This window comes from Malania oleifera, chromosome 6 (assembly GCF_029873635.1).
Source record: "Malania oleifera isolate guangnan ecotype guangnan chromosome 6, ASM2987363v1, whole genome shotgun sequence".
In the NCBI taxonomy this organism is placed as follows: Eukaryota; Viridiplantae; Streptophyta; class Magnoliopsida; order Santalales; family Ximeniaceae; genus Malania; species Malania oleifera.
The window spans coordinates 19218515-19288216 of NC_080422.1; the positions used below are offsets into that span (position 1 = coordinate 19218515).

Here is a 69702-nt window from a genome sequence, read left to right on the forward strand (position 1 = left end):
ATTCTAAAAAACTGCTCGCAGCCCAAGAATCTTTCGTCGATGAACACAGGGCTTCGTCGACGAGACCAAGAAGACACTTCGTCGAAGAACACAGAGCTTCATCAACAAACCCAGAAATATGAAAACACCTGCTCTCAGTAATTACTCATCGACGAACTTCAAAGCCTTCGTCGACGAGCCTCTGCCGTCTCCTCGTCGACGAACACAGGGCTTCGTCGACGAGTCTATGCTGCTGTGTTGTGCTGTCCAAGTATAAGAGCCATAAATAACAAACACACACATGGGAGATTCAATACAATGAAATGGTTGGAAAGGGAAGGTTGGCTTGTTACCAATGCTAGCTAAGGCCCCAACCCTATAAATAGGGGGCCTTCACAGAGAGTAAAGGACATAACAACGAAAAGAAGCAGAGAGATCAAAGAAAAAAAAAAGACAGCATACTGGTGAGGATTGGGGTAAAAGACCCTAGTTGAGAAAAAAAAGGGTAACACCGTACCCTTCTCGGAGAAAGGTTCAGAGGCGCAGAGACCATTGCTTGAAGGCTGCTAAGACCTAGTCAAAAAACCTATAACCCAAAAGGTTCCCACAATCGAAGGAGGCAGAGGCTAAGACTAAAGCATGTCCTAGACACTGGAGAAGGAGCAACAGAAAGGGCAGAAAGTAGGAATAGAAAACCCAAAGGAGTGGAAGACCTAAGGTTAGTTGGATTACATGTTTGCTTTACTTCCATGATCTTGCTATATTGTAGGCGTTCAGTCAAAAAAGAATGGAGTATCTCCCATGCAGACGAGCACACAAGCCTACTACCTAACTTAAACCCACAAGTCCACAGTCTTAACCCATAAGCCCACTTTTTAACCTAAACCCACAAGCCCACTAACCAAACCCACAAGCCTATTATCTAAATCCAAGCCCTAGACCCATTTTCTTTAAAACCCAGAGGCCTGGGCCCAAACGATTTTAAAACCCTAGGCCCATTTTTTAAGACCTAGAGGTCTGGGCCCAAACAATTTTAAAACCCTAGCCCATTTTTTAAAACCCAAAGACTTGGGCCCAAACAATTTTTTTTTTAAAAACCCAAGCCCATTTTTTAAAAACCAGAGGCTTGAGCCCACACAATTTTAAAACCCCCAAGCCCAATTTTTTTTATAAAAAAAAAAAAAAGGGGCCCTGGGCCCAATTTTTAAAAACTAACTTATTTTTTTTAACCCAAAGGGCTCTGGGTCCAATTTTAAAATCAACCCCTTTTTTTAAACCCAAAGGGGCATAGGTTCAATTTTCGAATTGGGCCCCATTTTTTTAAAAAAAAAACACCAAAGGGCCCAAGGCCCAAATTTTTTTTTTTTTTAAATAACAATAAACCTCAATCCAACCTAGTGGGTTAACTCACTTTAAGTCAACCCAAATCTTTACTCATTTGAGTTGACTCACCCGAGTCAACTAGTGACCCCCCCCCCCCCCAAAACAACTCATTGAGTTTGGTGAGTCAACTCACTAACAAAAAAGATCTTAAAGCAAAGCTAAACCAAAACACAAATCAAATGGATTTGTTTGGCCCAAATAGAAATGAAAAATAAAACAAAGGGGGGTGTTGACTTATCTTTAGCCTCGCTGCAAAGAACACACAACAGGGGTTAACAAACATCATAAGAGAGAGAGAGAGAGAGAGAGAGAGAGAGAGAGAGAACAGTAGATATGAGAGTAGCTTAGAGAGAATAGTAAATCAGAGAGTAGAGAAGAGAGAGAATGGTAAAAGAGTATATCAGGGGAGAGATCGAGAAAAAGAAGATATGGGCCAAAGAAACTAAGAAGAAAAAAGAGATTGAGAGAGAGAGGGAAAAGAAACGAATCGGAGAATAGAGAAGGAGAAGAGGAACAAACAGAGAGAGAAGAACTCGAAGAGAAGAGAGAGAAACAAATCGGGAAAAAATGAAAAAAAAAAAAAAAAGAGGAGAACGGGAGCTTTTATACCTAAAGCAAGGTGGGAAACGTGTCACCACCTGAGTGGTGACACGTGGCTCAATATGGGCCAAGTCCCATTTGAAAGACGTGGAGAAATCTGGACCGTTTGATCTGTGTTTTCTTTGAATGACCAAATTTATGTCATGTCAGCAAGACTAGGCATCTTCTCTAGGTCAGTTGTAGGCTCCAAAAAAATAAAATAAATAAATAAATAAGTGGGGCACGTGTCACCTTCGTAGGGTGACACGTGGCACAATCTTGTCCAAGTCTTTATAGGCGGCGTGGCTGAATTTAAACCGTTCAATTTGTGTTTCTATGAATGTTCCAAATCATGCCATGTCAACAATCCGTGCCATTCCCCCAAGGCCACTCTATGTTTGCCATGCGTCAGGATGACGTCACGCTAAGGTCACATCTGAAAGAATATAAAAAGAATAAAACCTTCTGCCACGTGTCACCATTAGTGGGTGACACATGGACCCCACTCTCTAAATAGGGCTAGATCGATTCAGACTGGTTTGTTTTTGAGCCATTTTATTTATTTATTTATTTATTTTAATTAGTTTTCTAAATTTGAAAAATAAAAAAAAAGTTTGGAAAAATGAGGAAATTTTGGGTGAAAATTAGAAAAATATTCAGAAGGAAAGAAAAATAAAATAAAAAAATGTTTTTGGGTTGTTTTAAGCCAATATAATTGGGGAAATTTATTTTTGGGTTGTTTTGAAAAAGTTCAAAATTTTCAGAAAAATTCTACAAAAATTTTGAAAAATATGGAGATGATTTTAAGGATTCTTTCACCTCTAAATCGACATTTTCTCCAATTTTTGCCCATGTGTGTCCTTGTGATTTAAAAAAAGGGTAATGAGATATCTTAGACCTCACCTGTAGTAGCTCTGAGGGGGGTTTATCTAATAAGATCCCCTCATTGGAGGTCTTATTAGACATTCCTAAATCACACTGAGATTTTTAATCTCCTGTTAATTTTGTTCTTTTATTTATTTATTTATTCAATTATTTGTTTGTTCATTTTTAAAAGAAGTTAATTAAAAGTTATTAAATTCAATTAGGGGATAATTCATAATTAATTAGGTACCATTCACCGAATGGGTGTGTAGGGGTGCAAATAGCTTCCCCTCGCAAAACTGTACTCCCGATCCCAACTATGGTATAAGCTAACTGAGACTACTGGTTCCTTGGCTTAGAGTTAGTCTAGTGACCAATTAAATAAGTAGTAATTAGGTGTTCTAACCGCACCAAGGAAAATAGGTTAGTGATGAATCCAAATTCAAAATTTTCAAAAATCATATTTTATTCCCTCACCTTCCGGGGCCTTACTCCGGGATGTTGCAATAAGTCTCCTCACGATGTCTTCTTTTAGCGACCAATGAACACTAAAAACATATGGACATATTATGGATTGTCCATTAGCTTAATCCCTATCTCCTTTTGTTCATTCTCTAATAGGTCTATCTTATAAAATTATAAAATAATTTGCAATATTTCTTTTAAATTATAGCCTCTTGAAATTAGATTGGGAGCGATTAGTATTGTCTACTCTAGTTGTAGAAATAGAGATTTAAAACACTTCAATTAACTTCTAAAAATGATTTCTTCGAATGGCTACTGACCTTAAAGCCTACCATGCTATCCCTAATTAAAAGAGGGGAAGAAATTTGTAGTCATTGCAATAATCTTCCTCATGCTTCAACTCCTCAAGATCATCAACTAGGGATTCAACCGCAACCCATTAGAACAATAAAAAAAAAAAAAAATCATTACCAAATACAACTAGAAGCAGTCAAATTAGACCATGAAACCTCAAGGTTAACAATCTTCCCATTTTTCATAATGATAAACTCCTTTTGAATAATAGGGTCAAAAGACTACCCCTGAAAATATGCATATCTCATTTTACACTAATTTTAAAATTTTCAAGATATTCTCAAAACCATATCATTATTAGCCAATACTATCATCAACATTATCCATCAACCATTCATCAATAGAACAATATTCATTTACAATTTAAGATTTCATGGACATATTTATCATTTCCATTTGATTCAACAAGCACCAAACATTTCACAATTCATAATATAATACATACATGTAAACATTTCATTAATTCCACAACTTTAAACCTACAAATAAACATCCAATGTATTCAACAACCTACATAGCCACATACACACATACCTATTTTTCTCATTTCTAACCCTTCATCAACATTAGAAACCAAAAAGTGGGGAAGAGAAAGAGAAAATACATGAGCACAAATCCAACACGATGTCTAGTAATACAAATCAAGCATCAAAATAAAAACATAAAATAAGCTTAAGTACAATGACACAAATTCAAGAATGTCCAGGTGACACAAGATAAGAATAGATAATAGTCACATCTAAAAAGACAACGGAGGCTGATGGTAGTGCATCAAAAATTGCATCATATGCTTAAACTGATTCTATTCATTGGATTGCATATTTTCCAAACTCTTATGTACAATAGCAAATTCCACACCACCTTTATGCAGAAATATAATAGCCCCTGATTCATAGACTTAACATGTCCCCTAAGATGCTAGTGCTCAACAACTACATGGTCCAAATGCTCACCCATTTGACTATTTTCAACAATAAATTCTTCCATTACATGACTTAGCCGAACAAGACAACTCATACGTCTCCCTCCTCATTATCATAACCATCATCATCTAATCCTTCAAGCACTACATCTAGGTCCTCGAGCTAACGATGGGGCATTGGACGATCAAGGTGTATCCTTGCACGAGTGGAGCAATCTTGTCCAAATGGAATTGATTTCAAATAAATGAACTTATGCATCTGAAAAATGTCAGAAGATATAAGTTAGAAGCATATCATAAGACAAGCAATGGGATTGCTCAAAATAGGATTCATAAGACTATATTATGTAGTGAAGGATGATGTGCACTATGTTTAACTAATCTGATGGATAAAGGAATGAAAATTTTTGGTATGGCATCCAATAAGAGAGTTGAATAGCCTTTTCACGAAATAACGCTGTGGGCTATAATGAGTGCATTGATACAATATTGGGCGGGTAGCAGTGCAATCTTATTTATGTGATAAAAATAAATGAAAACCATGTTATTGGAGAGGAGATGACTAATAAATCATTAGGCAGAAGATTGATAATACAAGGTGTTGAAGTTTGGAATACCAAGTAAAGTCAAATCAAATGACGATCTATATCAATGGCACGATTTTGAACCCTACAAGAGATGGATTGATTGTCTTTATTAATTATTAAGTTCTTGTGAAATTCTCTAATTATAATCATGCTAACATGTGTCTGAAAGATGTAGAAAAGGTTCCTAACCTATGTTTTTAAACATGTTAGCAATATCGAGAGTCATGAGTTAGGGAAGATTAATTGCCTTACTAGTAGCAATAGAGCACAAATCGAAAAAGACAAGATGTTGGGCTTTTGAATCATTATAAGGAGGAGATAAAGATGGAGATGTGTTATGCCTATGTTCCTTGCAAACACCCTTTATGACACCCATTATGTGGAGCATCACTAATGAAAGCCATTTCTTTGCAAAATCTTCAATAAAAATGAAGAAGAGAAGGAGATAAAGATTTCTAATTGTAAAAATTGAAGGAAAAATCAAAGTTTTAGAGGCACATGGAAAGTTTTTTTTTTTCCTAAGGTTTGGGATAGGAAAAAAGCAAAGTAAAATGAGGGAAAAAGGTTTTCATTTTTAGGTGTTTACTATCACCCTTGATGTTGATGGGTCCATACCCTAATTAAGGCAATATGGAGCAAATATTCAGGTATTCTCCTATGGTTTTTCCTCCATTAATCACCTGCGTATTGTCCTCCAAAAAATGAGGAGAAAAATTCAAGCATGATTGTGGTAGTTTTTCTCGAGTGATTAATCCTCCTCTATGTAAAAATAGGTGTGTGTTGTGAATGTAAATTATAACAGCGAAGAACTAGTTGAGGGAAGTGAGCTAGTGTAGGTAGAGAGAGTTGTGAGAGTTTTGGGTGAGAATTTTGTCTCCTACTCCTCCTCGGTATTTTCTAAAATACATACTGTAACTATCTCTCCCGTGGACATAGGTTGGAATTGGCTGAACCATGTATATTTTGGCATTGTTTTGTGTGTGTTTTTATTTCTGATTTCTATCTAGGTTTCCCGATAAGTGGTATTAGAGCAGTGTTGGGAGGTTTCTAACAAGTTTTTTTTTGTAATAACCTAGGAAAAATTACACAAGGACAAGGGGGGCTCGTTGACAAAGCCACACCTCGTCAACGAGAAGATACCGAGAAGAGTTTTTAGGCAGTCTGAAATTCATTGATAAGGAAGGAAGGTTCGTCGACGAAATTCCCTAAGGACTCGTCAACGAGATGACGTGTCTCATCGAGGAATTCGACTCTATAAATAGCTGAAACACGGATTTTTGACAGATTTTTGGCGCAAGAAACCCTCCTCTCTCTCTCTCTCTCTCTCTAAACGTCTCCCTCCCCTTCTCTCTTCGATCTCGACCCCGTTTCTCGCCAAATCGACGATCTGAGACCACCATGACGCTCCTGGGAAAGTTCTTTACAAGTCTGCCAGAGCGGATCGTTGGTGGGAGTGGTTTGAATTTCATCCCAATCTTAGAGTAAGACATTTTATTCAGAATTTGCTTTCCCTATAGTTAAAAGAAATATAGTATACAAAGAAATAATGATATTTTATTCTGAAAAATGTTGTTTTCAGGATATTGAGTGAGGAACCCTACATATATAGGGTCAGAGTACAGTAGAGACTTTTTAGAAATAAGGTAAGGGAAATATGCTATGCTAGGAGATTTTATTTACATTATCAGAGATTTTATGTATATGCATGTATATCAGTTATTATGCAGTTTTTATAGAATAAGAGTATTAAAGAACGTGTGGCTTGAGTAGATATTATCTGATATAGAATCTTATACAGTTTTTCTTTTCTAGAGTATCATGTTATATAGTATATACGAACATATGTGCATATACAGTTTTATTCATATCGGTATATTCAGATATTTATATAGATAGATATATATATACATATACACAAATATTTATTCAGATCAGTATATATAGTATTTACAGAATGTCATGTTTTTCCTAATGCCATAACACTCAGTTTATATAGACAGTTTATACAGACAGAATATACAATTATAGCATCAAGATGCTACAGATATGTTGTTTAGATATTACAGTATTTACAGTACAAAATTATAGTGTTATGGTTATTTTGGAAACATGATAAAAACAACAAAAATACTTATGGTATATGTATATTTATATAGTATCTGATCCCTGATGAAATATTACATATAGATACAATTTACAGAGCACGGTACTGTTGCTATATACAAAATACAGTGCAACCACATATCTCAGATAGTGTGTGAGTACTGTCAAACCATGCTTAGGGAGATTGACGCTCCCCAATTTGGGGGCCGATTTGATGAGGTAGCAGTCCAGTTCCGTGCTTAGGAGAGGATGCAGTTTGGCCGGAACTGAGATAGTGTAGAGTATAGTGACTTACCTAGAGAGCCGACCAGCGTTAAGTCCCGCCAATGGGCCGCACAACCCTGTCATGAGGGGCCAAATCATGACATACAGATTTCCAGGGAATAAACATAGTTATATATATAAGTATATAGTTTTACAACATTTGATGTATATAGTATGATAATAGCAGTATGAAGAATAGAAAGATTAGATGATACAGTTATATTTTAAGTTATGATAAACGTAAAATATATTTTTATCGATTTGCCAGCTTTACAGTTTCAATATTATTATTAGTGACATGCAACTTGGTCGCCACACACTAGTAATAGCATATTTCCACTTATTGAGCGTCGCTTCACCCTATTACTTTAACATTTTTTAGGTGAGCCAGTTAAGCGAGTAGATTAGACTCGCAGATAGAGTGGTTTCTTGGTAGCCCTATTGATAGGGTAAGTTTGTATAGGGTGTTGTATTTTGGGGGTAGATAGTACTGGAGAGATATGTATTGTGTATCTATGTTCTGGACATACTGAATTCTGGTATTGTATGTATATATGTGATTCTGTGATTTATGTTTTTCCGCTGCATAGGGGTGCCCATTACTTACAAAAATACTTCAGTGCCTATCCAAGGCTTGAGAGTCTATAGTAAGGGATATTTAAGTAATATATCTTTAAAAAATGAATGAAGAAATTTTGGGTCGTTACATTTTTTGTGTTGCCTAAAACCTCAATTCGGTCATACCATCATGTGGTTTGTAGCGAGACGGTCACAAAAGTGAAAACGACGTCAAAAACTGACTCTAAATGAAGCCACATGAGCCACCGAAATATTCAATATCTTCCTTTATTTTTAGATTAAACATAGCCTGCAATTTTGTTTTGCTGAAGGTTGAAGAAGGTGCCATGTCATAACCAAGTCCCACTGACATGGCATCATCGGAACCCATTGACATGTCATCGTTGGGTCCCACTGCCATGTCATCACCAGGACCTACTGACACATCATCATCGGGCCCCTTTGCCATGTCATCAACGCCACGTCAGCATAGACAACGTTCATAATGGTCGAGGAATATTCTATCAGTCGGGGAATATTCCGTTATTGAGTCAACTTACTCTAGAACGGGTTTTTGGGTAGAGTCGGCCTATTTCAGGTATGTTTTTTATCAGATCAGACTTGTTCCTAAGGTTTTGGGCCGTTTTGGACTTAACCGTGCAGTCGGGTTTGTGTGATTTCACTATGATTATATTGTTTGAGCAAGTAAGAACCAAAAATTCAAGTCCATTCCATGGAGGATTCAGTATCTGGAGCCATGGTCAAATTGACGACATCAAATTATACTCTATGGAAACCGAGGATGGAGGATTTCTTGAATTGCAAGGATCTGGAAGATCCATTGAAAGATGAAGGTAAGAGACCCTAGTCAATTTCTAAACAAAATTGGGATAAAATGAATAAGAAAAATGTTTGCTATATTAGACAATGGATATACCACAGTGTATTCCATCATGTTGCCTAGGAGACCGAAGCCTATGCCCTCTAAAAAAAGTTGGAGGATATGTATCAGGCTAAGACGACTAGAAATAAAGCCCTCCTTATGAGACAACTAACAAGCATGAAGCTAAAAAGTAGAACCTCTGTAGTCGAGGACACTAGTGAGTTTCAAAACATGGTGAACCAGCTCGTCAATGTAGAGTTGAAGCTTGATGATGAAGTTCAAGCCTTAGTACTACTTAGTTCTCTGCTAGAAAATTGAGAGATGCTGGTAGTATCCCTAGGAAATTTAGCTCCTAGAGGCAAACTTGTCATGTCATTGGTCAAGGATGCTTTACTCAGTGAAGAAGCCAGACGAAAGGAAGCAGACATAGATTAAACACATGCCCTCATCACCGAAAATAGAGGAAGACCTCAAGAAAATGCGAGAGGTAGGAGTAAAGGTAGGAGTAGAGGCAAAAGTTGAGAACGGTCTTAGACACGTGAAGGCAAAAATCAACAAAGTAAATATATTTATTTTTATTGTGGCATTGCGAGACATTTTAAAAGGAATTGTCGCAAATTTCAAAGAGATCAAGGTCAAAGCAGCAACCAACCAAAGAAGGAAGGGCTGAATCTCTGATCACTCATATGGGGGACGTATAACCTCTCTGAGTTGATGAAGCGATGTGTCTTCATATAGCAAGTCAAGATATTAAGTGGATGGTAAACACAACAGCTTCATACCATGCCACTCCCCATGGTAATTTCTTCACTTCAAATAAAGCGGGAGACTTTGGTACTATGAGGATGAGAAATACCAGTTTTTTGAAGATCGTGGGTATTAGAGATATTCAAATCAAGACAAATGTTGGCTGCACAATGACTTTAAAGGATGGTCGGCACATCCCTGACCTTCGACTCAATCTTATTTCCAGAGCAGCCCTCGATCGATAGAAAAGGGAGTCATGGTTGTCGCCTACAAGACCCATGTGAAAGTAATGACAAACAACCTTAATGCAATTGAGGATGGGGCATCACCAAATCTGTGGCACAAGAGACTCGAACACATAAGAAAGAAAGGGTTGTTCACATTGGCAAATAAGGCACTCATCAATGTGTCTAAAGGTACACCATTAAACCCTTGTGATCATTATTTATTTGGAAAACAACATAGAGTCTCATTTAATTCCTCTACAAAGAGAAAATCAGAGTTGTTGAGTTTGGTACATTCTGATGTTTGTGGTCCCATAGAAGTACAAACTTTAGATGGTAACAAATATTTTTTTCACATTTATTGATGATGCTTAGCGATATATTTTTTGAGAACAAAAAACCAGGTACTTGACAATTTCTAGATGTTTTATGCCATGACGATTAGAGAAATATGAAAAAAGTCAAAGTGTCTCCAATCAAACAATGGAGGCGAGTACATTTCCAGAGAGTTCAAAGCATATTGTGTTTTTTGTGGTATCTGACATGAGAAGATGGTCTCACAAACCCCACAACAAAATGGTGTAGCCGAGAGGATGAACCAGACCATTATGGAAAGAGTCAGAAGTATGCTCAGTTTGGCTAATCTGCCTAAGACATTCTAGGGTAAAACAGTTCGTGCCGCCTACTACCTCATTAACAGATCACCTTCTATTCCATTGCAGCCTATAATTCTAGAGAAAGTGTGATCTGGCAAGTAACCTTCTTACTCTCATCTAAGAGTGTTTGGGTGCAAAGCATTTGCACATGTATCCAAGGAGCAAATACAAAAACTTGACGTGAAGTCAACTCCATGCATCTATGAAGAGTTTGGATATAGGTTATGGGATCCTGTAGCAAAGAAGATCATAAGAAGTAGAGATGTCATTTTTCAAGAAAATCATATGTATGAAGATTTTGGAAAGTCCACATAGTCTACTAGTTCCAATTTCAGTGCTCAAAATTTCATTATTGTTCCTGCACCCATACAGTTGCCCACATACAATGAAGATTTGCAAGATGAAATTCTAGAAATAGAATCGGAAGTAGATACCAAGTGTGTTGAGCAGGGGGAGCAATAATCTCCTTCGCCAAAAGTTATAGAACCAAAAGTAGCTCTTGAGCAAGGGGAGCAACAATCCCCTCTCCTAGAAGCTACAAAACCAAAAGTAGCTCCACCAATTGAAAAGCCTCAGTCAAGATGATCATAGAGAAATCACACGTTGATTCCGTCGAAGAGATATCCAGAGTTTGAATATATTATCCTTACTGATGAGGGAGAGCTAGAGAGTTTTTAAGAAGTTTAGAATCATCCAGAAAAGGTAAATGGTTGCAGGTTATGCAGGAAGAGATGAGTTCTTTACAAAAGAACCAGACATATAAATTGGTAAGACTTCCTAAAGGAAAGAAAGCACCGAGAAACAAATGGGTGTACAAGTTGAAGAAAGATGGCAGTGGAAAGATCATCAAACATAAAGCTCGGTTGGTCGTCAAAGGTTTTCAGTAGAAGAAGGGTATCAAATTTGACGAGATTTTCTCACCGATGGTACAGATGACTTTAATATGAGTGATACTTGGATTGACAGCAAGTATGAACTTGGAGCTTGAATAGTTGGATGTTAAAATAGCCTTTCCCCATGGAGATTTACAGGAAGAAATCTACATGGAATAACCTAAATGTTTTGAAGTTTCAGGGAATGAGCATATGGTTTGCAAGTTGGAAAAGAGTCTATATGGCCTCAAGCAAGCGCTAAGACAATGGTATAAAAAGTTTGACTCATTCATGGTGGGTCATGGTTACAAGAGAGCTGTAGTGGATCAATGCGTCTACATTTAAAAATTCTCTGATGGTAACTTCATTATATTGATGCTTTATGTTGATGACATGTTGATTGTTGGACAGGATGCAGGTATGATTACCAAACTAAATCAAGAACTTTCCAATTTCTTTGACATGAAGGACCTGGGCCCAATTCAGATGATATTGAGCATGCAAATTGTTCGTGACAGGAAAACCAAGAAATTGTGGTTGTCACAGAAAAATTATGTTGAACGGGTGCATGAAAAGTTTAACATGAAGAATGCAAAGTTAGTCACTACTCCATTGACAAATCACTTCAAGTTGAGTAAAAGATCATGTATCTCTTCGAGGGAAGAAATGGAAGTAGTTCCAAACTTGTCAACAATTGGTAGTCTAATGCATGCAATGGTTTGCACAAGGTCAGATATTTCCCACGCAATACGTGTTGTGAGCAGGTTTCTTTTAAATCCAGGAAAAGACCATTGGAAAGAAGGTAAGTAGATTTTTAGGTACTTGAAGAATAACTAAAAAATATTCTTGTGTTTTAGGGAAGCTTAAGTAGTTTTAGAAGGATATACAGATTTCAATATGACAAGTGATCTTGATAGTAGGAAATATACATTAGGATTTCTTTTCACTTTGCAGGAGGAGTAGTCTCATGGCAATCCAAGTTGTAGAAGTATGTTGTTTTATCTACAACAGAGGCAAAGTACATTGCCGCAACGAAAGCTGGTAAAGAAATGTTATGGATGAAGCGGTTTATCTAATAACTAGGTGTCAAATTGAAATAGTACAAAGAACATTGTGATAGCTAGAGTGCTTTGGACTTGATCAAGAATTCAATGTACCATTCTCGAAGGAAGCATTTAGACATTCGCTATTATTGGATATGCGAAGTGATGGAACAACAACTATTAAAGCTGGTGAAGATTCACACAAACAAGAACCCTGCAGACATGTTGACAAAAGTAGTGTCTCGTGAGAAGTTTTTGAGCTATACAAAGACATAGCCAAGATGGATACCAATTGAAGAATGGTTGCATGCATTCTCCTTTGATGGGTATGGATGGGGAGAATTGATGGGTCCATACCCTAATTAAGGCAAGAATTATGGAGTAGACATTTAGGTCTTCTCCTATGGTTTTTCCTCTATTAATCACCTGTGGATTGTTCTCCAAAAAATCAGGAGTGAAATTCAAGCATGATTGTGGCCATTTTTCTCAAGTGATTAATCCTTCTCTGTGTATAAATAGGTGTGTGTTGTGAATGTAAATTATAACAGTGAAGAACGAGTTGAGGGAAGTAAGCTAGTGTAGGTAGAGAGAGTTGAGAAAGTTTTGAGTGAGAATTTTTTCTCCTCCTCCTCTGTATTTTTAAAAAATACATAATGTAACTATCTCTCCTATGGACGTAGGCTGGAATTGGCTGAACTACGTATATTTTGGCGTTATTGTGTGTGTTTTTATCTTTGATTTCTATCCAGGTTTCCCAACCGATGCATGACTAGATGATTGCTCAAGGGGGGTCGCTCGACTACCCCACATTTTATTAAGAAAGCTAATTTAAAGGTCCTAGCTCAGTTAACACCTCTTCCTAAAGCTGAAAGTGAAAAAATAAATAACAATAAGGGAGAAGGAAGGGCTTTGAAGAAAACACATAAGTACATAAAAAACAATATATAAGAATGACTTACACCAAAATAAATCATTCAATCAAGAATGCATAACTTGCACCAAAATAAATCACTCAATCAATAATGCACAAGCCAAGCTCTCTTCTAATTATGCAAAATTTATCCTCATTAAAGGGTATGGTGAAAATTTTAATGAGTTAATTTTCAATTGGTGCAAATCCAAGTTTAACATCCCTTTTTTGTACATTAAGTCTTATAAAGTAATGTATTATTTAATGTGTTTGGTTATTGGATGTTGAATAATATTTTTGGTCAAATTGACCGCTACTGTTATCACACATAATTAGAATATAGTCAAACTTTAAATCAAAGTCAAATAGTGTTTACTTGATCTAAAATGTTACAATACTATCGGCTGCTATGTATTTTACTTATCTTGTAAAAAGTGCAACGAGCTTTTGTTTATACTAAACCGTGCTATAAGTGAGTATCTTATGGAGTGACAAATCTCTTTAGTACTTTTATGGCCTACTTTGTAGCCGACAAAATCATCATTTGAATAACTTATGTCACAAGGTGTTGGAGGGCCATTGTTTGTTGGGGTGAATCTCTGAACCACCTTGATGTGGATTGTAAATTCGAAATGAAATTTTTAATAGGGTTCAGATATGGGTCAAAATCATATGTCAGTGGAGTCGCTACGAACTTATTTAATCTTAGAAAGTGAGGTTAGAACATCTATTAATTGCTACTAGATTATTGGCCAACTAGCTACTTTTAGGGCCCAAAGAATAAATAGTTAAGAGTTTTCACATTAGAACCAAGTTCAAAAGTACAGTTGTGTAAGGCGAAGTTACTAGTACCTCCTATACACTCATTCCACAAATAAGTCTATAAATAAGGAGTTCCATTTCAGTTGTAAGGCGCACCAAGTTGGGGGTTTAATTTCCTTAGGAAAGCCTGAACTCCGAGCTCCACCCAACTCTCTCTCTTCTCCCTCTTCTCTCTCTAATCTTTCGTCCTTAGGTTTCTGTCATGTAAAGAAATTATTCAAGAATAATCCAAAGTAAGCTTTTAAGCTTTTGTTTTATCAAGTTGTATGTTCATAAATATGCTCTGCAGTTGTGTCTTTGAAATCCTAGGAAACGCCCAAAATCTTTTTGAGAATTTTTCATGACTTTTATGCATTTTTACATAACTTTAAATATTTTTGGGAAAAATGATGAATAAAACAAAGAAAGAGTAAAAACTCTACACCAACCAAGTAAACTCCAAACACTATTGCAACATAAATTAGTATATCTGATCTCTCCATTATATTATTTATTATTTTTTTTCCATAAAAATATGCTAATAACAACAAGACAATTAAAATTCTTGTGATAGTAGTAGTAGTAGTAATGTTGTTGTTGATGATGACGATGATAATAATAATAATTATGAAACATTACTAAATAAATATTTAAAACGAAACTATATATATTTTTTTCAATTACGCATCTTTTGTGATTTTTAATGTATTCTTAATAATTTTTAAGTCATTTTTAAACAAAATATGCTAAAATAAAAGTATGTTTGGTATTATTGTTGTTTTCTATTTTTTTTTATTTTTAATTTTTGCATGACGAAGAAACAGACTATAAAAACATTTTTATTTATGTTGCTAATTTTTTGTTTGTTATCATTTTCAGTTGTTTGTGAAAAAAATTGAAAACCAAATTTATGGTTTTAAGTTGTTTTGATAGCCTATTGTTAAAAAAAAAATTAAACCAAAAATAGTTCTTTTGGATTAAATTATTCATTTTATGCGCTTTTAAATTAAAATTTAAATAAAATGATCATATTAATTTAAATATAATTAAGATAAAAATATACATAAATTTCAAAAAATAATAATAAATACAATTACAATATAATTTTACTATTTTTCAATTGTCATGCGTAACAAAATTTTTATAGTAAAGTAAATTTTAAAAGTGTAACAATACAATAAAATAATTCTTATTATAGTATTTTTTAAATGTGTCTTAATTCAAATTTTGCTATTTTAATTATATTCTTGTAATATTATTTGATTTAAAGACAAGAATAAGCATTTTTTTTAATTAAGTTTTAAGTTTGTTTTAAATATTAACCAAATAGGTTGCTGGTTTTTGATTTTTAGTTTTTATTTTTATTTTTTAGCTTTTATTTCTGTGATTTTTAATAGTGGTACGAAACAACCCCTAAATAAATAAGAAAAAAAGAAAGAAAAGGAGAACTAATCAGTCCAACGTGAACCAAACACAAGTTGATTCACTTGTACTTAAAATAGCATGTGTCACACGTGAACATCCCCCCTTACACATGCCCACCTTCTCTATATGGAAACCCTAAGTTGTTGTAACAACCTACAACACTGCCATATGCTCCTTTCAACCCCGACCACTACCACCACTCCAGTAGTTTAATTTTTTTCTGTCTTTGAGGTCACCGGTTGACATTGTTTCCTTGCCAGAATTGTCTACAATGTTGCTATTATGTTTTTATACTATTTGCCAGCATGGGTGTCGACCATTGTTTCTAACCACCCTAAACATCTTTCTTATTGCCCCATGGTGCCGAGTAAATGTTGTCGGGTGAACATCGCCAACTTATCTTGATAGAATTTGCAAACTAATTAGAAATGAATACTCTGCTCTCACCCTTTTTCTCACAACCCTTTCTCTTTCACTCTTAATTTAGTTATTCATCCTATCTTTTTTCTTTAGCCTTTTGCATGTTTTTTTTTTTAAGATAAGGAATTATAGCAGCACATGCGGTACATAAAAAACCAAGAAAAGAAGGAAGCAAACTTATGTATACAAAACAAACTAATGAGCAAGTACATGGATAGAAACATTATATTATAGCTATATGGTTATTTGTCATGAAATCATGTAAAAACACATAACCATGTATCAAACACTCCTAGTTCCATACAAGAAAATCTATAAACATCAAGAAGTGATAAAAAAAAACATACCATGCAAAGCTTCCTTTGGCAAGTTAACTAAAAATGCCACAATAAATCCAAGAAAACTGGGCAAACCAATGAAGAAATTAATGTGATTCTTTCTCCTCCAACATGAATGACTTCCTCTCTCAGTGTACAATTCTCTTTTGCTCTCCCTTGTAGTAAGTCTCCTCAATCTCCTTTCTTGAACGTATGCATTTGTGAGCCCTAGCTTCCTTTTCATAAGCTTTTTTAAGCTAGGGTGTTGACCTAATCCAACATATCCAAAAAATGCCCTTAAGGATAATGAAATATCCTTTTTTTGTTCTACAATGGTGCTTAGACACAAAATCACTATATTTATAATATTAAATCCCTAACCAAGTTAGGGGTATCACTTTACTTTAACAAAAAAAGAAAAAAAGGAATTTAAACCCTTAAAAAATATAGTTGAAGCCCACAACTTTACTGGAATTGAATTGGATTGTCAATGGTCTAAAGGAAGATAGAGAAATCGCAATTAATTATTTTTTAGCCATTTATTGTCCATTATTTTCCATTGAATCAAATCAACCTCAGACAAAATTGGGTATCAATAACTTAAAAATTCAAAAGACATACCTTTTCGACACTAAAGTCCTAAGTTTTGAGTGTCAACAAGATATGTAAAAATATGTTTTACAACAACCTAGTGTGATTTTGTAGGATTAGCTTGAAATTTAGCACATATGCAAATCATAAACATGATATCCAATCTATTTGGGGTCAAATATAGAATTCTACCGATCATACCTTTATATAACTTAACATATGTGCTTCTACCTTACTTATTCTTGTCAAGCTTGATTGAGGTACTCATGGGAGTATCTATCTCTTTTCTTTTATCCATGCCAAACCTCTTGAGTAGCTTCTTTCTGTACTTCATTTAGCTTCTTTAAGTTCTACAAATTCATTATGCATCACTTTGTGACTGGTTATATCAAGCAATTAACCACTTGTTTCACTTTTTATGTCTATGGTCATTCCTTTATGTTCTATATCTATTTTGTTTTCTTTTTATAGCAATGGTGAGGTCGCTCTTATAAAAAACACAAGTTGATAGAATGTTAGTTTCTTAAGCCATTCTAGCCCTAGCATCCAATCCTAGATGCCCAACTTGGTGGGGAGGCTTTTGGTGAGGGTGAGGTGGTAGAGAGCTATGTGCTTTGCAAATCAACTAGCCCATCTTTCTCAGGGCGACCCACAACACTCTTGCACAAGGAAATATTTGGGTACGTAAGAAGCATTTTAAGCCCATCCAATTATTGTTGGGCAAGGAGGACTCACTTAAACCTGCTTCACCTCCCACTAGCGTGGAGATTATGGGGTCACCACCAATTCCCTTTGGTTAGGGATTATCTCCTACTTCCAGCAGCCTCGTTTACAAAGTTGGCGAACAAGTTGGTCACTTAACCTCATAGTCAAATCCACAATAAATATTAGCATTAAGGGAATCTTTTCATATTTAAGAAGTCCAAACTAGCACTAATTTAGGTCAAACCTATAAAATTAGCCATTTGGGCTATTTGAAATCTTAGAATTGACTTGAGATGGTATAAATATTCATGTTATTAATCTTGTAGGAAGCTCTTAGACGCATAATAACTGTCTTGATGTTACTAACAAAAAAAGGGAAAAAATCCCAATGTTAATATAGTTGGCCTATGCACCTCTCTCTCTCTCTCTCTATGTATCTCTATCTTTTCCCTTTGCCTTCCAGTTATGAATCCATTCACCTCTCTCTCTCTCTCTCGACAATTTATATGATTCTATTAGTTTGGAAAAATATTACTCGATATGGATTCATAGTGTCATTAGTGTGTACATAGACTTTAAGCGAGCATACTCTACCGACTCTCTACATCTACCTATAACTTGCATAGACCCTACTCTACTTCCTCATCATATAAACCATGCTTTGTGTGGGTTTCACCATTGTAATCCTTGATTTTAATGAGTCCGTGACATATGATATTATTATTCGTACAAGTTTAAAAGAATTACTTACAAGGAACAATTCCTCCATCTAAGATTTGGCACCTACCAATCATAACATATTATATCAATATTCGAACCTATTAAAGTGTGGTAAAATTTACATCACGTGTTTAATTGCTATGCGTCGTCTTATAATTGATTAGTTCCAAATCCAGAAGGGTAATTCGGTGCAGGGATTTTTTTGGGTAATAGACAAATGAGCTAAAACGGCGTCGGTTTAGATGTTTTACGGGCATTTTAATCGTCGGTTCTGCCACCGTCTGAGATAATCGATAGGACCGAAAGAGAGGGCATCTGAAAACTTGAGCCCGAAGGAACAAGTCTCCGGAACCCCGCTCTCTCTCTCTCTCTCTCTCTCTCTCTACATCGGAGTAGATGGCGACCGTCGCGATCGACACCAAGCAGGCGTCAGAGGCTACCGCGGCGGAGGAGGTGTGCTCGGCCAAAGGCATGAAGCAGCAAGGCGAAGGCCTCAGGCAGTACTATCTCCAACACATCCACGATGAGCAGCTGCAGCTCCGCCACAAGACACACAACCTCCAACGCCTCGAAGCTCAGCGCAACGATCTCAATTCTCGAGGTGACCCGTAAACCCTAACTGAACCCCCTTATGTAGATGTCATTTGCTTGCGCATTATTATCTGAGAGTTTACAATTTTAGTTGATTTACGGGTTTTCTGAACGATAGGGTCTGATCTAGTTTCGTTGGTTTTATGAGAAACTTTTATTTATTCCGGGGAAAGAAAAGATATCCGAATTATGATTCTACCCTAGACGGCTTTGGATCAATATTTTGTAAACTTATTGACCGTTCTTTTCTTTCTTTTGCCAAAAACGCATCCTGTCCTTAAGTTTGGTCTAGTTTCACTGTGGCCCCTGGACTTTCAATTGTTTCAATGCCTCCTAAACTTTTCAATCCGTTTCAGTTTCCACCTGCAATGTTAATCTTTATTAAGAGAACATATAAATACCAAGTTTATTCTCAATTTCTGATATAAAAGAATTTCTCCCTGTATTTGTTTATGATTATTTATGAAAAATTGCAATACAAATTTGACTAGTTACCCTTTGATTATGGGCGCTTATTTACTTAACTAATAATCAAATTTTCCAATAAATTGAAAGATATGTGGAAATACAGCCAGTCTGCTACACAAATCGAGAACAATGTCTTATTACATGTTCGATAAATTGAATTAAAGATGAAGGGGATACTGAAACAAATTAAAAAGTTGGAGGTTGATATCAAAACAAATTTGAAAATCCTTGGAGGAATTTAAAACAATTAAAAGTATAGGGAATAATTGGAACTTGACTAAAACTTTCAAGATGGAAATGCGTTTTGCCCCTTTATATTGTAATGGAATGATATGATTTTGTGGTCTTTTTAATTATTATTTTCAATAAAGATGGCCTTACCTATGCTAAATAGTTCACATTAGACTTGTAGAACAGAGGTTCTTATGTTCCTAAACAATCAAAAAAAAATTAAGGGTGTAATTTAATTTTCCTTTCTTTCCCTACATTTTGTTAATTATCAAAGTGTGATTTAGCCTTTTTGCCATTTCTCGTGGTTAAATTTTATGATAGAAAGATGCTCCTGTCCTTCTCAGAAGCAAGCTTATTTTATCTTTACATTTTCATTTAAGGGAAGATTTCTAGAAGACGTATAGGCATAATTGTTTGATGCTGTTTTAGTAGAATACCTGTAAGCTATGTTTGATTGGGGTGTTATCTGTAATAGACACAGCCTGTTATTTTTATTTATTATTTTGTTTGCAAATAAACTGTTCCTACTAGATACTGCATCACTAGAGAAATTTTCCACGAATTTGGGCTGGTATTTTATATCCTTTTTCTATAATAATGTTTGAATAAGTGGCACTTAATTGAGTCAAAGACCTTTCTCTCTCAACAAACACATACACACCATACACACTGTCTGCCTGCCTGCCTTTCTCTCTCTCTCTCTCTCTCTCTCTCTCTCTCATATATACACTGCAATTTTTGATGAGAAAGTGCCTTATATAATGATCATTTGAATCATTTGGGTTTGCAGCTGGTGGGTTTTAGGGGAAGGTTTGCCTGTTTAGTACTTTATTGTTGTATGAATGTATGCATGCAGTAATTTTCACATAGAAGGGGTCGAATTTTTTTCTACATCAAAAGCAGCACCTTTTTATTTTGGTTTGGATGTTTCGTGTCCAATTTTGGATTGGACTTAATACTTAATTATTTATCCAGATGGAGTGGTGGAGTCTAATTGTTGTATTTTGTGTGACAACTTGAATTTCAATTGTTGGATTACTTCATGATGCCAGTTTTAACAATGTACAGTCAGGATGCTAAAAGAAGAGTTACAGCTCCTTCAGGAGCCTGGATCATATGTTGGCGAAGTCGTCAAAGTCATGGGGAAATCAAAGGTCTTAGTGAAGGTTAGTGATTCTTGGTGAATTTATTATGGTTTTTTCTGTCAATCAATTGCTTCTCCTTACATGAAGTTATATAATTTTCAGTATTGTAGCATACTCGCATTTTATCTATTATTTGCTGTTTTCTTATTTTAGTCCACCAATTACCGCATCTCTAGAGTCATTTTCTTTCTCATTCATTTCAGTTTATTTTTGTTGATATTTTGCATTTGACATTTTACACTAGTTTGTAATAATTTTTATTAAATCCTATGCTTCAATTTTGAGGCCTTACATTGATGAATTGCATGGTTTTTGTTACTTTGTTATTTATTTCTTTTTTATACCTTCATTTTGATCTAGCATGATTCGTGTGGTTTAGTTGTGATCTCATAAATTTACAATGCAACAGACATTCTATTTTTCTGGATGCAAACAAGATAGGGCAGCAAGTACTTAATTAAAAAAAACAAGTTAAAAATCTAATTCCACAAAGTGAGTGTCGTTGGAATTTATCTAGGATAGCAACCCCTTGAAAAGTGAGGATGATATTATCTTGGTTAAGGATGAAGACATTAAAAAAAGATGATGAAGTTACTTTAGTAAGTAGTTTAATGAAAATCAAACAAAGGGCTTAAACTTAGATTGTCAAATGAGGAAAAGACTAAAAATATGAGATTTATTTGTAAAATTAGAGTTAACGAAGTTAAGTTTGCACTAAAAAAGATGAAAAATGGGAAAGCTATGGGACCAGATAACATCCCAATTGAAGTTTGGAAATGCTTAGATGATAACGGAATTATATGGTCAACTAAGTTATTTAATACAATTATAAAAACTAAAAAAATGATAGATGAATGGAGGAAAATCACTTGAATACCTATATACAAAAATAAAGGAGATATTCAAAATTCTAATAACTATCGTGGAATTAAACTTATGAGTCGTACGATGAAACTGTGAGAAAGGGTAATTGAACAAAGATTAAGGTTAGAAACGAATGTCTCAGGAAATCAATTTGGTTTTATGCCTGGGAGATCTACCACAGAAGCTATATATCTTTTAAGAAGATTAATGGAAAATGTTAGGGAAAAGAAGAGGGACTTTCATATGATATTTATTGACCTTGAGAATACACATGATAGGATATCTAAGGAAGTTTTATGGTGGGTTTTAGAAAAAAAGGGTGTATGTTAGGTATATTGATGTCATTAAGGATATGTACGATGGAGTAATGATTAGTGTAAGGACTATAGATGGAGAAACTAGAGAATTTCCAATCACCATAGGTGTACATCAAGGATTTGCTTTGAGTCCTTATCTTTTTGCTTTAGTGATGGACCAATTGACTAAGAGTATTCAAAAGGAGGTTCCATGGTATATGTTGTTTGTAGATGATATTGTATTAATTAATGAAATTAGGGACGGAGTAGAGGGTGAGTTAGAATTATGGAGAGAAGTTGTGAAATCTAGAGGTTTTAGGATAAGTAGAAATAAGACAGAATATATGGAATGTAATTTTAGTAATGATAGGAGGAATATTGGAGACAAAGTTAAACTTGATGATGAAGAAATAAATAGCACTTGTATATTTCGATACCTTGGATCTATTATGCAAGTTGAAGGAGAAATTGAAGATGATGTGATGCATAGAGTTAAAGCAGGTTTGGTAAAATGGAGAAGTGCTTCAAGTGTGCTTTGTGATCGTAGAATACCCTCAAAATTGAATAGGAAGTTTTATAGGACAACTATAAGACCAGCTATGCTATATGGATTAGAATGTTGGACGATGAAGAAACATAATATCCAAAAAGTAAAAGTTGTTGAAATGAGAATGCTTAGATGGATGAGTGGTATAATATTGAAAGAAAAATTAAGGAATGAACATATTCGCAGTAAGTTAGGTGTAGCTCTTATAGAAGATATGAAAAGGGAGGGATGACTCAGATGGTATGGACACTTGTAACGTAGGCCACATAGTCTAGTGAGGAAAAGTGAGTTTGTTATTATGGGGGGCAGAAGAAGGAGTAAGGATAGACCTAAAATAACTTGGGAGGAGATAGTGGGTAAGGATTTACTATCCTTGAATCTGTCAAAAGAAATAGTCCATGATTGCATAAATCGGCGGAAAAAGATTCATATAGCTGACCCCACCTAGTGGGACTTAAGGCTTGGTTTTGTTGTTGTTCTTTGCATGGTAGGGTGGAAATAAAAAGAGTTCACATTTTTTTTTTTTTAAAATTGTACGCTTCCCATGAGTGCTTATCTACAAAAGAAAAAATTGGGGTAGTGCTTTTTCACTGGATCCTGTTGAACTCAGTTTTCTGGCTCGATATATGTCACATGAACCTGTTGCTTGTCAAGCACTTGCTTACTGATTTTTTCTTGTTAATGGAAAAATTATGAGCTTATTACAATTTTCTGCAAGGTCAGTATATTTAAACCTTGTATCTTTTTGCTGCTGAAGGGTTCATCGATGACTTTCATCATTGCATTTGAGATCTTTTAACAAGGGTTTTGTTTGCATTTGATTGATGTGAAAGATTGTTTTCATTAAATTTATGTCTGTCTTGATGCATTAGCATATTTAAGATGCTTATATTGTAGCTATAGCTTGAGAAATTATGATTTTTATTTTAGTTTGGAAAAATTCTGGTTTTTTTTTTTTTCTTTTTGTATTTCCAAGCATTTTGGTGTTATTTTTTAATTATTTGTTTAGTTGTAATATTGGGGGTATAAGTACTCTCTGTGTTGTATTAAATAGTTATAATATTTTTGAATTCCAGAACTATTTGTTTCTTCCCTCTATTTCGTGCTTCTTCTTCTCATCTTTCTTCTCTATGTTTCTCTCCCTTAATCCTCTCTCTCTCTCTCTCTCTCTCTCTCTCTTTTCTGTTTCTTTATTTGTCCTACATAGTAACAAAATCTTTCCCCATTTATGGATCTTCGAAATCTGTGAAGCACAAATTCTTCTTCTCAAGTGTTGAAATTTTTCTGTCTTTATTCATATAGTATGGAACCTCATGGTGAAGTTGTTATGGTGCACAATTACTTTTTTTGTGTCGTTCATGCTTTACATTCTTTATTTTTGTTTGGTGTAGGTTCATCCAGAAGGGAAATATGTTGTAGATATTGATAAGAATATTGATATTACAAAGATCACACCATCTACAAGAGTTGCTTTACGTAATGATAGCTATGTGCTACACTTGATCTTGCCTAGTAAAGTCGATCCTCTTGTGAACCTTATGAAAGTTGAGAAAGTTCCTGACTCTACATATGATATGATTGGTGGTCTTGACCAGCAAATCAAAGAGATAAAGGAGGTTTGTTCCCTGTGGCCCTGACCAATTAATTTTTTCTGTCATGTCATTGTTATTGTAATTGCTTCCTTTTTTTGTTCTTATGGTTGGGCGTACAAGGGAGCCATATGTAGAATTGATTAGATAACTCTGTTGATCTTTTCAGGTTATTGAGCTTCCTATCAAGCATCCTGAGTTGTTTGAGAGTCTTGGAATAGCTCAACCAAAGGTGATTTTACTTGTTTCAGTCATCGCAATTTCCTACTTGTCTGCTTTATGCTCATTTATTACTTTTCTCTATATATTTAAATAGGGAGTTCTGCTGTATGGGCCGCCTGGTACAGGGAAGACACTGCTTGCTAGGGCAGTGGCTCATCATACTGACTGTACCTTTATCAGGGTTTCTGGTTCTGAATTGGTTCAGAAATATATTGGTGAAGGCTCTCGAATGGTTAGAGAACTTTTTGTCATGGCCAGGTTTGTTTTTGTTCTTTGATAACTTTGAGGAATTTGTCTAGCTCTTTGTAGGTTATGGATTCCAGTTACTTGTTTTCTATAATTTATAATTTATCTTGAGTGTTTGGTTTAAGAAAAAGTGTGGTCTTCATGAAGCATGTGTTTTGAACTCAATTTCGATGTTTTTCTAACAGAGAGCATGCTCCATCAATCATCTTTATGGACGAAATTGATAGTATTGGATCTGCCCGGATGGAATCTGGCACAGGCAATGGTGATAGTGAAGTGCAGCGGACTATGTTGGAGCTTCTCAATCAGCTGGATGGATTTGAAGCATCCAACAAGATAAAAGTATTTTTGTGTTGTTATTATTGTTATTATGTGTTGAGTTCTTCCGCTGTTTTGAAACCTACAGACTTATATTCATGACACTGTTATAACAGTAAGATTTGTACAGGTTTTAATGGCTACGAATCGAATTGATATTCTGGACCAGGCACTCCTTAGACCTGGGCGGATTGACAGGAAGATTGAGTTCCCAAATCCCAATGAAGAGGTATGTTACTCAGCAACTCAGCATGAATCATTTATAGGTTTTGTTTTCATTTATTTTTTATTTTTTATTTTTTGCCCTTTTGTATTATGTATTCAAGAATTGATGTCAGTTAGATTGCAAATCATCTTGTCTACATATTTACAATCACCATGTGATCTGATGTAACTTTCTGTTAGTTAACATCATTGAGATAGTGCAGATGTATGCTGATCTGTATGTATAATCTTTGGCAGTCTCGCTTGGATATCTTAAAGATTCACTCGAGGAAAATGAATTTGATGCGTGGGATTGATTTGAAGAAAATTGCAGAGAAGATGAATGGTGCATCTGGTGCAGAGCTAAAGGTGTGTCCCAGATTATTTATGTTTATTCCCCATAATGTATTTCTCATCACACTCCTAGTTGTTTTTTCAGACATCATGCCTCAAGACGCATTATATTTCCTTTGTTCTTTTTGGAACTCACAGGCTGTCTTGGCTCTTATTTATTGTTCCAAATTGCTCTTCTTTTTCAGCAACTTATGACACAAGTCCTAGTTCGTGGCCCTGTATTATGACCATCATGTTTACTTCTGATTGGCTCTGGATCCATGAGAGAGACTTTTTTCCCCTCCCCAGAGGAGTGTTGGGATATGGTAAAGGAGAATATAATGGGGACCTGTGATGAGTTTCATAGGGTTGACAAATTGGGGGGGGAAAAGTGTTAATTCTTCCTTTACCACCTTACTGCAGAAGAAGAGTAGGCCACGAGGGTGTTGCATTTTTGGCCTATTAGCTTAGTAACTAGTGTGTGTAAGATCATAGCTAACGTTCTTGCTGATAGTTGAGTTCTGTAATTAGTGACGGTATTTCTTTTGCCTATAGTGATTTTTTAAGGGTAGGAAGATTGTTGATGCTATCGTAGTTGCTAATGAGGTGGTGGAGGGTGCTCTCGTAGCAAGAAAGAAGGGAATTGTGTTTAAATGGAGTTCAAGAAGGCATTGGATTGGATTAGTTGGGACTTGGTGGTTTTTGGATAAGGTCTTAAGGACGAAAGAAGGGTTTGGATATAGGTGGTTGAAAATGGATGAGAGGTGTTTATGTGATGTATATTTTGCAATAATTTTCAATAGGGAGCCAAAAGGTTAGTTTAAGTCTTCTTAGGGAGTGAGACAAGGGGATCCATATTAAAATGGCAAGTGTGAGGGTGAGGGGGTTGTGAGCGGTATTAAGGTGGGAAGGAGGTGTTTTTTCCCATTCTTACATTATTATTTTCTTTGATGATGATGTTGGCTCTTTCTTAAATATTCTTACCATTTTGCAGATCTTTGAGAAGGGCCCTAGTAGTAGCTTGGGGAAGAGTGCAGTTGGAGCCGTTAATCTTGGTTTTTGTAGGGGTTTGGAGTTGACCTCCTTAGTTGGGTGGGGTGTCTTAGGCCATTGATTTATTTAGGAGTCTCTTCAGGAGGGAAGTCTCGTTCTTTAGCTATCTAGGGTTCTGTGGTTAATAAAGTTGCTAAGGGTTTGGATGGGTAAAGAGATGCCTTATTTTCTTTATGTGGACATATTACCCTAATTCAGGCTAGTTTGTCCACCATTTCTGTTTCCTTTTGGTCTTCGTTTAAGATTCTCGGCTGAGTGATCATGAGGGATTTTCTTTGGTTAGGTAGGTGTAGGAGAGAGGAGGGATCAGTTTGGGGGGGGGGGGGGGGGTTTGTTTGGATCATGGTAATTTGGTGTCTTAAAAAAAACTGCTCCCTGGTTAAATGGTTTTGGCAGTTTCCCTTAAGAGGTAAACTCCCTTTGGGACAGATTACAAGAAGTATGTTTTCTAGGTGAATGAGTGGATATGCTAATATGGGTCTTCGATGTTCTTCTTGGAGTCCTTGGAGGTTCATTTTGCAGGTTCACCCCTGCTTTGTACCTTCTACAAAATTTAAAATTGGTAATGAAAATTGATTTGCTTTTAGGTGGATTTTTTTTTTATTGTGGGGGGGTTCTGCTTTGCGGTGTTCCTTTTCTTGATTGTACTATCTTTATTTTGTCCATAATGGTGCTATTTTTCTTCCTTTCTATTTCTAGATGGTGACTTCTTTTCTTGGAATTTTAAATTTATAAGGGATTTGAATGATCGGGGATTGGGTGGGGTGGAGATTCCTTCTTCGCTCGATGTGTTGGAGGGTTGTCATATCTCTTATAGGAGTGATGATGGGATGTGTTTGAATTCTTTAGGTGGTTATTTGTTTGAGTCTGTTTTTCTTACCTTGTCAAGTTTAATGTCTTCCCCCTCTTATTGTGCACCTGGAGGCTGAAATCCCTTCTAAGATAAAGTTGTTTGTATGGCTGGTGGTCCTTAATAGATCTAACACAAACAATCTGATGCAGAGTAAGATGTCTTCTGAGGCTGTCTTTAGAGGTCTGCTTTCTGTGTGCTAGTAGGTTGGAGAATGTTCCCCATTTGTTTTTACACACTGGAATAGATTAGTTGGAGAACTTGGTGACATTTGGATGCATCTGAAGTCGGTGGAGGAGTGTTTTGAGTTTCTCTTTTGTAGATTTTAGGAAGGGTGAGGATGTTGAGAGGTTGTGGTCTGTGGAGATGTGCTCTTTTCGCTGATCTGTGGGGATTTGGTTGGAATAAATACTCCTATATTTTTGGGCAAGAGTGTCTCCATCTTTACTCTGGAATAAGGTTTGGTGTTTGGCATTTCTTTAAGCTTTAGTTTAGAGCTTTTCAAGGGCTGTTGTGATACAAAACCAATGTCCAACTGGTCAGCAAATTCAATTCTCAATTCCAGTTTGATTAAAAACTAATTCATAGAGGGCTTTTTTATAGGTTTACAATGCTTGGAAGATGAGGAAGTTAAATTAAGGAATTAAATAATTCAAAAAACTAGTTTCCTAAATGATAATACCCTAGAATCTTGAAGATATGATCCTAATAAAAACACTGCAAATAAAAAAGGGCAGCTTGGTGCACAAAGCTCCTGCATATGTGGGGTCTGATGAAGGGGCAGGCCACAGCTACTCCCTTTTGTTTTCAATTTGGACCAACAAAGGTCAAGAGAGTAGAAATGTGGACTTGAAAGAATTGAATTTTTGCTCAAAATTAGAGGCAAATTTTGGAAAAGCAACAACTTGAGATTTGAGAGAAGATACCTGAGCAGTAAATTCTTGGATTTGCTTTTTGGCCCATTCTTCCCACTCATACATTAGAATTACTTTGTAAGTGATGGGATCAAACTGGTCCTTTGTGGCTATTGTTTTTTGTCTAGTGTTTCTGGTTGGTTTGGGAGCTAGTTCAGTTTGGTCCATTCTGGACTAACTGGTTTAGTTCAATCTGGTCTGGTTGAACTGGTTTGGTCTTACTAAGTGGGCTGATTTAGATATTATTATTATTATTTTTATTATAATTTTATTATAATTATTATTATTATTATTATTGTGTGTGTGAGTGGACAGGTTCATATATTATTTATTTATTTATTTCTTGTGTGAGTAAAGCTCTGCACCTTTCTTGTCTTTGTCAAGAATGAACGGGAGGCTGTGCGAGTGGCAGCTAAGGTTGGTCTTTGGCTGATCTTTAAGTTGCTGGCAGAAGTGACTTAGAGAAGCAGAAGCCAAAGGGTAATGATCCTAGAATTCTCCTAAGAGTAGTTATCATAGCACAATTTCACCACATTTTCTCCTTTGGTACTACCGAACCCCCAAAACTTCAACCAAAAATCATCCACTATGTGTGAAACCACCCTAGCTTCACCCGTCAAATAAAGGAGCCTACTCAAAAGTTGCCTAGCCACTTGGCAATAAAGGAAAAATGTTTGAATTTCTCACTAGAAACTAGATATACCACCCATATATTTGGGCTCATTTAATTTATTAGGTCTTCTCCCTGGCAACGAGTCATAAGCATTTATCTTGTTAAGAATTTTAATCTTTTTTTAGAACCAAATTCTAGGTGAATGCTCTATCTTTAAAAGTATTAATCTTGTAACCAGAGGCTAGGCGAATGCTCTATCCCTAAAAGGAATCTTAGGCACCATTTAGTTAAGGTTTCAAAAAACTTGTATCAACTTAGTGTTTTTGAAAATGAAAAAAACAGTTGTATTGTGCGTATTTTCTATAAAAAAGTGTTGAGATGTTTAAATGTGAGTAGTTTTCTAAAAAAGGAAATAGAGAATGCATTTGTATCATCAGGAAATAAAATTTTCTTATTTTATTTTTAGGTGGTTGGAATTCAACATTTAAAACGGGGGGTATGCAGTAGGTATGCTGATAGATATGTGGTGTATGTTGTTTTCAGATGATACTGTCTCAAGTGATGAAACTAGGAGTGGAGTAGAATCTAAGTTAGAATTGTGAGAGAACCTTTAGAATCTAGAGGACATAATTTATAAAATGTAATTTCAGTGGAGGAATATTGGAGAAAAGAATAAACTTGATGGTTAAGAAATTAGTAGCATGAGTTGATTTGGATACCTTGGATTTATTATGTAAGCATTAGGGGTGATTGAAGAAAATGTAATACATAGAATTATAGCAATTTGGGTAAAATGGAGAAGTGCTTTGGGCATGCAATGTGGTTGTAGAATACCCTTAGAATTAGAAGGAAAGTTTTATAGGACAGGATTAGAATGTTGATAACTAGAAATAACATAGCCAAAAAGTAAAAGTTGTTGAAATGAGAATGCTTAGGTAGATGAGTAGTATAATGTTGGAAGAAAAATTAGGGAATGAACATATTCATGGTAAATTAGGCGTGGCTACTATAGAAGATAAGATAAGGGAGGAGCGTTTTAGATGGTTTGGGCATTTGTAAAATGGGCCAAGTGGGGCACTAGTGCGGAGGAGTGAGCTAGTTATTGTGAGGGGTAGTAGAAGGGGTAGGACTAGGTCTAAAATAACTTGGAATGAGATAGTAAGGATTTAATAGCCCTAATATCGTTGAAGGAAGCTGCCCAAAATCATGCAAATTGGTGGAAAATTCAGATAGTTAATATCAACTAGCGGGACTTAAGGCTTGGTTTCCTGGTGGTGGTTGTGGTGTTGGTGAAGTAAAACATTTGGTGGAGGTGGTGGTGGTGGTGGTGGTGGTAACAGTTGGTGGTGGGCAGTGAGTGGTGGTGGTGGTGGGTGGGGTTGAGTGGAGGTGACTAACAATGGTGGGTGGAACTGGTCATTGGCAGCAGTGGTTTGTCATCTTTGGTGGTGGTAGGCAGCAGTGGGGGGTTGTGAGCGGTGACAAGAAGAGGTGGGGGATGTTGGTGTGTGGCTGCTGGGAAAGGTGGATCATGGGGAACAGTAGGTGTGCCATGGTGGGTGGTGGTGGAACATATGAATGATGGGATAAGAAAGGGTTGAGAGTTTTGAATTATATCCAAGTTCACAGAAAACATTATTTTGTAGAATCCTCAAAAGGGGGAGGAGGGGTTTTGTTTTTCATTTGTTGTTTCCCTTGTTACTTTATGCAGAACATTGATGAAAATCTGAAAACAAAACCAAACAGGCCCTTAGCCTTCCGGAGGATAGGTGAAAATTCTTTTGAATTGTCCTGATACCAAATACGGGCACTCCTTAAGTGGGGGTCAAAAAAAGGAATCTAAAAGCTGTCATCAAATTGCAGGCTTGTCTACCACTATTTCTTTAAGATTCTGAAAAAAAATTGGAAATTTCAACAAGGAGAGCCACTCTGTGTAGAATAGGAGGTGGCAATTGGACTATGGAAGGACAAAAAGCCTGAATGGATGAGCAACCAAGGCTGGCAAGGAACTTCCCCCGATCCAAGGTTCCCCCCAATTAGGAATTACACTACCATTTCCAACCTTAAAACAAGTAAGATGACTGAGGGTGCAATATATCTGAAATTAACTTCCAAAGACTCGCATGACAAGACTAGTATAAATATTTCCTTTGATATCGAACCTTTTGCAATAGACTTAATAACCTTGTGCAAAGAGTCTGTTTTTAAGGGAAACCACCACGACCAAATTTCTTTTTGAGATATTTTTAGAGGCCAAATTCTTGTGCCTAAAGTGCCATACTAACTTGGGGTCTTCTAAACACATACCTCCACCCTAAACAATCTCTTACTATCACTGTGCCCGACTGAAAAAAGTCTCCCACAATCCTTTCCATCTTACCTGATACAGTAACAAAATTCTTAAAAAGAGACAAAAAATCAATGACAAAAAAAAACCAAGCCTTAAGTCTCACTAGGTGAATCAAAATACTTGGGAGACAAGCATGGATAAGTTGATACAACCCCTAACAAAATGTAAGCTCTTTTCCAATTCTTTAATATGTAAAAAGATGCAAATATAGGATTGCCCCCAAAAGGAAGACCCAAGATGAAGAAGTACAAGAAACAAGAGAAGTAAAATTCTCCTCTCATCCTGATCCAGATTAATATTTGCAATGCCACTCTTAGCCATAACTATCTTTAATCTCGATATATATATATATGCGTGCGTGCGTGCGTGTGTGTGTGTGTGCGTGTGCGCGTGTGTGTGCGTGTGCGTGTATGTAGAGCAAGCACTTTCAACATTTCAGCATTATTTTCTAAAAGGGAAATGATGTCATTGGCCAAACTCAAGATGAGCACCTCCACGTCCCCCATGCCAACCCTAGGCTTGCTAATCACACCTAAGCCTTGAGCATGTGAGACTAATCTATACCTATCAATGACTTAACATAAACAAAAAGGGCGAAAGGTGATCACTCAGCCTCAGTCCTTGAGCTAAATCAATCCATAGGTTGCATGTTCACAATCATAGACATTTGTGGATGCCAACGTTTCTTCATTACATTTTTCATAGATCAACTAAGATTCTTTCTTTTCCAACACCTAATCCAGAAAAGTGCAATGCACCCCATTATAGGCTTTCTCAAAATCAAGTTTAAGGATGACTCCCTTATTACACCTTAGTCATTGTTTCTGGCCAAACCTCCTTAAGTCTCTTAAGATAACAGTTCAGCCCATAGTAGTTAGAGGCATGAGGTGAGCCGAGGCGCAAAGGGTATTTGAAGCCAAGGCGCACGCCTCATGAAGGTGAGGCGCGCTACTATTAAAATGCTGGAAAATGCCTATTTGGGGTAATTGATACATGAACATATGAATATCTAGTAATATTAGAATTTAAAATGCCAAAACATTCAATAGCAAAATTGGAAATTTAAAAAGAAGCAACAATTCTACATAGTTCAACATCAAAATAAAGGAGTACAATAAAAGATTTCAAAGCAATAACCTAATAAAACATCAACATACTCATTTTGCATTAGTAGCTAATAGCCTAATACAGGCAATAATCCATTTAAGATTTAAGACTTGTATAATGCATTTCCAAACAAATTAAAAAACAGTAGCTAGATTCAGTAAAAAGAATATTATGTATTAGTTATAAACTTACATTAAAGATTAAACTACGTATTTAATTACATATAATATTATAAGCAGCAGCAGGCAGTGAAGAGAAGGTTCGAAGGCTCAAAGATGAGCTTGCTGCTGGTTGAAATGTTGACGATGAAGTGACGAACTCACACTGCTGGTTCGAAGGCTCTTAGACGAACTTGCAAAGGCTCCTGCTGGTTCAAAATGTGGAATACGAAGTAGTGAAGGGTCGTGCTGGTTTGAAACGTTGAAGACGAACTCACGCTGCTGGTATGAAGGCTCGAAGACGAGCTTGCGAAGGCTCCTGCTGGTTCGAAGGCTTGCAGACAAATCACGCTGCTGATGCGAAGGCTCCTACTGGTTTGAAATGTGCAAGACGAACTCGCAAAGGGTTGTGGGGCTTCAAAGGGTCAAAGAGGGCCGGGGCTCCTGTTTGTTTGAGTCGAATGAGGGCTAGGGCTCTGGCCTCTGGCTATTTCTTCATTTAACTGGCTCAAAATTTTCAAGGTGTGCCTGGTGCCCATCTGCACCTCATTGCACCTCTTGCAGGTCGCCTCGCCTCACATGGTATGAGGCGCTGGCCTCCTCGTCTCTCTGCGCCTCGCGCCTAGGAGGCGTGCTTTTAACCACTATGGTTCAGCCAAAATTTTATGAAGGCAAGTAGCCAAGTTAGTAGGCTATATTTTACCTTATAGAGGGCTGATTTTTTATTTTATTTTATAATAGAAGTAAAATTTACACTCCTCTCAACCGCCCATTGCCATGAATTCATTAAAAATCTCATTTTGTCATCCTTAATCCCCCTTCAACCATCTTGGGAAAAATCTATCGTGAAACCATTAGGAGAATCCATCCCTCCACCTGAATATCAGCCGCCTTGATCTTGCTGACATCAAAATGTCTCTCTAACCCAACATCTTTTCCCCTTAATTGGATTTCTATTGAGCCCGTCATTTATCTGCCTATCCTGAATTTCATCTGAATAAAGATTTTTGTGGAAACCAGCAACCTCTTGACCAATTTCCCTGTTATCCCTCATTATGAGATGGGAATCTGACCTCTTATGAAACTCTTCCTCCTCCCATTAGCCATGTGATTAAATCTAGAATTACAAATGCCCTCCTTAACCCAATTTAATAATCCCAGCTTCTGCCTCCAGGTAACGTCCTCCCTCATGAGAATCCCCTCCAAACCAGTGAAATCATTAGTAGGTGAACTCTCCTAGTTCGATCCTCTTCATCCCACAGATCGTGCTTTTCGTAACCTATTCAAACCTTCCATTTCCAAAATCATGTTTCCTGGTTGTCTCCAAAAAACTCCTTATTTTCCTAAATTTCACATTATTTTTCACTCATTGTCACTTTTTTCCCCAGTTCTGAACACTAATCCCCAGAGAATGATCAGTAAATCACAGGTTCTCAAATCTAAAGGGAGTAGAGCCCACATGGCAGGACTCAAATCTAAACACATGACAATGATCAGAAACAGTTCTAGGCAAAACCTCCAGAACAATATTTGGAAAAATATTCTTCACTCATTATTAAATGAAAATCTATCAATACAGACCTGTATTAAGAGAGAAAAACCTCTTCCTTCATTGTTCATCTCATAATTAATATTGAACTTGGCAAGAGAACCTTTGAGGTTAGTCTCCCATATTTTGGCTATCAAAACCTGTATCAGTCATCCTGACCCTAACCTGTTCTGACAGCGTTTAGGTGCCACGATCAAGCAACAGTAGTGCATCTGACCTGCCCTGCCTTTTTGCCTTCCTAAGCTGATCAATCAACAAATTGATTCTGAAAATCATAGAATGAGTTTGTTTCGTTTCCTTCATCCTTTTATCTTGTAGAACACCCTTCAGTTTTTCTGTTTTGCGTCAATCCCTCAGCCATTCATTCTACTTTTCACCAGTTCATAGACTTATGATAGACAACATAGAGCTACCTGCTATGATTGCCTACCTCCCTGATCTCCCAAGTCTTGCTTCTTTCATGAAAAGCAAAGTGTCATAAAGGGTCGTCGCTCCTGTTGGAACCTTCAATTCAGGCAAAGGTTTGTTCAGTGTTCTGCAACTAAGATGAGCAGCTCTCCCTTTGATCGTATCGTTGCTGCAACAAAGATGGGAAACTCCATCAACTGGGCTTGATTTTTATGAGCCCTTGATGAAACATGCTCACTTGTTGGTTCGAATTTAAGTCGTTACTGTTTGAATTAAGGTCCTAAACTTTTGGGCTATTTATGAGTTCTTGGGCCGTAAGGCCCATCCAACTTTGTTAAAGTGCAGTTCCTATTATTCAAATTTGAATGCTAATATAGGTGAGATATGGACTGATGAAATTGGAACTTCCCGCAATCACGGACTTTCCTTTCCCATCCATGATCACCAGAAAATATCCTCCTGGTGATCAGGAGGCTTTAATCCGGGTAAACATGTAAATTTTTTGCCTCTGCTCAGTTAAAATTCATGTGCATGCCATTTTTTCCCATGTATTTTAGCCCTCCTTTCTGCTTTATCTCAGTATCACATTTTTTTGCGAACTAGACATGTAAAACGAGTGGCAATGACCCATTTACATGAAATAGTCTGACCCATATCTTATCGAACCCATTTAAACATGGGTCTATTTACCACTTATCCATATGCAGTCTGTTTTTTTCCCCCAAAGATGATCCTTTTTTATTTTTAGTGATATGCTGATCTCCCCTATGATCAAATCTATAACACAATTAACGGTGGCATTCCCATTTGAATGTAATAAAAACAATACAATGAATTTTAGTGATAAACTGATCTCCCATATATGATTGAATCTCTGTGCCACGTGGTAGAAAAAAAAAGCCACTCCTGTTTTTTTATAATGTTACATTACTATTACTAGGATCTGTAGCATGTATTTGATTAAGACCTAGTAGATATGTGCCATAAAAATTCTTGACTTGAGTTAAATGCTGTAACTTGCAGGCGGTGTGCACAGAAGCTGGAATGTTTGCCTTGAGAGAGAGGAGAGTTCATGTAACGCAGGAAGACTTTGAGATGGCAGTGGCCAAAGTGATGAAGAAGGAGACAGAGAAAAACATGTCCCTGAGAAAGCTTTGGAAGTAGATGCCTTGTATTATCCGTTCCCTATTTCACCATCCTAAAGGCCGAGGACTTTCTACCCCTCCAAACAGTTGCTCACTGTATTTTTCATTTGTTACAGGTTAAATCATGGATTTTTTTTTAGGATTAATGCCTCTTAAATTGTACTATTTGACGACAGTTAAACTTTGTCATAATATGCAACTCTCTCTCCCTCCAGGTTGAATCAAGGGATAAACTTGATTTCATTTTTTCTATTTCTAATTCATACCTACCTATCAAATGTTTAATTAGAAGGAATGATCTGTACGCGTAAGATTTGTAATCCACCAAGCACAAGTAGTTATATTAATGTTTGGGTTTGTTGAAATATTGCTGGATTATATTGCTGGCTTCTATACCTAACTATACGAATTCAAGTGCTAGTCTGACATTCTGTAACTGGTAGATTTTAAATCCTACATACAAATAACCTTTCCGCATGTTTTTTGAAAAAGCTCTTCTAAATGCTGTGAAAAATGCATAGACAATGACTACCATATGTATGTGCATGTGTGTACATGTTCTATTTTAATTCTTAAAAAATAATAATAAAAATTATATTGAGAGCATGCTTGAATCGACTACTTGATTATAGCTCAATTAAATAGTTAAAATGAAATAAGCTCAAGCTTATGTTAAGTGTGTCTATTTGATGAGCCAAGTTCAAAATGATCATAAATTGGGCATGCAAGTGTGCTTAGGTAACTAGTTCTAACTTGTGACCGAACTTGTTAAGTGCTCGATCATAGGTTCATTTATTAGGTTTGTGAACTATCTTGATAAATACACTCAATGTTGGATTTACTAATATATCCATTTTTAAAAAAAAAATTAAAAAATTATTATCATAATTTAAAATTTATTTAACTGTTTTTTCATAATTTAAAATTATAATTTGTAAACACAAGAATGGATAAAGCAATATGAATGTAATGAAGTTTGAGATTGAAATTAGTTTTTGACCCGCACACAAGGTCAAGTCATTTTGTATTAATAAAACAAGCATTAGTAAAATTGAGCTCAAAAAGTGTAATTTAAGCTCAATTAAATCTCAACTTAGATTTGGATTTGGATGGATTTGGACAAATTTTAATACAATTTTATTTATCATCTTATCCAAATCCAATACAACTATAAGTCTGAAACCTGTCCAAACATGAGGTTAGGCTTGCTTTTTAACTTCACTTCACTTGGTTACACCTTTACAAAGAGCCTCCCATCTACTTTCTTCCTCCAACTAGTTTCAAAAATTTCTCGCAAATCTTGTTTTAATCTTAAGGAGTTGACCCATAATTTATATCCTCCTTCCAATGTGTCCTTGGGGGGAGGGAGAGGACCAATAATTTATATCCTCCTCCTTCCAAAGTGGACTTAATACTAAGTATCCTTGATGTATGTTGACCTTCACCATCTTATAATTTTTTTCACCATGTGTACAAATTATCAGAGGCACGTATGCTATTGCCTTGAGACCATGACCTTTTTTTTTAAAAGAGGAGTGCAACATGAGAACTTCTCAGGAGATCACTCATTCTAGTACTACTCTCGCCTAAGCACGCCTTGAGACCATGACTCGAAGCCTCCATCATCACCCTCAACTATGTATGCTTTTGTCCTACCCTACCTGCCATTTTGATTTTGCAGACTATCACAGTTCACATGCCCAACATCTTTTCTTCCTCCTGTTCTTTTGTTTCTGTTTTTCTACTGTTATTTTCTTCTTGCTTTTCTTCTTCTTCTTCTTCTTCTTCTTATTTCGAGAATGGTCATGGGTTTGGAATCTTATGACCTTCATCACTTTACGTGCCTTCGAGGGTTTAGTTTATCAAGCAACATGGTGATAGGAGCCATATGGTTGCCATACTTTCCTATAATTATTTGTTAGTAGGGCAGCCTAGGTCTTGAAATTCAATACAGCTATTTACATGCCCGCATTGGAAATTCATATTTTGTCGATTATGGCATCTTCCATTGCTAGTTGTTGGGTAGTAGTAATAGGGTTATAAATTTTAAACTATTTTTGTGATCTCCTGCTTGGATATTTTATTAATTCTAGTTTTAAGGTGTATTTGTCTTAACTATATCGAATAATACAAGCAGTGAGAAAGAAATAGGAAAGAGTACGATTTTATTTATTATGTCATTGATACTAGAATCACTAACAAATATAATTTCTTTTTAAAAAATTCTCTTAAAAAAAGACCCTTTTCAAATAATGGTGCTTGAAAATCATCACATCCTTTTAATTTAATAGGTTCAACTTGAATGGACAGCTATGGGAGGAACATGCAAAGCCTCCTTGACGAAGTTCATATAATGAATGCGACGGGCATAGGGCGGAGAAAACCTAAAGCCTATTATATGAAACACATTTTTAAGCGTGCATTTACATGATTTATTGTGACTCATTAAAAGTTGCCTAAACATTTATTATAGTAGATAATTACACAAAAGAATATTATAAAAATCTTACAAGTCATTCCTAAGTTCAATTCCTATTCACATTGACCCTAAGGTTAAGCTAACATTGTTATTAATTAGACATAACATGCAAGGCTGGGAAAGTTTTTATATGTGATGTGTGATATATATATCATCCAACTAGTCAACATTTTTCATTCGAGTTTGTGGGTATGTTACCATCATACACCTTCCATCCTTATGGATGTGCACGTATACATGCTCTAATTTTCTTGAAAGAATCAAATATTTGAAAGTAAAGATTATAAATTTTGAATTTAGATTTGTGTGATTTGAAAAAAATAATAATAAAATTTTATATTATATTTTATATGGATTTATAAAAATTCAAATTTAAAGTTTAAAATCTAAATTTCTAAACTAGAGAAAGGGTTTACAGAGAGTTGTAACGGCATTTGCTCTCTAGATGGATATTGTATGAGTCTATTTGTTATGCGCAACTAAGTTTTTAACATAAAAAAAGAAAAAAATTCAATTAATGTACTAATTACTTACCAAATTATTAGTCTTCATAAATATTAGTCATAATAGTAATGCCATATTATCTTTATTTATTTATTTCCCTATTTATCATCCATGCACTATGTATAATCTCGATAGATAACTCATTTTATGAACCTTCCAAAAAATAGTGAATTATGTGCCAAGAGGGAAGATTATAGACAATGAGACAATAAATATTAATGTATGTCCAGTCCCACATCGTCTCTATGAGCAGTTCCAAAGCCAGTATAAGATCCTCTTAGTCCTCTCTCCTTAATGCCTAGGTTTTGAGGATGAGATCTCTAACATGGTATCAGAGTTGAGCCTTGGGCTACTTGACTCCTCTGTGGGTTGAACTTCTCCTCGTCTCATTTCCTCCGATGGGCTCTCCTCGCCTCATTTCCCCCATGGGCTCGAGGGAGAGTATTAATGTACGTCCAGTCCCACATCGTCTCTGTGAGTAGTTCAAAGCCAGTATAAGATTCTTTTAACTGTCTCTCCTTAATATCTAGGTTTTGAGGATGAGCTCTCTAACAATAAATGATAAAAATGGAGATGATAATAATAAAACATTTCTAATTACAAAAAGTGATTACAAAGAATAAATTTAACATATGCTATATCATTTCTCATAGTATCATTGTTCAAGATAATACATTAAATGTACTTTTTTAAGAAAACGTAAAAAAATATATTAAAAATCGTTCTAAATCCTACCAGGTCGTAGCCCTAAAGTTCATATTTTGAAAAATAATCTATATTTTTTTCTTAAAAAAATAAACTGAGCTAAGTAGGATTCTTTGTCAAGATCTTGAATGCTCAAAGTATGAACAGAAACTAGTGAGGGTTTCTGGTGGGGGAGGGGGTTGAAATAGCATTGTTGACACAAAAAATGACAGAAGTTTCAATATATAGTTGTAGTAAATTCAACTTGAATTTATTATAGTCAAGTAAGATTTGCTTATGAGTCGGACTAAGATTCAGTAACCACAACCTAATCAGTAAATATACTTTTAGGCTTGAATTTGAGAAATAGATTCGCATACTGAAAAATAATTTCATTGGCATTTAAAAGTATGGTTCAATTTAAATTTTAAAGCACATAAATTTAGATAAAACATAATATAAAATTAATTAATTATACTATATATGTTTTTTTTTTCAATTTCATACAAATTCCAACTCCATATTACATCCAACCACAACTAAAAGTGTTGAGCTTTGATTTTCTTTTTCATATTTTATTATTGTTTGGTCAACTGAAAACTCTAATTGTTGACTTTTTGAGTCCTATTTCTTTTTGATAATGACAAATCATATGCATCTCATTTGCGCGTTTAGTGTATAAATAGATTTATATTTCAGAAGGCACAAATAGTCAATGTACTATGGAAGTCATGGGGTACTTAAAGCACATATCACCTAACTTATTACATGGAAATTGAAGAGCAAAAAGTGAAGACATTAATTGTTTCAGTTGTAATGCATTTAGATTAATTTGTATAAGCATGTCTTACTTGATTTGATGGAAAACTCAATAATGACCATAAATTGACCCTAGGATATCAAATTTTTCATGAAAAACCTTTCACCGAAAGAGTTATAGAAAAGGCTTGAAATGATTTTCAAGTCAAAAGAAGGCTTTTTAGCATGAAAAAAAATAGGGGAATCGTCAACTAATGTGGTGTTTTCGTTGACTAATAAAACTAGTAGCCTTATCGAGTTTCTACCCATGCCAATCGTCGACGAATGGCATTGAATCGTCGATGAAAGGACATGACTCGTTGACGAATGAGTTTGACTCATCGACGAATTTTTCCAGTAGTCATAACAAGTTCTCAGCCTAAGTGACTCGTCTACGAATAAGGGTTATTCGTTGACGACTCAGGGTGACTCGTCGACGATTCGCATTGAGAACTAACGCAAACGACTAGAAAATGACCATAAAATTCAAATTTACTATTATAAGAATAGCCAAACAGTCACTTGGGGCCTTTGCCTATAAATACCAAGCCTAAAGCCCTAAAAACAACTTTTGCCAATATATTTTCATACTCTACCATATTTGGGCATTTCTTATACTCATTTTCTCAAAAATCAAAGAGCATCTTACTCTTATCTTCTCTTCATTGTAAAAATCTTTTTGGGAGCAAATCCATAGTTTCTCCTACTCTTTTCTTTGAAAATATTTTATGGAGAAACCATCTATATTGCTAGTGAATCTTTGAGCATTTTTATATCTCATTTGCAAGATTCAAAAGCTCATTTAATCTCTTCATTGCAAAAATTATTTTGAGAGCAAAACCCTAACTTCTCATACACTTTCTTTTGAAAAATATTTTTTGTGGAGAAATCAAATTACAATTGATTCTTTGAGCATTTATTATTATACACATTTACTCACTCAAAGATTATTTACTCTCACCTACTCTCATTTATTTCAAAAATATTTTTGAGAGAGAAACCCTAACTCTATTGAGCTTAAATCATATTTTGTGAGAGTGCATTAGTTTTTCATTGTACAAACTAGCTTATTGAAGAAGCATTTTATTGTACTCAAAATTCTTATTCTCATTTGTATTTGCGGTTTGAGTTTTGAACTGTGCCAAATGACGGCATATCGTTTAGAGAGGTGGCTCCGCCTATAAGGAGTGGTGTAACGAGTGGCTCCGCCCTATTGAAGAAGTGTGTATAAGGTGGCTCCGCCTTGTTTGAAGGAGTGTATAGTGGAAATTTTTAAGGGGTTGGCATGAGGTGAGGACGTAGGCGAGGATAGCCAAACCTCATAAAAATCTCCGTGTTTGCATTCTCTTTCCCTACTCTCATTTATATTTTCGCACTTGTATGTTTACATTTAATTATTGTGTATGCTTGAGATATACTGTTGAGAATGTTTGAAAAACTCTAGGCTTGAGATAATGTGGTTGGCCAGCCGTACCCACAGCCAACACGTAGGAGGTAAATCCGGATGTGTAGTGCAAGCAGCAGATTTCAAACCCCAGATCCACCATTGGAAGTGGCCTTTTGGGACAAATCCTTACCACCTGAACATACTCCTAGGGGCAAGGGAGATTATATACCTGTGACAACTATTGAAGGAAAAAGTGTTCCTAAAGCTGAAGATGATTTTAGTGAAAATGACATGAAGTTGGTACGAGTAAATGCTAGTGCTATGATCCTTTATACTGTGCATTAGATACAAATGAATTTAATAGAATCATGCCATGTAAAACTGCTAAGGAGATTTAGGATAAACTAGAAATAACATATGAAGGAACTAAAGATGTGAAGAATAGTCATTTAGATATGCTTACTAGTGAATATGAGGCTTTCAAAATGACTTCCAATGAATCTATACAATCCATGTACACTAGATTCACAAACATTACTAATTCTCTAAATGCTCTTAGCAAAACATATCCTACTTATGAAATGATCAGGAAGGTACTCCAAGGATTACCTCCAATCTGGGAGCCAAAAGCAACAACCATAGTTAAAGGGAGAGATTTGACGCTGGACAAGCTCATTGGATCCCTCATCACGTACGAAATGGCGATCAATGAGAGGATAAACAAGCAGAGCAAAATAAAGAAAATTACAGCTCTCAAAACTTCAACAAGTAGCTCCAATGAGGAAATTTATGGGGACTCTGAAGAGGACATGACCCTGCTGACTAGAAACTTCAGCAAGTTCTTTAAAAAGAATGAGAGATTTGCTAGAAAATATCGGGGCTCATGAATAGAAAGAGGAGAGTCGAGTAAGAGAAAATAGAAGTCAGATACTCTGACGTGCTACAACTGCAAAGAAGTTGGCCACATCAGCCAGGAGTGCCCATTACTCAAGGACTCCGAAAAGAAAAAGAAGGCCATGAAAGCCATCTCTTAGGACAAACATAGTTTCAACAGTTCTGACAGTGACTCCAGTGACAATGAAGTTGCTAACTTATGCCTAATGGCAGACAACGATCATGAGTTAGAATCATCTTGTTTTGTTTCTTCGTATTATTCTAGTGATGATTATGATGATAGTAGGATGCCTACATATGAAGAATTGTAGATGGAGTATCTTAGGGTTCATAAAGTGCTTGAGAAAATAACTAAAAAGAACACTAATTTGAAAAATAAAAATAAATAATGGTCAAAGGTGTTAGAAAATTTTAAGGGGTCTCATTCCACTTTAATAAAAGAAAAGGATTTGAAATTTGAAAGTTTGGAAAGAAAACTAGAATATGACTCTAAAATTATTTATAAATTTACAGAAGGCAAAAACAATTTTGAAAAACTCCTTGGTGCCCAAAGAAAATCTTTAGACAAGGAAGGAATTTGTTTTAATGGAAAAGAAAATATGAAACAGAAAAATCTATACATGGGATACTTTGTAAGGGAATCAAAATCTCATACTCCCTCTAAAGTTTCTTATTTACATACCACATGCTTTATGTGTAAGAGGAAATGCCACATTAAATTTGACTGTCCTTTCAAAAATAAGGACACTAATCTAAGATGGTCTGGAGAGTCAAAGAACCACCAGTTACTAACCCGTTAAGAGTCAAGGAAAAATGGGTACTAAAACGAATTATATAATTTTTAGATTTGTTTTTACTTAGATCTTAGGATTGGTTATTCAACAAAAGGGGATGTAATGACTATGTACTTGGTTAGTGGTTAGTGCTTAAAAAGTCAAAACCTAGTGTAAGATTTTACTACACTAAGGTTCATTTGAAAATCAAGCCAATATAAAAAATTCAAGTAATATATCCAATATAATCGCTAAACGTATATGTCTTTATGATTGGTTAAAATATGAAAATATTGGCTATTGCATGCTAACCTTGAACTGGAAGGGAATGAAATAATATTTGCTTGAATGGGACATGAGTCTCCACACAAATCCCTTCCAATGGACAAAGGTGTCTTTATTAGTTGGATAATTCTGAATCATTTACTTATGCTAAAATGTGAATATCTAAAGTATAGCATACTTTGTCTATTGCACAAGATTAAACTTTAAGGAATTAATCATTTTATTCATCTTACCCTGAACTCATCTTGAAATATTAATGATTGATCAAATTCAAGGGCATTCAAAACTCATCCTCAAATTATTAAATCTAGTCATCACTAAATATCAAACTCTTTAATGAATCCTTCACGATCATAAGCATTGATTACTATAATAATTTTTTTAACTCTGTCCATGCCTAATAAAATCCCTCCATGATCAAATTAGAAGCATCCCCTTTTAATGATTTATCACCTGGATGCTAATCAGGGTAGTAACACCAAAGAAATTCAAAGAGAAGCTATCTTGACAAAGGACAAATCAGCTTTGTATCTAATAATTTACCTTGTTAAGATGATTGTTAAACAAAAGCTTCTAAGGGCTTGACTGAATACTAAGCAAAATTCAATCTTCATTCAATTGCTTCATTATGTATTCTGTTATAAACATATTCTAGAGCTGTTGACTTTCCACATTTTTTGAATGAACATCTTTAGAGGAAAATATTTAAATATGTACTCTGGAATAATGATAGTGGAAAGATTTATTGATATTTTTAAGAGATGAGCTAACTTAGTATGATCCTTAACTCTCTACTGATATAACAAAAGAACAACCCGTTATCAAATACTTGGTAAATCTTTACAAAGATAAGGTGTCGCTTTGAGAGTCAAATATGAAATCTTATAGGATAGACGAAAGTCTTTTGGATCCTAATTCTCATTAAAATCTCAAAGCAATGATGGGTTCTCTAAGATGTATACTCATGCTAATCCAAGAACCCTCACTCAACCATGAACTTCAAGTGTTAGTGCAATATAATGTGGTTTGAACATTCACAACATATGGTTGACTCAAAAGGGGAGAAAAAAATTCATCTGCACACTCCTCTAAATTCATTGTTCTTCAAAGAGTAGTTATTCATACTCCCTTCATTAGCTATCAACTTATAATCAAATCAATTAGAGCTTTATATCCTTAAAATGGCAGTGTTAAGCTAGAATGATTGTAATAGCTTTCAATCTAGAAGAAGACAAAAAATTTAAGGAGACCTACGCACAAGTAGTTAAAATGGAAATCCATTCAAACTTTAATCACTTATAAGAAAAGAAGCAAAATTGGCTGGCCACATTGAAGAAATATTGTTTGAAACTTTTTGGTCATTCAAGTCTACACATTCAAAGCCAAAGTTAAGTTATTGAAAAATTTAGAGCACTTGGGTAAGAATTTGAAGCATAAAAAAGGTGGGTGAGGGAGAACATAATTGTGACGACCTGCTTAATTTTCACATTTTTTTCCCCATAATAAAGTAAAATCAATATCACCAATCTCAGCAGATCATAGTCCACCTAGACCCGTGGGTACCAGGAATATATCAGAACATATAGTAGAAGCCTAAGCAGCAGGAAACATACAATCATATACATCTCATTATATCATACATCACAATACCAGAGTTACTACAATCACTGTATATATATATATATACATAACACTCAACCCAAAAAGATGTCTTAGGGTCATTTACACAAAATACATCTGACTCTATCAAAATACTTACCCTTCTGGAAGGGTAAACCAATCGTACTAGATCAGTGGGGCTTTACCCGCTCTCCTATCAGGAGCTCCTGAAATATTTATGAAATTCGGGGTAAGACACCTCTTAGTAAGGGAAATAAACTAATACCAGTGTGTGACAACATGAATATTCTGTATTATACATATACCATACAGAACATATTCAGTAACTCTTTTGTCAAATCTGGGAAAACATATATCTCTAGATGGATGTTGTACGAGTCTATTTGTTATGTGCAACTAAGTTTTTAACATAAAAAAGAAAGAAATTCAATTAATGGACTAATTATTTACCAAATTATGGGTCTTCATAAATATTAGTCATAATAGTAATGCCATATTATCTTTATTTATTTATTTATTTATCCCTATTTATCATCCTTGCACTATGTATAATCTCAATAGATAACTCATTTTATGAACCTTCCAAAAAATAGTGAATTATGTGCCAAGATGGAAGATTATAGACGATGAGACAATAAATATTAATGTATGTCCAGTCCCACATCGTTTCTGTGAGCAGTTCTAAAGTCAGTATAAGATCCTCTTAACCCTCTCTCCTTAATGCCTAGGTTTTGAGGATGGGCTCTCTAACATGGTATTAGAGTTGAGCCTTGGGCTACTTAACTCCTCTGTGGGTTGAACTTCTCCTCGTCTCATTTCCCCTCATGGGCTCTCCTTGCCTCATTTCCTCCATGGGTTTGAGGGAGAGTATTAATGTACATCCAGTCCTATATTGTCTCTATGAGCAGTTCCAAAACTAGTATAAGATTCTTTTAGCCCTCTCTCCTTAATACCTAGGTTTTGAGGATGAACTCTCTAACAATAAATGATAAAAATGGAGATGATAATAATAAAACATTTCTAATTATAAAAAGTGATTACAAAGAATAAATTTAACATATGCTATATCATTTCTCATAGTATCATTGTTCAAGATAACACACTAAATGTACTTTTTTAAGAAAATGTAAAAAAATATATTAAAAATAGTTCTAAATCCTACCAGGTCGTAGCCCTAAAGTTTATGTTTTTAAAAATAATCTACATTTTTTTCTTAAAAAAATAAACTGAGCTAAGTAAGATTCTATGTCAAGATCTTGAATGCTCAAAGTATGAACAAAGACTAGTGAGGGTTTTTGGTGGGGGAGGGGGTTGAAATAGCATTGTTGACACAAAAAATGACAGAAGTTTCAATATATAGTTGTAGTAAATTCAACTTGAATTTATTATATTCAAGTAAGATTTGCTTATGAGTCGGACTAAGATTCAGTAACCGCAACCTAATCAGTAAATATAGGTTTAGGCTTCAATTTGAGAAATAGATTTGCATACTGAAAAATAATTTCATCGGCATTTGAAACTATGAATTTTCAATTTAAATTTTAAAGCACATGAATTTAGATAAAACATAATATAAATTAATTAATTATACTATATATGTTTTTTTTTTTTTCAATTTCATACAAATTCCAACTCCATATAACATCCAAACATAACTAAAAGTGTCTAGCTTTGATTTTCCTTTTCATATTTTATCATTGTTTGGACAACTCAAAACCCTAATTGTTGACTTTTTGAGTCCTATTCTATTTTAATTATGACAAATCATATGCATCTCCTTTGTGCGTTTAGTGTATAAACAGATTTATTTTTCAGAAGGGACAAATAGTCAATGCAATATGGAAGCCATGGGGCACTTAAAGAACATATCACCTGGCTTATTACATGGAAATTGAAGAGCAAAGAGTGAAGACATTAATTGTTTCAGTTGTAATGCATTTAGATTAATTTGTATGTGCATGTCTTACTTGATCTGATGCAAAGCTCAATAACGACCATAGACTGACCCTAGGATATTAAACTTTTCATGGAAAACCTTTCACCAAAAGAGTTATAACTTATACAAAAGGCTTGAAATGATTTTCAAGTCAAAAGAAGGCTTTTTAGTATGAAAAAAACAAGGGAATCGTCGACTAATGTGGTGTTTTCATCGACTAATAAAACCAGTAGCCTTATCGAGTTTCTGCCCATGCCAATCGTCGATGAATGGCATTGAATCATCGACGAATGGGCATGACTCGTCGACGAATGGGTTTGACTCGTCGACGAATTTGTCCAATAGCCATAATGAGTTCTCAGCCTAGGTGACTCGTCTATGAATGAGGGTTATTCATTGATGACTCAGGGTGACTCGTCAACGATTTGCATTGAGAACTAACACAAACGACCATAAAATTCAAATTTATTATTATAATAATAGCCAAACAGTCACTTGGGTTCTTTGCCTATAAATACCAAGCCCAAAACCCTAAAAACAACTTTTGCCAATATATTTTCATACTCTACCATATTTGGGCATTTTTTATACTCATTTTCTCAAAATCAAAGAGCATTTTACTCTCATCTTCTTTTCATTGTAAAAATCTTTTTGAGAGCAAATCCATAGTTTCTCCTACTCTTTTCTTTGAAAATATTGTTTGGAGAAACCATCTATTGCCAGTGAATCTTTGAGCATTTTTATATCTCATTTGCAAGATTCAAAAGCTCATTTAATCTCTTGATTGCAAAAATTATTTTGAGAGCAAAACCCTAACTTCTCCTATACTTTCTTTTGAAAAATATTTTTACGGAGAAATCATTTATTACATTTGAGTCTTTGAGCATTTATTATTATACACATTTACTCACTCAATTATCATTTACTCTCATCTACTCTCATTTATTTCAAAAATATTTTTGAGATAGAAACCCTAACTCTATTGAGCTTAAATCATATCTTGCGAGAGTGTATTAGTTTTTCATTGTACAAACTAGCTTATTGAAGAAGCATTTTATTGTACTCAAAATTATTATTCTCATTTGTATTTGTAGTCTGGGTTTTGAACCGTGCCAACCGAGGGCATATCGTTTGGAGAGGTGGCTCTGCCTATAAAGAATGGTGTAAAAGGTGGCTCTGCCCTATTGAAGGAGTGTGTATAAGGTGGCTCCGCCTTGTTTGAAGGAGTGTATAGTGGAAATCCTTAAGGGGTTGGCTTGAGGCAAGGACATAGGCGAGGATAGCCAAACCTCGTAAAAATCTCCGTGTTTGCATTCTCTTTCCCTACTCTCATTTACATTTCTGCACTTGTATGTTTACATTTAATTTGTGGTAATTATTGTGTATGCTTGAGATATACTGTTGAGATTGTTTGAAAAACTCTAGGCTTGAGATAGTGTGATTGGCCAGCCATACCCACAGCCAACACGTAGGAGGTAAATCCAGATGTGTGGTGCAAGCAGCAGGTTTCGAACCCCAAATCCACCGTTGTAAGCGACCTTTTGGGACAAATCCTTACCACCTAACCATATTCCTAAGGGCAAGGGAGATTATATACTTGTGACAACTGTTGAAGGCAAAAGTGTTCCTAAAGCTGAAGATGATTTTAGTGAAAATGACATGAAGTTAGTCCAAGTAAATGCTAGTGCTATGATTGCTTTATACTGTGCATTAGATGCAAATGAATTTAATAGAATCATGGCATGTAAAACTTCTAAGGAGATTTGGGATAAACTAGAAATAACATATGAAGGAACTAAGGATGTGAAGAATAGTCGTATAGATATGCTTACTAGTGAATATGAGGCTTTCAAAATGACTTCCAATGAATCTATACAATTCATGTACACTAGATTCATACACATTACTAATTCTCTAAATGCTCTTAGCAAAACATATCCTACTTATGAAATGATCAGGAAGATACTTCGAGGATTACCTCCAGTCTGGGAGCCAAAAGCAACGACCATAGTTGAAGGGAGAGATTTGAAAGCAATAACGTTGGACAAGTCATTGGATCCCTCATCACATACGAAATGGCGATCAATGAGAGGATAAACAAGCAAAGCAAAACAAAGAAAATTACAGCTCTCAAAACTTCAGCAAGTAGCTTTAGTGAGGAAATTTATGAGGACTCCGAAGAGGACATGACCTTGCTAACTAGAAACTTCAGCAAGTTCTTTAAAAAGAACGAGAGATCTGCCAGAAAATATCGGGGCTCGCGAATAGAAAAAGGAGAGTCGAGTAAGAGAAAACAGAAGTTAGATACTCTAACGTGCTACAACTGCAAAGAAGTTGGCCACATCAAGCTGGAGTGCCCATTACACAAGAAAGACTCCAAAAAGAAAAAGAAGGCCATGAAAGCCATCTCTTAGGACAAACATAGTTCTAGCAGTTCTGATAGCGACTCCAGTGACAATGAAGTTGCTAACTTATGCCCAATGACACACAACGATCATGAGGTAGAATCATCTTGTTCTGTTTTTTCGTATTATTCTAGTGATGATTATGATGATAATAGGATGCCTACATATGAAGACTTGCAGATGGAGTATCTTAGGGTTCATAAAGTGCTTGAGAAAATAACTAAAAAGAACACTAATTTGAAAAATAAAAATAAATAATGGTCAAAGGTGTTAGAAAATTTTAAGGGGTCTCATTCCACTTTGATAAAAGAAAAGGATTTGAAAATTGAAAGTTTGGAAAGAAAACTAGAAGATAACTCTAAAATTATTTAAAAATTTATAGAAGGCCAAAACAATTTTGAAAAAATCCTTGGTGCTCAAAGAAAATCTTTAGACAAGGAAAGAATTGGTTTTAATGGAAAAGAAAATACAAAATAGAAAAATCTATACATGGGATACTTTGTAAGGGAATCAAAATCTCATACTTCCTCTAAAGTTTCTTATTTACATACCACATGCTTTATGTGTAAGAGGAAAGGCCACATTAAATTTGACTGTCCTTTCAAAAATAAGGACACTAATCTAAGATGGTCTGGAGAGTCAAAGAACCACCAGTTACTAACCCCTTAGGAGTCATGGAAAAATGGGTACCAAAACGAATTATATAATTTTTAGATTTGTTTTTTATTAGATCTTAGGATTGGTTATTCAACAAAAGGGGATGTAATGACTATGTACTTGGTTAGTGGTTAAAAGTTCAAAACCTAGTGTAAGATTTAACTACACTAAGGTTCATTAGAAAATCAAGCCAATATAAAAAATTCAAGTAATATATCCAATATAATCACTAAACGTATATGTCTTTATGATTGGTTAAAATATGAAAATATTGGCTATTACATGCTAACCTTGAACTGGAAGGGAATGAAATAATATCTGCTTGAATGGGACATGAGTCTCCACACAAATCCCTTCCAATGGACAAAGGTGTCTTTATTAGTTGGATAATTCTGAATCATTTACTTATGCTAAAATGTGAATATCTGAAGTATAGCATACTTTGTCTATTGCACAAGATTGAACTTTAAGGAATTAATCATTTTATTCATCTTACTTTCAACTCATCTTGAAATATTAATGATTGATCAAATTCAAGGGCATTCAAAACTCATCTTCAAATTATTAAATCTAGTCATCACTGAATATCAAACTCTTTAATGAATCCTTCATGATCATAAGCTTTGATTACTATAATCATTTTTTTAACTCTATCCGTGCCTAAGAAAATCCTTCCATGATCAAATTAGAAGCATCCTCTGCTAATGATTTATCACCTGGATGCTAATCAGGGTAGTAACACCAAAGAAATTCAAAGAGAACCTATCTTGACAAAGGACAAATCAGCTTTGTATCTAATAATTCACCTTGTTAAGATGATTGTTAAACAAAAGGGCTTGACAGAATACTCAGCAAAATTCAATCTTCATTCAATTACTTCATTATGTATTCTATTATAAACATATTCTAGAGCTACTGACTTTCCACATTTTTTGAATGAACATCTTTAGAGGAAAATATTCAAATTTGTACTCTGGAATAATGATAGTGGAAATATTTATTGATATTTTTTGGAGGTGAGCTAACTTAGTATGATCCTTAACTCTCTATTGATATCACAAAAGAACAACCTGTTATAAAATACTTGGTAAATCTTTACACAAGATATGGTGTCACTTTAAGAGTCAAATATGAAATCTTATAGGATAGATGAAAGTCTTTTGGATCCTAATTCTCATCAAAATCTCAAAGCAATGATGGGTTCTCTAAGATATATACTCATGCTAATCCAAGAACCCTCACTGAACCATGAACTTCAAGTGTTAGTGTAATATAATGTGGTTTGAACATTCACAACATATGGTTGACTCAAAAGGGGAGAAAAATTTCATCTGCACACTCCTCTAAATTCATTATTCTTCAAAGAGTAGCTATTCATACTCCTTTCATTAGCTCTCAACTTATAATCAAATCAATTAGAGCTTTATATCCTTAAAATGGTAGTGTTGAGCTGGAATGATTGTAATGGCTTTCAATCTAGAAGAAGACAAAAATTTTAAGGTGACCTATGCACAAGTAGTTAAAATGGAAAGCCATTCAAACTTTAATCACTCATAAGAAAAGAAGCAAAATTGGCTAGCCACATTGAAGAATGTGTGTTTGCATGCTATTTGAATTGAATGCCATTTGTATGGCTGATGCAGACCTTGTAATTGCATGTTGATAATTATTTAGAAGATGTGCATCCTGATTGAATTGAACACCATCTGCATGACTGATGCAGACCTTGTGAATGCATGCTGGTAGTTGACTAGGGTATTGCATGATTGATTAAATGATCATATACAGACATACATGCTAACTAGTTGACTAAAATTATGACTCCATAAGATTTATTTTGAACTCTAAATATTTTACCAGGTCTTATGTAGTATCAAAGTAATGACCATATTCAACATTTTTTTTTTTATATTAAAGGTCACTTCCACTGTTTTGTGTACAAAATTGCCAAATTTTTACAAACCACTATAAATTTTCGATCCAAGTCCATTTTTATGTCAAAAAGGGTGAGCTTTTCAAGCTAAGGGATTTTTTACTCAATGCTTAATTGATATTGTGCTTAGCTTTGTCCTTTTGTTGATGACAAAAGGGGGAGAAATATATGAGCAAAATAGTAAAATTCATTGTTTAACACTCCCTGTTTCTTGATTTTAAAATAGAACAAAAGGGGGAGAAATGTCTGTGCATTATTGCCAAACCTAAATGCATAGTGAGCTGAAATTCAATATTTATCAACTTGAAAATTTCAATGTCTTCTTTCTAAATATACTTGAATTATACTGTCTATTTTGAAATTATGCATATTGTAAGGGGGAGCCTTTTCAGGCTAACCTCATTTTGCTCTTGTATTTGTCATCATCAAAAGTGGGAGATTGTTGACTTTTTGAGTCCTATCCCGTTTTGATAATGAAAAATCATATTCTTCTCATTTGTGCGTTTAGTGTATGAACATATTTTTATTTCAGAAGACACAAATAGTCAATGCAATATGAAAGCCATGGGGCACTTAAAGCACATATCACCTAGCTTATTACATGGAAATTGAAGAGCAAAGAGTGAAGACATTAATTGTTTCAGTTGTAATGCATTTAGATTAATTTGTATGTGCATGTCTTACTTGAGCTGATGGAAAGCTCAATAACGACCATAGACTGATCCTAGGATATCAAACTTTTCGTGGAAAACCTTTCACCTAAAGAGTTATAACTTATACAAAAGGTTTGAAATGATTTCAAGTCAAAAGAAGGCTTTTTAGTATGAAAAAAATAGGGGAGTCGTCAACTAATGTGGTGTTTTTGTCGACTAATAAAATCCGTAGCCTTATCAAGTTTTTGCCTAGGCCAATTGTTGATGAATGGCATTGAATTGTCGATGAATGGGCATGACTTGTCGATGAATTTTTCCAGTAGCCATAACGAGTACTCAGCCCAGGTGACTCGTTTACGAATGAGGGTTATTCATCGACGACTCAGGATGACTTGTCGATGAATGGGTATGACTCGTCAATGATTCACATCGACAATTGACGCAAATGACTAGAAACGATTATAAAAATCAAATTTATTATTATAATTAGAGCCAAATGGTCACTTGGGGTATTTGCCTATAAATACCAAGCCCAAAACCCTAAAAATAACTTTTTTCCAAAATCAAAGAGCATTTTACTCTTATCTTCTCTTCATTGTAAAAATATTTTTGAGAGCAAATCCGTAGTTTCTCCTACTCTTTTCTTTGAAAATATCTTTCGGTGAAACCATCTATTGCTAGTGAATCTTTGAGCACTTTTATATCTCATTTGCAAGATTCAAAAGTTCATTTAATCTCTTCATTGCAAAAATTATTTTGAGAGCGAATCTCCTACACTTTCTTTTGAAAAACATTTTTATAGAGAAATCATTTATTACATTTGAGTCTTTGAGCATTTATTATTATACACATTTACTCACTCAATGATTATTTACTCTCATCTACTCTCATTTATTTCAAAAATATTTTTGAGAGAGAAACCCTAACTCTATTAAGCTTAAATCATATCTTGTAAGAGTGTATTAGTTTTTCATTGTACAAACTAGCTTATTGAAGAAACATTTTATTGTACTCAAAATTCGTATTTTCATTTGTATTTGCGATTCGGGTTTTAAACTATGCCAAACGAGGGCATATCGTTTGGAGAGGTGGCTTCGCCTATAGGGAGGGGGCCAAACGAGGACATATCGTTTGGAGAGGTGGCTCCACCTATAAGGAGCAGTATAACGGATAGCTCCACCCTATTGAAGGAGTGTGTATAAGGTGGCTCCATCTTGTTTGAAGGAGTATAAAGTGGAAATCCTTAAGGGGTTGTCTTGAGGCGATGACGCAGGCGGGGATAGTTGAACCTCGTAAAAATCTCCATGTTTGCATTCTCTTTCCCTATTCTCATTTACATTTCCACACTTGTATGTTTACATTTAATTTGTAGTAATTATTCTATATGCTTGAGATAAACTATTGAGATTGTTTGAAACACTCTATGCTTGAGATAGTGTGGTTGAGTTTTTAAAATAGGGCAAAAAGTGACCTAGATTTTTTAAATAACCAATTCACCCCCCTTCTTGGGATTACACCATAACTCACACAAATCAATCTAGCTAGCTAGGTATAGTAGGTCAAGGAGACAACAAATGCACACTCAAGAATGCCAACATTTGATGTACATGGTTTATCATTGATAGACTATATCGACAAATATTCTATCATGAAAAAGTAGATACATTTGAGCAGGAAATGAAAATACTCAATTGATCTACGGGATAGTATTGTGCCTATTTCTCTGCTCCTCTTTATTTAAATATTAAGATTTAAACTTGCAGTAGATCTTATAATTCATGATAAGAAGTTTAAATTGATCAAAATTTCCGTTACTTATATATACATTATTTGTGGGTATATATATACACGTGTGTTTTACAATACTAAATGTAAGGTTTTAATTGATCATTAGTTGATAATTTTTCAAAATGCAAATTTAAACTTGTCTTCTATTAGAGTTAATTTGCCCCTTGGTGGTTTTCAAAAGGTACTTAAAAATGAATTGATGATAAGGAATTGATTAAGATTGTTGTAAAAAATTATCTTGTTAGAAAGAAAAAATAAAATCTCAAGTATGGAAAAAGAGTTGAACGTGCCTAAAAATGTTTAAGATGTACATTTTATAAATTGTATGTGAGTAATGCATTAATAGTTTTTTAATATTTGAAAAAAAAACTAAGGACAAAGGTGAAAATGGTGTCAAAAACTGACTCCGAACGAAGCCACACAAGCTGTCGTAATATTCAATTTCTTCCTTTGTTTTCAAATATAACGTAGCTTGCAATTTTGTTTTGATGAAGGTTGAAGAAGGTGCCACGTCAGCGTGACACATCACCCCTTGCCACATCATCACTAGGTCCCATGGCACGTCATCATCGGGTCCTACTACCACGTCACCATTGGGACCACTAACATGGCATTGCCGGAACCCACTGCCATGTCATCATTGGGTCCCAACGCCACGACATCACAGGGATCCACTGCCATGCCATCAACGAGCCCTACTACCACGTCATCAGTGCCACGTCGGCATAGAAGGTGTCATAATGACGAGGGAATATTCTGTTACTGAATCAACTCACTCTAGAACAAGTTTTTTTGGGCCGAGTCAGCCTATTTCAGGTATGTTTTTTAATAGGTTTGACTTGTTCTTAAGGTTTTGGGCCGTTCTAGACACAATCGTGTAGTCAGTTTTATGTGATTTTGCTCCTATTATATCATTTGAGCAAGTAAGAACCAAAAACTCAAGTCAATTCCATGGATGATTTAGGATCTGGAGCCATGGTCAAATTGACGGCATCAAATTATACCATATGGAGATTGAGGATGAGGATTTCTTGAATTTTAAGGATCTAGTAGATCCATTGGAAGATGAAGCTAAGAGATCCGAGCTAATTTCTACACAAAATTAGGATAAAATGAATAAGAAAACTGTTGGTTATATTAGACAATGGATAGACCACAATGTATTCCATCATGTTACCCAGGATACCAAAGCCTATGCTCTCTAGAAAAAGTTGGAGGACATGTATCAGGCTAAGATGACTAGAAAAAAAGCCCTTCTTATGATACGACTAACAAGCATGAAGCTGAAAAGCGAAATCCCCGTAGCCGAGCACACCAGTGAGTTTCAAAACCTAGTGAACTAGCTCGTCAACGTAGAGTTGAAGTTTGATGATGAAGTTCAAGCCTTATTACTGCTTAGTTCTCTGGCAGATAGTTGGAAGATGCTGGTAGTATCTTTAGGAAATTAAGCTCCTAGAGGCAAACTTACCATGTCATTAGTCAATAATGCATTATTCAGTGAAGAAGCTAGACGAAAGGAAGCTGGCATGGATTAGACATATGCCATCGTCACCAAAAACAGAGGAAGTCCTCAAGCAAATGTGAGAGGTAGGAGTAGAGGCAAAAGTAAAAGACGGTCTTAGACACGTGATGGTAAAAATCAACAAGGTAAATATATTTGTTTTTATTGCGGCATTGCAAGACATTTTAAAAGGAATTGCCACAAATTTCAAAGAGATCAAGGTCAAAGCAGCAACCAGCCGAAGAAGGAAGGGGGTGGAACTCTGGTCACCCATACGGGGGACATATCACTTCTCTCAGTTGATGAAGAGATGTGCCTTCATGTAGCAAGTCAAGGGAGCTTGAATGCTTGATCTGTGACAGATACAATGGATCGTGAATAACCTTTGCCCGTGACTCTACCTTAGCATCTCTGGAATGACCATCGTTCGAGTGTGTGAGGGAGATGGCGATCGGCAAGCTTCAGCTAGACAGACAAGCAACATTTGAACTTGGAAGATCAAAGATGGCGTTGTTGGAGACTTGGCATGTGGCATGCTGGGCAGACGAGCAAGGGCACACAGGCATGGAAGTGGAGCGGAGCTGTGGCCTTTGTAGGAGTGGAAATGTGGATAGGTAGGAGGCAATTGCAGGATAGCAAATAACAATTAGGGTTTTATGGGTAAGGCAATAGGGTTAATGAGTTTATATAGCAAGAAAATAAAACCAGAACCAAACTCGGGTTGATCCATTTATAAATGAGTTGGCTTGTATAAAACCCAAACCCGTTTTAAACGGACGGGTCATGGGTCACCTGTTGGGTTTTGACTCGTTTTGCCACCCCTAACTTTAAGTTTCAAGGAGCCAAGAAAAAAAAAAGGTAAAAAAAGGAAAGTTGGGATATCTTAGTTCCAAGGCCCAAGAAAAAGCTAGTAAAACAAAAGAGAGAGAAAAAAGAAAGAAAAGAAAAAAGGAAAATAAAGAGATGGACCTTACCTAATAGAGAGAGGGAAAAAATAAAAGAAAAAAAGGTGGAGTCCACCTCAACTAAAAAAGATAAAAATGTAAACCTTAAAGGACTTTATTATATTATATTATAACTAAACTTATCAAAGTATATATTATTTTTTTTATTAGTCCCAAAAGGATACGCTATATTAGATCCTTTTTTTTTTTTTAATTAGACCCAAGGAGGTATTTGATTTTGAGTTTCTATTATAACAAATGATGAAAGAAAATTCCAAAAGGTTAAAAAAAGGGCACATCTAAAGAAATTTGGTGAAATGACTAGGGACAAATGACCAAATAGGCCCACTTGACACAATGTCCGAGTACAAGGCCAAATGGGTCTACTTGGCAAAATGACCAAGTACAAGGCTAAATAGGTTCATTTTGTTGAAAATTCCATTGTGAGTTTATCCCACATTATAAAAACATAATGGAAGATGAGAGCTTATATACGTGGTTAGGCCTAAGTTCTAACAGAATTAAGCTTTTGGATCAAGTTGGTGCTCACCCATGTGTATCAAATCCACTCATGGACTCTTTTGGTGTTAACAAGTGGTATTAAAGTCGATAGTCGGTAGCTCTGTGTTAAGGATTTTATTAAAACTATCTCCAAGGATCCGAGAACTAATCACAACAGCAACTTAAGTTCAAATAATGAATATATCTCAACAACCTCTTAAATTCAAATAATAAAGATATCTCAACAATCTTTTGTATTTAAATATTCTGTTGTAATCTAGTGTATATACTCACAATCTCTTGTAACAAACTCCTCTGTTTACATTCTATATATAGTAATGTAAACTCCTGCAATATGTGAGGAGATAATATACCAATATTTGTGTATTCAAACTTAGTATCAGAGCCACCAAGACTTATGTCTCTCTTCTGTTCCAATTGACAACCATGTATCCTCAGCACCATCTTTTACTGAAACCCACCCACATCCATCCCTAAATTCCACCTTTGTTCTTATCGCTAGCCTCACTAATATTCGTCATCTGCTCACCATTGAATTAACCCACGAAAATTTCCTCCTTTGGCATGCTTAGTTCACTCCCTATCTACGTGGCCAACATGTCTATGGCTTTGTTGATGGCACCAATCCTCCTCCCCCTTCCACCATACCCAATCCAACATCTACCTCAACTTCCACTATCACCATTCCAAATCCAACATTCTAGCTATGGAGCCAGCAAGACCAGATCATTCTCAGTGCCCTTATATCTTCCCTTTCCGAAAAATATTCTCTTGCATGACATGGGCTGCACCACTTCCTGTGATCTCTGACTCTCTTTTGAAAGAATGTTTGCCCCTCAATCTCAAGCCTGTAACACTCGCACTCATTATCAACTTGTCACTATGAAGAAAGGATCCTCTACCATATCTGAATACTTTCAAAAAATGAAAGTTCTCATTAATACTCTTGCTGCTGCCAGACAGCTTTTAAATGATTATGAAATTGTCTCCTATTTGCTTGAAAATTTAGGGACTGAATATGATCACTTTGTCACATTTGTGACAACTCATGTGGATCCTCTGCCCTTGATGAATTGTATGGACATTTTCTAGCGCATGAACAGCGCATTGAGCAACATCAAATTCCCACCGACCTTGCCATGTCCTCTACCAATATGGCCTCTCGCAATCATCCAAATCAAGGCAAGAATCAGCAGCCCATCCATAACAACTTTGGTGGCTAACATAACTATGGTGGACGTGGTCAACATGGTCGCAGTAGGGGTCGTCATTCCCCATCAATGGGTACCTTTTCCAATGGTCATCGCCCTACATGCCAGGTCTGCAACAAGATGGGTCACATTGCTCTTAACTATCACTCCAAGTTTGATCATGCTGTTCAACAAGCCCCATCTCAGTCCCATCAAGCATATTATACTTCTCAACCAAATGCTCCTAATGAGAATTGGTACCCCGATACCGGCACAACCCATCATCTTACCAATGATCTTTTTAATCTCAACCTGTCTGTAGAACCTTACAATGTCCCTGACTAGATGCATGTTGGTGATGGCTTAGGTTTGTCTATTGATCACATTGGCACCTCTCTTCTTTGCACTTCCACTCATTCCTTTGTTTTAAAACATCTCCTTCATGTTCCTCACATTACAAAAAATCTTCTTTCAATTCTGTTTTTTTTTTTAATTTCATGTGTCTCACTTTGTAATTAAGGATTGCAGCACAAAGTAAATAATCCTTCAAGGGCATCTTAAGAATGGTCTCTATCAGCTTCCTTCCAGTCCAATAAAACAAGCACTTGTCGGTGAACGCACAACAAATGTCAACTGGCATCGTCGATTGGGGCATCCAACTTTTCAAACTGTTCGGCGTGTCATCTCCAAGTTTCAGCTTCTAGTCTCTTCCAATAAAACTGCTACTCCATGCTCTGCGTGTTTGCAATCTAAAAGCCATCAGTTACCATTTTCTTCTTCTACGCATGTCTCTCCTTCTCCTTTAGAGTTACTATTTATTGATGTTTGGGGTCTATCACCAGTTGTTTCACATCTTGGAAATAAATATTATGTTTCTTTTATTGATGCATTTTATCAATTTACTTGGCTATATCTGATTCAATGCAAATCCGATGTTTTTCCCACATTTCTAACATTTCAAGCACTTGTTGAAAGACAATTTGATACTAAAATAAAATGCTTCCAGTCTGACTGGGCGGTGAGTATCGGTCCCTCCATACTCATCTCCAAACTCAAGACATTCATCACCATTTGTCATGCCCACATACTCATGCCTCAAATGGATGTGCTGAGCGAAAACATAGACATGTCATTGAAACATCACTTGCTCTTTTCACTGAGAGCTCCTTACCACAGAAATTTTGGATGAAGCTTTTCAAACCGTATGTTTTCTTATCAATCACATGCCTATTGTTGTGCTCAATAATTTATCACTTTATGAAAAATTATACAAGTGCAATCCAAATTATAATTTTCTCAAAATTTTTGGGTGTGCATGCTATCCACATCATCGACCTTACAACAACAATAAATTGCAGCCTCATTCCTCTCCATGTGTATTTATCGGATATAGCATGCATCATAAGGGTTACAAATGTTTAAATCCTAACACCAATCGAATTTACATCTCTCATGATGTTATCTTCGATGAATCCTCTTTCCCGTTTTCTTCTCCCATTTGTAGGTCCACGTCTCAACCTTCATCACCAACTCATGCCATTTTACCATTACTATTACTTGCTTCACCAACGGGCTTAAATGTGATTAATTCATAAGCTACTTCATCAATTACCATGGCATCACCTCAGTCACCTACAACTTTGTCCCTTGTTGCTCCTATCATTGAGATACCTCTAGCACCAGTGCCTACATGAACTCACTCAATGGCCACTCGGTCTCAAGCCAACGTGTTTAGACCTTGGCAACATATAGATGGCACAATTCGGTACCCCATTCCCCGAGAATTACTTGTTGAAATGGTTGCAACAATTGAACCAACCTGCTTCACTAATGTAGTCAAAATACCTAAGTGTCAAGTTGTAATGCAAGAAGAATTTAATGCTCTGCTTCGAAACAATACCTGGTCCCTTGTTCCATCTCATGCGGCTAAAAATGTAGTAGGATGCAAATGGGTGTTCAAACTAAAAATACGGTCTGATGGATCTCTTGAGCGCTACAAAGCACAGTTAGTGGCTAAAGGATTTCATCAATTAGACGGCTTTGATTATGGAGAAACAAAAAGTCCATTGGTTAAGCCAACCACTATACGAACTATTCTCTCACTAGCTTACTCCGCGGGTTGGGCCATGCGCCAAATTGATATTCAAAATGCATTTCTCCATGGGACATTCTATGAGGAGGTATATATGAATTAACCACTTGGTTTCTCACATACATTATATCCATCTCATGTTTGTCGCCTCAACAAAGCGATTTATGGCCTCAAACAAGCCCTGAGGGCTTCGTTTACATGATTGAGCTCTTGTTTAATTCAACTTGGTTTTCATGCATCCAAAACCGACTCCTCCTTATTTTTCATGCTGGATCCACGACCATTTTTATTCTCATTTATGTTGATGATATCATCATCACCTCTTCGGTTCCATCTACCATTGATAAGCTTCTTGCACTATTGAGGAAAGATTTTGTTGTTATAGATCTAGGTGATCTCAACTTCTTTCTTGGTGTTGAGGTGCAACGACTACCAGAGGGCCTTCTTTTATCTCAACAACGGTATATCCTTGATTTACTAAAGGCCATGAATTGCTTGAAGCTACGCCGATCTCATCCCCTATGGCATCGGCTCACACCCTATCTGCACATGACGGTGATCCCTTTCCTGATACAACTCTTTTTCGAAGCATTGTCGGGTCACTACAATATTTATCACTCACTCGTCTTGACTTGGTATTTTCTGTTAACCGTGTGTACCAATTTATAAGTCATCCACTCAACACCTTGAAGCATTTTCCGATGTGGATTGGGCAGGTTGCCCTGATGGTCATCGTTCCACAGGTGCATATTGTATTTTTCTTGGCAAGAACTTAGTTTCCTGGAGTTCTCGCAAACATCCAACAAAGTCCCACTCAAGCACCGAGGCAAAATACAACGCTCTCACCAACACTGTTGTCAAATTACAATGGATCTAATACCTTCTTCATGATTTGCGAGTTACACTTCCACGTGCTCCAACTCTTTGGTGTGACAACATAGGCGCCGCTTACATGTCAGCCAATCTAGTATCTCATGCCCGCACCAAACATGTTGAGATAGATTTTCACTTTGTTCGTGACAAAGTTACTGCTAAAGATTTGACAGTCTCGTTCATCTCCACCTAGGACCAGCTGGCTGATGTTCTAACCAAACCAATAGTATCCTCGTGATTTCAAATACTTTGTTCTAAGCTCAATGTACGTGCCTCCCCGTTGCACTTGAAGGGGGTGTTAAGGATTCTGCTGAAACTATCTCCAAGGATCTCGCAACTGATCACAACAGCAACTTAAGTTCAAATAATGAAGATATCTCGACAACCTCTTAAATTCAAATAACGAAGATATCTTAACAATTTTTTGTATTTAAATATTCTGCTGTAATCTAGTGTATCTACTCACAATCTCTTGTAACAAACTCCTATGTTTACATTCTATATATAGCAATGTAAACACTTTCAATATGTGAGGAGATAATATACCAATATTTGTGTATTCAAACTCTCTGAGTGAGTGACATTGTAAAATCGAGGAGTGAAGTTAATTCTCGTGACCTGCTAATAATTGGAGGACTAAGTGTGCTACTGAAGCCAATAAGAATCATTTAGGTATGATAAATGGATTTGAATAGGGTCAAGGTGTAGAAGGTAGAATTCATTTGGAGGCACATAGTGCAATCCGAGGCACTAAGGTGCAAGGTAAGTCCCATTTGAGCAACTATTGGAGAATTAGACTTACTCCTATGAGGAAGACAATTTTCGTTCAAGGGGGAGCAGTTGGAAATCACAATTGAGAAGGAGATTACTAAGAATTCTACTTATGAGTTTATTCCATATTAGAAAAATAGAGTAGAAAATGAGTGCTTATATGCATGTTTGACCTCAAGATCCAACATATTTGAACTTTTAGGTCAAGTTAGTGCTCACTCATGTGTATGAAACTCACCTATGGACTCCTCTAGTGCTAACCCATTTGACAAATGACTTTGAAGAGCATGTCACCTTCAGAGATGGTAACCTTGGCAAATTTCTTTGGAGGCCATCTCTCGAAGTGGTAACCTTGAAAATAGAATTGAAGAGCAAGCCACCTTTTTGAGGTGATAGTCTTTGCAAATAACCTTGAAGAGTACGCCACTTCCAAATGTGATTTTAACATTAGTCTTGAAGAGAATGACATATCTTGATTTGGTTACCTTGACAAATAGCCTCACAAAGCAAGCTAAACTAGTTAACCTAAAGAAACATGGAAAAATAGCCAAGTCCTAAAAGATTAGATATGTTGACTTAGGAATAAAAACAATGGATTAATGACAAGAAGAAATTAAACTTGAAAGGTTTTCATTCAAGTTTCGAAGCAGGGGATATGTTATGAGGGTAATTAAAATATGTGCAATGCTAGTTCGACAATAACTCAGAAGGTCATTTAACTAATAAGAAAGACCATTGATGTCTTTGAAGTTAAATGAAGAATATCAAGAGGTTATTTATGTAGCCTTGGATATGGCATATAATCCTAATGGGGTATATGATCTCCTTATAGATGGACATTTAACATCTTGGTGGAGCCTATAAAATAAATATCCTAGGAAAATATAAAGGGCGCACCAAGGCTATCTAAGACATATTCTCTAAGAGTTGGTGGAGCCTATAAAAGAAACGTCCTAGGAAAATATAAAGGGCACACCAAGGCTATCCGAGACACATATTCTCTAAGAGTTATGGTCGTAATCATATATTACTTAATCTAAACTCAGACTTGAATATTGGAGAAGAATCTCGAAGGCCATTGAGGATCTCACTCGAACTCTTTTTTTTTCATCATTATAGGTGATCTTTGAAGGTACGTATGTAAACGCAAAAATTAGAGCATGATTTTTGACATCAGCAAATTTATATTATGCTACAGCACGAGAAAATCGTACAATAATAATTAAAAATCTATTGTACAAACTAAAAAAAAATAACAACATAAATCAACATGTTACAATCACCTATTCACATATTCGATTCCCGTAAAAAATAAGAAATAAAAACGATGCCAAACAACCCCTTAAAATTTGATATACAAATTATTCAAATTAAAACGTCTCTATTGAAAATATCATGTGGCCTACAATACATAGACCCCAAGTTGCACGATTTTTCCCCATTTCAAGCATTGAAGAACATCAACTAACAATGTAGTTTCCAAGGAAAGTTGCAAAGGCCCGTTTGTCTTCTTCTCTTTTTCTTACCAAAACAAATCCTGTCACGGACCATAATTGACTAAAAGGTGTTTTTTGTTTTTTTTCTTCTTATTTATTTATTTTTTCATTTGTTAGTCAATACAAGGATGACAAAGAAGAAGAAAAGGTGGCGTGGGGGATGGGTTGAAGAAATTATATGGAGTGGAGAGAGAAGAAGAGAAGATATTAAAATATGAGGTAGTAAAGAGAAAGCAAAGAGTGGGGCAGTGTTTAGAACCGTTAATCTTATCTCTTACTAAATTGAAAACAAAGAAGTGTACACATTTTCTCAGCAATTTTCCATCACAGGGAATCAAGGGGACATATTTTCTCAGCAATTTTCCATCGCAAACAATCAGGGTATACGGTTTCCTCACGGGGTTTCCGCCACTGTTCTTCAAAGGGCTACGATAATTCACCAATCATTTTCTTTTGCATGAAAGCAATGTGCACCAGTCGCTTCGCACAGCTAGCCATCGTCTTCACCTTGGTTCAAATTTGAATAGCTTCAACTCTAGGGGGGCTGAAATGGGTTGTCCCCACTCTGGACAAATGGAGGAGGGTGTTGTTGAATTGTTGGTTTACTGCAGGAGTGCGTGTTTGTCAGAGCCGCCGCCATGGACCTCTGAAACCCTAGTTTAAATTAAATTTTTTTAAAGAAAAATCACAAGAAATTGACCCACTAATTTTGGCCCAGTGCGAACATTTTTAGGTTCTTTGCAAATTATAAATAGTTCTATATTGAATCAAAGATAAGAATTGTAATTATGGATGCTACTTTCTTTGCATTATTCAATCTCAATGATACTTTTAATTGAATCGAAAAAAAAAAAAAAAAACAAAACAAAAGAAGAAGAAGAATTTAGTCCTTGTCATTTCCTAGTTACCATCCTTTAAAAAAAGATATTTTAATTTTTCTACTTCTCTACCTAACTTAAAAAGCTTATCTAGAAGTTCTATTAAATATCTTTGCTCCTCAAATATAGATATATTTTTAATTATATTTAAACCCGATTCATATATTCATAATTTTCAATATTCACTAATTTAATGTTTTATTTTATCAAAAAAGTTTTTGATTATGAGTAGGCAGGACACCACACGCATTAATTAGATTACAAATACGGTTGCATTAAAGTTGTCAAATATTATTCTCACTAAATTGACTAGAATTTTCATTTTTTTTACTATCATTTTGGCACAGAATATTTTATATAAATAAGGTCATTTATGAACAATAATAGATAAGGTTTTCGTCATTTACAACTAGGAGCTTAAAGTAAAAAAAAGTTAAATCTACCTTATTTTTCATTTGTCGCAACATCCCCAGGAGCGAGTGCGCCCCAAAGTGGGCGAATAAAAAGTGTTTTGATATTTTTGGAAAAATTGGATGTGCTGGAGTCGCCACTAACCTTTTGATGTGTGGATAGAATACGTGATTACCACTCAATTAAGGGTAGAATTAGTTTACATTACCATAATCGGGATCAAGAGTTCGGTTATGCGAGGGGAAAGTACTAGCACCCTTTATACACTCATTGTATGAACGATACCTAATTAATTGAAGATTACCCCAAATTCAATTTAATAGCTTTTTATTTTACTCCATTTGAAAAATTACAAAATGCACATGCAAATAAATAGACCACACAAAAATTTACATAGTATACAACATCTCTCAAAATTAGGACATGTGAAGATTAAAATGTTTGTTGACTTTTTGAGTCTGATTCCTGTTTTAATGTTAACAAAGTACAAGTTACTTATGTGTGTATTTAGTGATTAAACATATTATTATTCAACATACACATAAGAGGACTAGAAATGGAAGTCCAAAGTACTTAAAGACTATACTCTGGAGCATTCCATGAAGAACCGGAAGAGCAAAGAAGAAGAAGAAAAAGACATTTTGATTTACTTTGTATTGCATTTAATTTTTATTACTTGGTCTGTAATAATGCATGCATCTGCATGATATGGTTGAATGCTCATGGCCATAGTTTGACCTTAGGAGACTTTACCTTTTAAAGACAAACCTTTTTTTAAAAGACTAAAATCATACAAAAGGTTTAAAAATAATTAGCGTCAAAATATGGTAAAAATTGAGTTTTTAAATAGCCTCGGTCGATCAACCATTGACATTTAAATCATCACGGTCGACTGACCACACCGTAAGCCAGAAAGTCAAAAGTTTGACTAGCCTCGCCCGACCAACCCTAATTTGAACATAGCGTTCACGATCGACCGACCAAAGAACTTGACATTTCTACCTTCCCTGGCCAACCGAACTTTTTAGTTCAAAATCGCCTCAACCGACTGGCCTTAAAAGGCTCGGGCGACTGGTCATTTGACCAACCAACTGAACCTACAAAGAAAGAAAAATCGCCCTAGGTCAGTCAACCGACCCTTTGCTCGGCCGACCGAACCCTTTAGAAATTCAAATATCCCAATGAGAGGGTAGCCGATCGACGCGTTGGTCCGGTCGACCAAACCTCTTAGGTTTCAACAATTACCCGCGGTAAAACGTAATTAATTTTTCATTAAAAAAATTCCAAAATACCGAGCGTGTCCCCAACGGTCATAATTTTATGAAAATCTATAAATACCCATTCATAAGCTTAAATTAAGGACTTTGATTAGCTAAAATATTTTTAAGGCTATTTTCAAAATCAAAGTTCCCCCACATTGTTTTTATTGCAAAAAATCGTTTTGGGGCAAAATTTTTACATACTCTCCCTTCTTTCTTTCTCATTCCTTTGAAAAACATTTTATTGAAAGAGAGCATTTATTAGAAAGCATATACTCTCACTCAAACTTTTATTTTGAAAATCATTTTGAGATATTCATAGAGTTTTTCCCACATCATTTTCTTGATAAATTTCTTTGGGAAACTCTTGTTGCATGTGAATCTTGTACATCCATTGCAAGATTCATAAGCTCATATTCTTATTGCAAAATTATTTTGAGCATATACTCTAGCTTCTCTTGAACTATATTTTCTATAAATCATTTTGGGAAAAATCATTTGAGGGTTTAAGATCTTTGAAGGTTTCATTGTATACTCTATTTTTATTCAAAGATCATATATTTGCACAAATATTTTTGAAGAGCAAACACCCTAGGTTCTTCTACTTCTTATTGAAAATATTTTGGAGAAATATTTTATAGGGCTTAAATCTTTGAAATTTTTATCATATTTATCATATACATTATTTTCAAAGACTGCAATTTTTATTTTAAGAAAAACGCTTTTACTCTACTGAACATTATTTCATATCATATGAGAGTGTATTTTAGAACTTTTATTGTGTACATCTTTGCTTGTATTAGAAGCAATTTTATATATACAAAAATGATTTTATTGTACCAATTGGATTTAGCCCCTAAATTGAATTGGGGAGTCTCTACCTCGTAAGGGAGACCAGTTGGACTCAGCCTGAAAATTGAGTTGGGTTTTGGCATTGCCCGTAAAGTGTTGCTGAGGTATCTCCGCCTCACAAGAAGTGTTGGTTGTGGCTCAGCTCATGAATTGAGCTGGGGTGTCTCCGCTCCGTAAGGGAGACCAGTTCGGCTTAATCTAGTAATTGAGTTGGGGCATTTCTCACTCCGTAAGGAGAGGTTTGTAAGTGGCATCGCTCTGCCCGTTTAAAGTGAGCAAATAGTAGAATCTATGGGGGGTATGCCCAAGGCGGGGACGTAGGCTAGTTTGGCTGAACTTCAATAACAAATATCGTGTGTCTCTCTCTCTATCTCATTTATTTTTCGCACGTTAATTTCCAGATGTGTATGCTTGTTCATTTATGATTATATCTTTTTTACATGCACACATACTTTATTTAAATGAGAAATATCTCGTGTATGTTTGTATTTATTGCTTAACCATTTTACATACACGCTTCAAACTTAAATGGGATATGAGGTGGTAATTGTATGCAAATATTTAATTTGTTAAGAATATATATATGTTTTAAATAGTTGCATACTTGATTAATTAGGGAATTGACTTAGGAAGTTTTAAAATATCAAATTCACCCCCTCTTGGGATCACACCATTTACATCAAAGCTCATGCTGCTTTTTAAAATCATAGGAAAAGAAAATCGAGAAAAGATTTAACGAAAATAAACACCCAAAATTTTAAAATTCATGAGATTTTCTAAGTATTAAATGATACAAATATATTTTTTGAAAGTCCTAGGAGGATTTTGATCTCTTTCGGAATGAAAAGTTTGCAAAAACAAACTTTTGACTTCAAAAATATTTTTTTCCAAATTTTCTCTAATTCTTCATAATTTTTTGTAATTTTACAAATTTTCTCTAATTTTTAAACAATTAAATAATATAATACAAAAAAATAATTAAGGAAAATAATGAGAACCAAGTCAAGAATATTTTTATAATTTTCCTCTCATTTTTCTGAATATGTAATTTTTCCAAAATATCCTTAATTTATAAACATTTATAGTACAAATAATAAATAAAGAAACTAAAAGGAAACCGGTTCAGAACCGGTTCAAAAGGTCAATCGATTTGGGTCAGAGGGGTCAATTGGTCAAGGGGCTAGGCTAGGTGTCTTGTAGCGGGAGGGGTGATGGGGATAGGCTTGGATCACTGACGTGGCTGAATGGTGGCCGTCAGTGGGAAATAATGATCGAACAACCGAGAAGAGACCACATTAAGCGCTTTGAACGAAAGGAGGGTGAGGCGCCACGTGTTGGTGGCCAGATGGGTAAGCGCATTCGGGTGTGGATTGATGACGTGGCTTGATTCAAGTCGTCCCTAGAAAACACAGGTTGTTCAGATAGGAGTTGGCTCGCTCGAATATATATGTGACGTGGTGAGATCTACACCGTCCCAAGAAAACACAACACGGACAGCCAGGATTTGACCGTGTAGCCCCTTTAACGAATGGAAGGCATTGTGCCACATGTCGACTCTCTGTGGCTCCAAAGTCAAACATATTTAAGCCAAAATTTTTCATTCTCCTCATTTTTTCAATCCCTTTCTTGAAGCTCCCTCTCTCCCTTCTCTCTTCTGCAAATGAAACCCTAATCTCTTCTTCCTCCTCTTCGAAACCTACAAAAACCTTAAACCTTCTTTGCAATCTCTCTTCCCCCTCTCTGAAATTTCTAGAAAACCCTAACCCCTTTACAACTCTCTCAATCTTTCTTCTCTCAAACTCTCATATTTCAAGTTCCCTTCTGTCTCATCTCTAACTTAGTTCTCTGCAAATGAAATCTCCTAAAGCCCTAATATCTCTTTAGATCTCACGTTCCCTCTGGGGCTCTCTGTTTCCTCTCTCAAGTTTTCTTGTTTCCCTATTTGTTCGAACTGAAACCCTAGGTTTTTTTTTATTGTCTCTCTCAAGTTCTCTCTGGTTTCCTGAACCTCAAAATCTCTTTCCTCTTGTACGGGAGGTCTAGTTTCTGATGTTCTTAAAGACCCTGGATCTCTCTGCGAAGGCCTTTGAAGCCTTCTGAGCTTGAAGGATAGCTCGATCTGAGAGCCCAAGAAAAAAGGTTTGATCGATTTGGGTGAAAGGTTTTTGCTTCAAGCTCAAACTAAGCAGATAAGTATAATCTTTCCCCTCCTTCTTCCTTCCTATTCTGATCGTGTGTGTGTGTGTGTGTGCGCGCGCACGCGCGCGAGCGATTTAAATATGATGTTGTTCTTATTTTTGTGATTTGAATACTGGATGGCATGTTTTGTGGTTCAAGTGTTATTGTGTTCATGCTTTGAGTGTGGGTGTTTAGGGTTCCAAGTTAAGGTTTTTGTTTTGTTTGGGTTAGGGTTTAGGTTGAAGACGAGTTGACTCGTCTCAACCTGGTGAGTTGGTGTCGGATTAACTCACCAGAGTCAACCTGTGGGGGCTGTGTGGACTTGGTTGGATTTGAGTGGGCTCTATGGGCTCAGTGGACTTTGGG

General features: G+C 35.6%; 1 protein-coding gene across 1 annotated transcript; it reads left to right on the forward strand.

Moving 5' to 3' along the window:
- The first annotated feature begins 18633 nt into the window (after positions 1-18633).
- LOC131156984 (26S proteasome regulatory subunit 8 homolog A) lies at positions 18634-35798 on the forward strand. Its single transcript, XM_058110779.1, has 9 exons — positions 18634-18973; positions 20731-20828; positions 23906-24130; positions 24273-24335; positions 24420-24583; positions 24757-24913; positions 25020-25118; positions 25352-25462; positions 35452-35798. Exons 1-9 carry the CDS (start codon positions 18769-18771, stop codon positions 35590-35592), a joined length of 1263 nt encoding a protein of 420 aa, XP_057966762.1. The 5' UTR covers positions 18634-18768; the 3' UTR covers positions 35593-35798.
- The last annotated feature ends 33904 nt before the right edge of the window (positions 35799-69702 follow it).

What these genes read in the sequence shown, in the direction of transcription:
- LOC131156984 (XM_058110779.1), top strand. Translation starts at nt 18,769, where the DNA reads ATGGCGACCGTCGCGATCGACACCAAGCAGGCGTCAGAGGCTACCGCG. An exon ending in CAACGATCTCAATTCTCGAG is followed by an intron (nt 18,974 to 20,730) that starts GTGACCCGTAAA and finishes AACAATGTACAG; the next exon opens with TCAGGATGCTAAAAGAAGAG. An exon ending in AAGCATCCAACAAGATAAAA is followed by an intron (nt 24,914 to 25,019) that starts GTATTTTTGTGT and finishes AGATTTGTACAG; the next exon opens with GTTTTAATGGCTACGAATCG.